The sequence below is a fragment of the Zophobas morio genome, unplaced genomic scaffold (assembly GCF_036711695.1).
Source record: "Zophobas morio isolate AGI-343-1 ecotype UQ-CSIRO unplaced genomic scaffold, CSIRO_AGI_Zmor_V1 ptg000030l, whole genome shotgun sequence".
NCBI lineage: Eukaryota > Metazoa > Arthropoda > Insecta > Coleoptera > Tenebrionidae > Zophobas > Zophobas morio.
Window position 1 is genome coordinate 8,988,856 of NW_026972135.1, and position 70,695 is coordinate 9,059,550.

The following is a 70,695-nucleotide window of genomic DNA, read 5'->3' on the forward strand; positions in this document are numbered from 1 at the left end:
TCCAAGACTTTCTTCTCGTGACCACCGTTGTTTCTATCTGCCTACACCGCGTATAGTTGTCGAAAAGTACTCGTCTGTTTATCAAATGACCAATAATTTTAATCTGAGTCAGAATGATTTTGATATTTTTGTTAATGTTCCCTATGGGATAAAGTAGTAATTTTAGCTACTGATTACCATTTTTTTTATACATTTATTCTCATTTCTTTTGTAAGTCTGTAATTGGGTCTTGCACCCGTTGACTTACGTATATATAATAATAATAATAATAATAATAGCTCATCAGAAATTGGGCACATGAGAAAACTGTTGTAAATCATCCAAAATCAAACCTAATTACGTTAAAAGCACCCAAAAAACCTTACAGAATTCCTTGTTTTGAGACACTCCAAAATGACTTTTCATTGATGAACCAGGATAATAACTGGTAAAATAAAAAAAAACTGTGTCAACAGTTTTGTTGCTGAATATTTCACTGGTTCCAGATGGAACCGGTGCAAACGAGTAAAATCACAAAAGTGTTATTTAAATCCCTCGGTTTTCAACACCCCAATATTTACAAAGTTAATAAAAAAAATGCAAAACATTTCCCGTTTTCGTTCCGACTACAATCCGATTTATTCTTACAGCATCTCATCCTTCACGACAGCTTATACCTTTCATGGGTATGTGTGTATTGAGGAGAATAATCGGCACGACCATTAATCCTGAATTAATTGAAATAATTAAAGTTAAATTTGCTGAACTTGGTGAACAAACGGATTTTGGCAACAAGTAAAATTGTATTTGGTAATTTAATTAGAATTTTATTATCAAAACTATAAACAAATCATTAGCAGAATAATAAATTAAGCATACCCAATTCATGAATATAGAAACTACCTGTTTCATTTTTTAACATAAATACCTGCAAATTATAAATTATCACTGCAAACAGAATTACTTTGTGTTTCATTTCCAACTTGATATATTATATATACTCTCTTCTCATTTGTATTACATGCCAAACCGGCATACATAGCGGTTTTTAAAAATTTGTTTTAGAGCTTCTTGTGCAGACTTGGAATCCAGTTTGTATTCAAAAATGATTCCGATTTTCTTAAAGATTATCACCATATCAAGGGTATTGGCTATCCCTCGGCTCTTTCTAATTTTCTTCATCTGGACTTCACTGCGTGTTACGAAGTATCTGGAATTATATACCAGAGTATACAAAATGTGATGAAGTTCAGATTCGTTCGTAATCTGCCTCTGTGATGGTTGACAAAATAATGCTAATACAGCGTTTGCAAAATCAACAAATTGCTCTCACTTGTACTTTCTAATACTAATTGCAGAGCATTTAAATATCTTGCAATATTTTTAGAGCTCAAATTGTACGAGTTATCCTTAATTGTCAATGCTTCACTGTAACAAGTGTGAAAGGTATATCTTTTAATTTCAAAATTAGGTATTTTTAAGATACAATATTCCTCTGTATTTTCATCTTCGGTTTCTTTATGTTTTTTCTCATCAACCGACAGTATATTAAAGTAACCACAATCAGCCAAGAATTGCAATAATAACTGCACATTTTCCTCCGATACTTCATCAAACTCCAAAGAAGTAAGTTCCTCGATTTTCTACCCGAGGAAGGTTATTATTTCTTATACTCATTAATATCCTTATCTTTTTACTTCATCTTATCACTAATTTACTTATAGGTATTTCTAAACAGCTGATTTGACACACACTAAATGTTACCCGTGTATTAAATAGCACGGTAAACAGTTTAAATCTGGCTGCATATATCATCAACTGCAATTTCATTCTTTTTTTATTTAATTGATTATTTATCTAAGTATTTTAATCTAACTTAACATCAGTAATTGCACATCCTATTTCGTCAATTGAATTAATTCAATACGAGCTGTTGTATTAAATGCAAAAATTTGGTCGTCAACCAAATTAGTTGTAACAAATGCGGAAATGTTTTTCATCCAAGCTGTCTAAAACAGTTTCAAGGATTTTTAGGAATCGCTAAAGACATAACTTCTGTTAATAGTTGTCCTCAGTGCGACAAAGGAGCTAAAATAAATACTTCAAACATTGGTACTTCCTCATCCTCTACGGAATTAATTAATCTTCAACGGCAATTCAGTGATTTAAAAGACTCCATAGTTAATACGATGGATCATATGGTGAAAGCAGTCGAAAATAACTTGGTTAAATTATTTGACGATTTGCGTGACATGAAATCTATAATCTCCGAGTCGATTAAAACAGAATTTAATAATTGGAATTCTGAAATTAGTAATGATCTCCGTACTGATGTAAAATCCTGTTTATCTGAGTCTAATTCTTCTCTTCAGACTGAGTTTGCTAAATTGAAATCGACATTTAGTATCGTTTGCAATGAAAATCTTGTACAAAACCCAAAAGTCAATTCCGTAGAAATGAATCTACCTAATTTACTTGATGACATGTGTCGTAACTTAAAACCTTGTATTACTGACTCATTCAAGTCAGAATTTGATGGTCTGAAACCGGCAGTTTGTGAACTCAGTGAGAAAATCATAAATAATTCAAAATTAGCAACTCAATCTCGTCCACCTCCAGTAATAAATACTCCTGAGACCCCTAAGGCTACGAATATCAAAAAGAAAGTTGTCTTATTATCTGACGAAAAAAGGCATAATTGTGTAAACTTGCTGAAATTTTATTTAAAATCTGATGAATACGATGTATTTTCCATTCTTAAACCTGAAGCAGCTATATTTGTTCTTCTCAATACTGATCGCGACAGTAACTGTATTATTTCGTCACTTACAGTCAACGACTACCTAATTATTTTTGGTGGCAATCATGAGGTTAAATCCGGCATACTGATATAATAAAGAATACGAATACCGTTTTTATCGGATGTCCCTATTTTCTGAAACGTCCGATTTTAAATAATTTGGTCATTCAACGAAATGATACCCTGCGTAGACTAGCTGAATCTAATAATCACATATTTTATTTGGAATCAAACAATATTTAAAAAAAAACAATTTAAAACTATGAATTTTACATTCAAAGAGGCTTCCAAGAGATCGATAATGAAACATGTGGCTGATGGTATTTTGATCAAAGAAACGACAATTTTGACTAACGGGACTTCTTCCACATTCTCTCGATCTGTTAATCCTTTTTTATAAAATATGATGATGCGCTTCCTATTTCTAACAATGATTTCAATGATTTTTCGAACCGTCGACCTAAAGTAACATGCATTTACCAAAACGTTAGGGGTTCAAACTCCTTCTATAATAATATTCTAGCGCTTTCTGATGAGTTTGATATTTTTGTTTTGACCGAGACATGGCTGCATAACGATGTATCAAACGCAGAACTGTTTCCTGATGATTTTGCAGTTTACCGATGTGATCGAAACTTTGAACGTTTAGGAAACACCAGAGGTGGTGGTGTTCTGATTGGTGTAAATAGTACTAAACTGACTTCTACGAATATTGATGTTAGTGACATTGTTGAAACCGTTCCCTCTATTGACCTTATAGGCGTCAAGGTAAAAACATCCTATCATGAAAATCTCTTTATTTTTGCCGTTTTACATTCCGCCTTGGACAACTTTTCAAGATTACGAAACATTTTTCGAATATGCTGGTATTATTGGCGAAATGCATGATAGGACTGTTCTTTTTCTAGGAGACTTTAATACATCCACGTATTGCAGTAATATTAATAATAATTACAGTCAATGTTTGAATCACTTTGTAGAGCTTACCAAGCTCACTCATTATAATAATGTAAGTAATTGTTTCGGTAATACTTTAGATCTTATATTCTCTTCTTCCTCTTGTCATGTTGAAAAGTCTAGCTTCCCTCTAGTCGGAGAAGACGCATTTCATCCTCCATTAGAATTTGATATAGATTGCAACATTAAAAAGGCTGATATTTTTTGTTTAAATCCAAACAATTATGTCTATAATTTTAAAAAAGCGGATTATCTTGGTTTATATAATGCATTATTACATATTTATTGGTTTGAGCTTGGAAAAATTAAAGATGTTAATTTAGCTTGTCAACACTTCTACACAATTTTATTTAGAACTTTTGATTTATACATACCAAAGACTGGAGATTTCAAAAGAAAATACCGTCATTATCCACCTTGGTTCGATAAGGATATTATAAGAAGTCTTCGATTAAAAACCAATATGCGTAAAACATTTCTATCGAATCATAATCCTCAGACATATATTGAATTTAAGAGACTCAGAGCAGATGTTAAAAAGAAAATTTGCATAGCATATACAAAATATATTAGGGGTATTGAAAATAATATTATCACAGACCCCAAGAAATTCTGGTAGTTCATTCATTCTAAACAAGGCAAGACGCGAGTACTAATATACGCTGGAAAAACCATTTCTAATCCGACGGATATAGTTAACAGCTTTGCTGATTTTTTCAAAAGTGTTTACACTTCTTCCCAGCCTATTAGTGCCGACATGGTTTCAGAAACATTTCCCAATAATTTGACCAACAGTGTATCTTCTATAACTGAAGATGAAATTATACGGGCTATGATAGCGGCAAAAAATACAATAACCTCCGGTTCTGATGATATACCGAGTTTTTTTCTAAGAGATACTGCTTATGTTTTATCAAATCCGCTGAGTCATTTCTTCAATCTAATCCTTCAAACGTCGACTTTGCCCGAGCTTTGGAAATTAGCACAAATTACTCCTATTCACAAAAAAGGTGATACTTCTCAAATCATCAATTGTAGATCAATATCTATATTGTGCAATTTTTCAAAAGTGTTTGAGTGCGTTCTCTATACTCACATTTACAACTCGTTACGTAATTTAATTTCACCTGACCAACATGGTTTCATGAAAGCGCGTTCGACTGCTACGAATTTAGCCACTTTTACGCAATTTACATCGGAAGTAATAGATAGAAATAGTCAGGTAGATGCCATCTACACAGATCTACAAAAAGCGTTCGATCAAATTGACCTTAACATCTTACTTCATAAATTAGATCGTATTGGCTTCTCAACCCCGTTATTGGCCTTAATGAAGTCTTATCTCTTTAATCGAAGACAACAAGTTGTACATGGCGGGCATTTTTCTGAAGTGTAGGTACATCTCAACATCGAGAGTCCCGCAAGGCTCAAATCTCGGCCCCCTGCTATTCTTAATATATATTAATGAACACAAGCAAATATTAATGAGCGTTTTATGAAGTTATTGAATATCAGCGTGTTAGCCATGAAACGTTTTAGACAATCATTAATTAATCTAATGTCATCCTTACTCGAACAACTCTCAAATACCAGGCCAACCGCTGGAGCATCGTACTCATCGATGAGTATGAAAACCTTTTCCTCATAATGTGTATGTAAAACTTCGGAAAAAAATTGTAAGCTAATTTCCACTTAATCTGATACACTTTTCCGTATCGTAAAATTTTTCAAAGCTTTCTACTTCTATGGCAGAAATGTTTAACTTCTCACTTGCCCAGATTCTTGTACCATCGTCAGTCTTCTTCATCAGGTATCCAAGTTCTTGGAATGTAGCATTTATAGCTAACGCCAAGGAGACCTTAACTTCAGCAGAATTTGCGCCACGAACATCCCCGAGATCAATATGAATCACAGGATGAAGTTTGCAGTTCTTCAAAAAAAATCGTCCTTCCTCGGTACAAATCTTTAGGTTCTTAAATAAATCGGTTTTTCCTAGTAGAAATTGCTTCAACATATACATGAGGGTAGTTTTTCCAAAAGCTCTAGGCGCCGTTAGTAATACTATTTTACAAGTATCACGTAAGAGACATTTGATAAACAGGGTTTTGTCCACAAAGGTAATTGTCTCTTTGATTTCGGCAAAGTCATGACTTGACACTTCGTACAGCGACTTTTCTGAATCCTAAAAACAGAAAAAATTACAACTCGTTACTAAATGCCTTAGAATAGCTGTTATAATAAAAGTGATTAGGACTATTATTGTCGTTTTTAAATGGAAAGTTTCTGAAAATTATGTACTTATTATTATTATTATTACTAATTAATAATAAATTATTGCCACCGTTGATTTCCTATATAGGAGAGTTTTACTAATGATTGTGAATTTCACGCGACGAGTATGAAATAAAATGCAAAATAATTCTTTTTTTCTCTATAAACAATTTTTTAAAATATTCGCTATTATGTCGGAAAAATACAACGTTCAGTATCTAATAAGTAATACAAAAATGTCTACAATAAATTAAAAAATGACCAATACTAAAGACAACAAAATTGTAGCAGAATATTATACACCATTAAAAACAAGACAACCATCTGAACTCCAGCAATTTAAAAATATTTATAAATCATTTACTCAAGATAAAAAACTAAATATACCAAGAAATATCAATGAAGTAACGCAAATGAGAAATCGTAATTTTGCTATTGAATATCTCAATTCGACTGTAAATAAAAAACTAACAAAGACAGAATTTTGCAAATCTAAAAATATTTCCAGAAATTCCCTCAATATGGGGCTAAATTCAGTTGGCATAAAGATTACGTGTAAAACGAAAACAAATGAGAACAAACGGGAACAATCCGGAACAAAAGACAACAAATCGGAACAAGTGGGAACAAAAGAGAGAAAGAGTAAAATAAAAAATAAAAAAATATTCGATAATGTAGAACATAAAGCAGGTAATCGTAAAAATGTAGGTTTAGATGAAGAAGCAGATGAATTAATTAGTAAATCTTTAGAAAATTATCAGTCATAAATGGACAAACTAGTTTCATACATTCCCAACGATGATAAAGAAAAATGGAAAAAAGATTTAAAACCTATTATTACTGAAATAGACAAATTAGAAGATGGAACAAAAATGGTTGGTTTCAAACAAGAAGTTGTAGATAAATATATTGCAAGAAAAGCAGCTAATTTATTCCTTGAACAATTAATTATGACTGACTGTGAACTAGAGTCCGCTAATAATAAAATAGATGAATTGGAATATAAATTAGATAACTACAATAATTATGATCCTAAGAAACTAACAGAACTAAGAAACAAAACAGTAGTAATAAGAGACTCAAAAATTGTAAATTAAATGGAAAGTACTGTATTCAAGAATTTAAATATATTCAATGAAGAATATCCAAAATTCCGAAAAAAGTTTTCAACTCTTATTCAACAAGTTAATAAATTAAAAATCATTATTTTTCTTCTTATGTTTATTATCGTAATTGTTATTATTGTTTTCTTAATTTATTACTTCAACACTAATAAAAAATAGCGATTTATTCAACAATGTCCATGTACCTATGATGATACTAATACGTGGCCATATGCTAATGTATCTGTAGAATTGGGTAAAAGGTATCTCTTATCATCTTTCCAACTTAGAGACTTTTTCTTTACTTCTTCAGTAAATATATCATGTTTTTGACTACTGATCACTTTCTGTCTATGGAAGTATTCTTTTTGATTAAACAAGCAATTTTTGTAATCTTCAAAACTTATTTCTTTCTTCAATACCGCTTTCTTAATACCTTTTAATTTTTTCGAAACAGAATTTTCGGTTCTGTACCTGTACATTTTTGACCTTCAACCTATGTACTCTAATATCTTAATACCATTCAATTCATCTTTGAATTTCCCTATTGCTTTCTTATTTTTATCAGAATATAATAGACGATCTTTAGGATAATCAGATGTATCAAAATAGTCAGGATTGTTTTTCATAAATTCATAGAAATCGGCATTTTTAATCTCATATATAAAGCTATCAGTATCTCCATAAAGAAGTTTTACGTTTTCATTAAATTCTTTTTTAATTACATTGTAATGGAAGTTATACATTAATAATTTCGATAAATCTAATACGGCTTGCCCAATGTAAATCGGTTTATTAAACAATACTTTCGTTTTATAATTGTGAACTGCTGCCAAGTGTTTGCTAAATATAGTTCTGTGTTTAAAATTAGGTTTGTTTATCGGTTTTTGTAATTTTTCTTCATCACAATATAATTTAATATTTTGTTGGTTTCTAACAGATTGCATAGACTTACCATATGGGGCATTAACCATTAATTTCCAGAAATCGTTTTCAAAATCATTTTTCGCCTTTTGTCTTTGTTCAGTATTAAATTTTACATATGGTGCTATGAAATTTGACTGAGTAAATTTTATATCTCTGTGAACCTTTGTTATTCTAATACCTAAACTTTTGTAAAGTTTTAATGTTTTGTAATGAATTAGGTATATAATTTTTCTTATCATAGAAATGACAAAGTAGTTTTTCTACTTTTCCGCCCGGAGGAATTCTATTTTCCGGAGCCAAAGGCAAGTCATTGAATTTGTTATGAATAGCCAAGTCTACAGGGAATGCTAAATCAACTTCTAAAACATAACCCGTATCACTATCTGATAACAGTATACCGTCAACATTTTTAATTTCATCACAAGTCAAAAAAAAAAGTTTTTTTCTGGTAATCTCTGAGATAAAGCCCATCCATATAGATTATTAGCATCTATATAGATAATCTGAGTATTTTCGTCTGCTTGCGAATACCTGTTACTACACTGTGAAATACCTCCTCTAATTCCGTTTTCAAAAAACAAATACATTTCATAATCAGTTAATAATTCCAACTTCACTGAAGTATATTTGAGCATACAGTCCCAAGCTAACCCCGGAGTTGTATAATACCAAACAGGATCCAGTCCATAACTCTTTTGTAAACATAAATCTCTAAAATTTTCAAATACATCAGTTAATAGCAAAAAATCTAGTTTTAAGTATAAATCATGCCATTCACCCAAGTTTTCAATTTTAAAATATTTCCATACTTTCACTGCATGTTTGAATTCTTCTTGAGAAATTTCTTCTTTTGTGAGCGAAGAATAAAATTTATCTATTGATGAAAGTTTTGTTTCAGAAAATTTCTCAAAAGAATTCATCTATCCATAGGGATATATTCCTTTTCTAATTATCTTGCTTTTTTATTTCCTAAATAACACATCTAATTCATGATTTGAAAAGTATTTAATTATTTCTCTCAACTGACTTGATTCCAGATTAGATGACAAATTGTCTAGGCTACTTGCTAAAAATCTATAAATCGATAAATCTCAGTTCGATATATACATTATCATCCATTCTTAAAATTTTACTGAAAGAAATATATTTCTCTTCGTTATTAGGTATTAATTTCAATTGAGTTTTATCTTCTCCTAGATTTTTTATAAACAAATGACAATCGTAAGCGCTTAAATTATGAAACAAAATTGGAATAAACAATGGTTGTCTATATTTCAAATTGCATTTTCTACAAACAGCTCCTCTATATTTTCCAGTGTAGTGATCATGATCTCTTACTTTTGGGTTTTCTATAGAAAACACATTTTCACAAAGATAACAAATTTTTGTTTTTTTATATTCTTCTAGTTCGATATCTTTTATGGGTTTATTTTCTTTTAATAACTTATATATTGTTCTGGCATATACAGTTATTCTTTTTATCTCGTATGATCCATAACCACAGGGACTATGAAATTGTGTTTTATGAGTATATGATGATTCAGGATTTGGTTCGCATGTATGAATAGGTTTCAGAATAGATTCAAAATCAAAATAAATTACATACGGATGTCTTAACATTCTTTGAATATTTTTAAATTTTAATATATTATCTTCAGGCATGTTCGGAACACATGGTTCATTACTAAAGCACACATTTTGATGTTTCTTTAAAGCATCTTCAGTTCTAGCGGAGTAGTTTAAACATCTTCTACAGAAATGTTTTTTGTTTCTATTTACTTCCAACTGATCGTTTAACAATCGACTCAAATTCTTGATCCAACAATAATGATTTTTGTCTTTATTTCCAAAGTATAGTAAGTCGATATTCATTTCATATAATTGCTTGTTAATATGATACAAAGGATAAAATATTTGTTCTTCGTCACTAAACACGGTAACATTAATTTTATTATGTGATTCAAATTTAGGTATGTCCTGGATTTTGACAGGAAAATGTATTCCTTCAAAATTTAATTCATTTATATATTCCGGCTTATTATAATGATTCAGTCTATCTACGTGTTCTTTTTCTTGATGTAAACAGGATATTACACTTTACATAAAGCATTTATTATCGTTGTTTTTAACATTAACGCAAGCTTTTTTATCTTTAATTCACTTGGGTAATTCTACATATGAATTTCCGCTTAACGGTGTATATTTGTTTATATTAATGCGCAAATAATTTATATTTTTCAAAGTCCATCCAGATCCCTTTTCTTGCAATTCATCACATTTGGTAACTGAAATTTATGTATCATTGTAAAGTCTTCATTTTCCAGTTTCATAAACTCGCATTCCATGTCTAAATTGATTTTAATATTTTTATGGAGATTTAAAGCATTTACTATAACTATTTTAATAGCCTTTGCTTTTATCATATCCATATATGTTTCTATATCTATACCTTCTTCTAGATTATTATGCTGATGGGTTAATAATCTTCCTTTTAAAGGAACCTGAACTAAAATAAAATCTGGCTCTGGATTATGTCTTGCTTTGTGCAACTGCATTCGACTTTCTTTAATATATTTTCTACATTCACCACACTTGATCTTTTTTTACTCTTTCTTTTTCCGGTTTAGAAAATATGCCATCATTAAACGGAAATATTTCCAAACTATTCTTGTTTTCCCTTTTTATTTTTAATTGCTCTTCAGCATGAATAATCTCGTTTATCAATTCTGTCCTATTGTATCTTTTAATGTATTTTATACCTAAAGATTTTGCCATATTACGTAATTCGAGCAAACGCCGACTATTCAAATCATGTTTTAATTTATGCAAATGTATTCGAGTTTTCTCGATATATGTTCCACACATATCACATTTGATCTTCTTTACTCAATTTTTTTTTGGTTTGGCAAATATATCGTCATCAAACTGAAATGTTTTTAGGTTCCTTTCGTTTTCTTTCTCTTTATGTAGCTGCATTCGGGTGCTTTTGATATATTTTCCACATATGTCACACTTGATGTTCTTAACTCTCTTTTTCTTTCGTTTAGCAAATAAATCATCGTCAAATGGAAATATATCTGAATTCGCTTTGCTCAGGAGGACTTTGTCCAAATTCCGCAAAGGCATAATTGATTTTTTTTATCGTTCCTTGACGACTGTTTCGTACTATAACGACATAAACACTCTAGAAGAGCTCGACCAATTAGGGCAACCAATAGCACCTACTTTTTTTACCTTTACGGCTGATACGTCAAAAGTGATGAAAAATTTGAAACAGAGGAAAGTACGTCCAACGAGGGAAAATATTCTAAAAGTTGTGGCCTATAATAGGAGTATTGCGAAATTAGAAAGAAAACGGGACATTATGTGGGTACTCAAAACCAATTTTGTTTACGACGAAGGAGAACCACTGCTACATATCGTAGATGAGTGTTTTACGACGTTCTATATCAGCTTCATAGTACCAAAAAATTCAATTTTTCTTCCAACTTTTAACGACGTCATCATCAAGTTGTTCGAAAATGGTCTGACGAATAAGTGGTACGAAGATGTTCAGTTCATTTCCTTTGTAGCAAAAATGGACGATATGAAAGTTAAGACGGAAACTTCCGAATCGATTTCTTTTGACGAAATCAGGCGGTCTTCTCTGTGTTGCTTTTGGGACTTGCTCTGAGTCTAGCAGTTTTTTGCCTGGAAGTGTTTCTGGAAATAAATTGGAACTTTAATTATTATAGAAAATATGGTTATATAAGTGTCAAACTACCGAGCTTATACTTCAAGAAATAAAAGAGTTATTTTTGTTAGTTTGTGCAATCGATCCTTGAAAATAAATCACGCAATGTCGGTGAAGTAATAAATCAATACGTGTATTTCTACACAAACATCCTCGTATCTGTTCTATTCAATTATTAACTTATTCTTTTGTTTAACGCGGGTATTTTTATTGCGTGTTTTTCACCACTTGCAATCAATAAAGCACACGTACGAGTTATTTTTCAGAAATGTTTGATTTGATAAAGTACATCTGTTCTTTTGGCAGCGTTTTAGGAATAACACCTTCAGTCGATAAAACACGAGACAATATCTGTTCAAAAATATATTCCTTGTGTATAGCAGTGTTTTTGACAGCCGGTTTTATGGTGTCTTGGACTTATAAAAGATTCGATTTGAAAAACTTTAGCATTTTAGAAGGAACGATACAGATTTGTACAGACCTAAGCTTATTCATTTGTACAGTGACATCGATACTGTCGGGGTCCATTTTCAAACAAAAAAAGTGGAAACAAATGTGTAACAATTTAAAACAGCTTCAAAGTAACTTACCAGAGCGTAACCGTACCTTGTTACCGTACTATCTAGCTTTCGCTGCATACCTTGGAATATTTGGTGCTGTAATAATTTCAACAATAAATTTGTGGTGGAGAGTTGGTAACTACGACTATTTTAAAATGTTTACGATAAATTTAGTCGAATCTTTTGCACATCACATACTTTATTCTGTACTATTTGTTTTTACCACAGCGTTTAGTGTGTACTACCAAAGAGCGAAACTATTATTAATGAAAAAAATCAAGATGTACCAAAATCTCGAAGCTACGCTGTCAGGAAAAACACACGAATTTTTTTCAGAAGTGTACACCTCTTGGGCGGTTTTAAAAGACTCCGTTGATATTTTCAACGACATCTTTGGTTGGAGAATTCTTCTAAGCTTCACCCATGCTACAGCTCTTATAATTAGTTTTCTTGACCAGATACTGAGAAACAACGATGGGTTCGTTGGTGGTGATTTTTCGCAAGCTACTATAACGAATCTTTGCGCTGTTTGCAATGTTTTTGTAGTGTTGTTGACTGGACTTTAGTGTAACTCACTAATTTTGTGTTTTTAGGCGAATATCGTAATTGTTGTAGTTTTGTGTGATTTTGTTTTATTGGAAGCAAGGGAAACTTTACAGATTGCGATTAATTTTCGTGGAACGGTGTTGAAGGAAAGTAGAGATTTGGAAAAGATGACTTGCTACTTGGAGAATAATCTTCCCGAGTTTTCGGCAGCAAGGTTTTTCCGCATTAGCAGATCCACTATTTTTAGTATCGTCAATATTATAATTACTTTTCTTATAATAACGTTACAGTTTAAGTAAAGTTAATTATAATTATGTATGGCTACTTTTATCTTATTTATTTCATTAACTGTGTTGATAACCAAACAAAATTTTAGGAAAAGTGTTTGCACTTAGTAGGTGTCGAAATCATCATAGCCCAAGCTATTGTAAAGTTCAACCCAAGCACCATAAGTAGCCTCTTTCGGATGATTTTTAATTTCTAAGTTTTCATTAATATCAACGTAGTAAAGATCTCCATTATCTGTTGAGACTGCAGGCCATATAATATTTTGCAGTAATTCTGATGCTTCTGGAGTTGGGTTTCTAAAACATACAGTTTGCATATATCTAGCGTCACAAGGATTTATCTTACCGATATTTAGCAAAATCGGTCCACAATTTGATAAGCCGCTGTCTCGTCACTCTATCAGCTTCTGGGAAATTATTACCATTACATCCATCGCCACTGCAGAACAAATAACCTATTTCTTCGCCATGTCCTACACCTTCAGCACCATCATAGTGTGTGTTTCCACCTCCCATTTGACCATCGTAAGAGAAAATGTAAAAGTAAGTTTCCGCTACTTTGGAGAAAAGTTCGGCATGTTTTATGACCGATCTAGTGAAGGAAGTATCACTGGAATACTTCAAAGAAAGGTTAACCTGTATATGTTATTATGGTATCCACTCACTCTAACAGCGTCACCCAAATGGTTTGCTAATGGTTCACCTCCGGTGTATAAATCTCGAATTGCGCTACCCATTTGGGTGCGTTGATTTTGGTCCGTAATTTGCATATCATTGGGTACAAGCCAACCTAGGTTTTGGTCATACGCAGCCATTCTATTTTGTAGTCCTTGCGCATCTAAAACGAACGAAATCAGTACCACTGGTGAAAAATGTTGAAACCTACCTTGGTCGAAAACAAGGTCTTCTTCAGATGTGACCCCAATCATGATAGGTACTTGGAGAACACTACCCGCTTGCAACAAACCATACATGTTTCTAGTGAGAAAAGCATCCGGGTTTTTCACTTCCACAATCGGTGCCCAGTAAAAACCTTGAGAAATTTCAAGATCTTCCCACCCGTTGTTTGCCCATTCCTACAAGTTTTCCCGTTTAGTTACAAGATCGGGTACTATGTATGAAATGTGTTACCCAACTGCGATATTGTTCAGCTGCTGAGTCTAAAGTTCTAGCATCAACCGTTAGTAGGTAATCTAGAAGAGCTTGCGAATCGTCACTGTCTGCCCATGAAGAGTTCAAGAAAGCAGCAGTAGCGAAAGAGATTTGTCGGGCTCTTCTTTGATAAGCCCATGGACTCAAAAAACTACCACTTTCTAAAATAGCCGCTTGGAATAGCCCTAAAACGTGGATACTGTGTGAACATGAATTTAAATGATAAAGGAATCACCATTTGAATCTTGGTTAAGAAGTTGGTAGGCGCAAGAAGCCGACCCTGCGCTTTGCCCAAAAATAGTGATTTGATTGGGATCGCCTCCGAAAAGGTGTATGTTGTCGTGGGCCCACTGGATTGCGAATCGCTGGTCTTTAAGGCCGCTGTTTCCGGGAATTACTTCGTCTTGGGTCGAGACAAACCCTAGCATTTTTATTCGAACAAGTTTAACGAGGAGTTTGACAATATAACTAAAATGGATTACCAAAGAATCCTAATCGGTAGTTGATAGTCACCAGAATAACCCCATTATCTATGAAAAGATCTGGTCCCCATCCGACACCACTACCATCGACGAAACCTCCACCATGAATGTAGAACATTACAGGTAAAGTACCACTGCCGCCGTCACTGGGAAGCTGTTAAAATAAAGTTGAATCTAGAAGTAGATGGATTTTTGGCACTTACTTCTGGTGTATATATGTTTATGAAAAGGCAATCTTCCGATTCATTGTCGTTGTTACTAGATGTTTGAAAGCAAGTTGTGGAAATATATTTCGTCTCTAGAACACCTTCCCAGTTGGCAACAGGTTGTGGTGCCTGGAAACAAATAATTTTTTATTTGAAATCACACAGTTTTCTTACCTTGAATCGTAATTCTCCAACTGGTGGAGCCGCATATGGTACTCCTTCGAAAATGTAGTATGGTATATTTTCGGCGGTTGTAGCGTCGCGTCCACTGATTTGCCCATTGGGGAGTTCCACCATGGGATCACCTAACTACACAATGTTATTTAAACCGCTACATTATGTTGTACTTGCAAGTTACCGAGCAACTTATTTGAAAAAATAAGATTGCAATATTCAGCGCCTTGTTGAACATTCTGGTTGTTACTGAGTAACCTAGCAAAACACTAGCTCATAAATACCGAGGAGATGATCTGTGGGTGAACTTTTCCATAACTTGATTTGTATCAGTCGAGTGTTTTGGTTTGTTATCAGAGTGCTACACTTACCAGGCAAATATAGGAAATAAGCGATTTGTTTTGGAACGCATTCCTTGGTGTTTACAAGTAGCAGGTAATCAATTAATTATAAGATCAGCTCTACTGACCTCTCGTCAGATAAATTTTGGTGTGAAAAGAAAAGATGTTTGAAATCTACAAAATTTATTTAATGCATCTAAGCAGTAATTATTCTAGAAAATTCGAGAGTTAGTAGGTATCGTAGTCAGTATAACCCACGCTAGCGTAAAGTTCGTTCCACCTTCGATAAGTAGTTTCTTTGGGATTATTTTTAATTTTTAAAGTTTCATTGATGTCTAGATAGTAAAAGTCGCCACCATCTGTAGACAACAAAGGCCAGGTTATATTTTGTAACAACTCTCAAGGTTCTGGAGTTGGATTCCTAAAATATATCTATGAAAAAAAGTCCATGAAGGAAACATGTTGATTTACCGATATTTAGCAAAATCAGTCCAAAGCTTAATAAGACGTTCTTGTAATTCTGTCCGACTCTGGATAAGTACTTCCATCGCAGCCAGTACCAGCGCAAAACAAATATCCAATTTCTTCACCATGTCCCACGCTTTCAGCACCATCATAATATATATCACCATTACCCATTTCGCCGTCGTAGGAAAACACATAAAAGTACGTTTCTGATACTTTCGAAAAAAGCTCGGCGTGTTTTATAACGGATCTAGTAAACGAGGTACAACTGGAATATTTAGAAGAACAATTATGTGATTGTGCTTGTGGTCATAGTTAACACTTACTCTGACGCCATCACCAAATGTTCAGCCAGTAGTTCACCACTAGTATACAAATCCCGAATCAACTCACCCATTTCAGCACGTTTGGGTTCATCAAAAATGCCCATGTCATTTGGTACAATCCAGCTTAAGTTTTCATCATAAGCTGCCATTATGATTTCCCAAAAAAAATCATATTTCTCACACCTTGGTTAAAAACTAGATTTTCCTCTGATGTTATTCCAATGAGAATAGGGATTCTGATAACATTTCCGGTTTGTAGTAGACCGTACAACTTTTTAGTGAGAAAGGCATCCGGATTTTTTATTTCAACGACCGGTGCGCAGTAAAAACCTTGAGATATTTCAAGATCTTCAGGTCCATATTCCTGGATAAACCAAATTTAGTTTCCGAGCAAGGTCTAGATTTAGAGTGCGTACGTAATTGTGGTATTGTTAAGCTGCAGCATCTAAATCTGTGGCACGAACTGTCAGTAAATAGTCCAATAAAGCTTGGGAATCGTCGCTATTTTCGAAAGTCGAGTTCAAAACAAATAATTTTTTTCCTTACTTCCGGTGTAGTCCACATCAATGTAAAGACAGTCTTCAGATTCGTTGTCATTATTACTACTTGTCTGAAAGGCTGTGTGAAAGTCAGTGGTATTGAGAATATCGTCCCAATCTATAGCGGGGTGCCTTTGTGCTTTACTAATATTATTAATGTTATTATTATAACCTGGAAGCGTAGTTCTCCAACTAGTGGTGCTGCATATGGTATTCCTTTAAAAGCATAATACGTTGTATTTTCAAAAGTGGTAGCTTCCAGCCCTCTTATTTGTCCATTTCGTAGTTCGACAATTGGTTCTCCTAACTATATAGGTATCTTGACTTTAAGAGAGTGTAACGAATCAGAAGTAAAAATTACCATAAAATTAATTTGAAGTACAAAAACGGCACTGCTAAATATTTTAGGGAACATTTCATTTGTTACTAGGTAGATCATCACGATCACTCAATAGAATAACAATTTATCTCTCCGAAAAGACTTGGAGTCACTTGAAACTGTCATTTTCTTATTTTAGGTTCTAATTAATCTAAATCAAGATTAACAATAAATTTGTGGGTCAGATTTTGAACAGCAGATACATATGTTAATGTACAATAGCATTATTTCTAATCACCATTCAAGATAACGATACTAACAAAACATATATAAGTGTGATAATTTTGATTGACTAAAAATAAACACAGTAAGTATAAGTGTCACAATAAATACGTGATTTATTTTGTTTGTGTAAGAGTGAGAACGTAACAGATACCACTTGAAAACTTTGCTCTGGTGTAGAATAAAAAAGTACTTCAACTTGAAAATGATTTTTCCACGACCAGAAGTAGAAATCGGTGCAAAATCAGATCAAAAGTGATTGTCGGATCACCAACGTAAAATGAAATGCAACACAGGGTTATGATAAAGTAATGCACAAAATTTATAAAAAGCGCTGACGCCATAATCTACTTATGTAGTCGAAAAGCTACAGACAATCTTTTCTATTAATAGGTATCGAAGTCGTTGTAACCCAACCTAGCGTAAAGATCATTCCAATTGTTGTAGGTAGTTTCTTTAGGATGATTTTTAATTTCCAAAGTTTCATTGATATCTAAATAATAAAAATTACCGTCATCTATAGACAACAACGGCCACGTGATATTCTGTAGTAACTCTGATGGTTCAGGTGTTGGATTTCTAAAATTCACTTGATAAAATTTTGAATACCAAGTGTTTTAACATACCTATATTTAGCAAAATCCGTCCAAAGTTTAATTAGACGTTGTCTCGTAGTTGTGTCAGATTCAGGATATCCAGTACCTCTACACTCTTCACCGGAGCAAAACAAGTAGGCTATATCTTCACCATGTCCTACAGTTTCAGCACCTTCGTAATACGTGGTACCACCAGGCATTTCACCATCGTAGGAAAGTTGGTAGAAATAGGTTTCCGATACTTTAGAAAAAAGTTCCGCATGTTTGATTACTGATCTAGTGAAAGAATTGTCACTAGAATACTTAATAACGGTATTATTATTGATGATCATGAATACCAAATTAATATTTGTACTTACTCTAACACCATCTCCTAAGTGATCGGCCAGTGGTTCACCACCAGTGTATAAATCGCGAATCAAGCCACCCATTTCAATACGCTTAGTTTCATCAAAAATGACCATGTCGTTAGGTACGATCCAGCTTAGATTTTCATCGTACGCTGCCATTTTGGCACGTAGTACCTCTTCATCTATGTAAACCAGAAAACACATAAAGTTTACATGATAATAAAAATACGTTTACCTTGATTGAAACCTATATTTTCTTCAGAAGTAATTCCAATAAGTATAGGTACTCTTATAACATTTCCAGCTTCTAACAAACCGTACATTTTCTTGGTAAGAAAAGCGTCACGATTTTTAACTTCAACTATTGGTGCCCAGTAGAAACCTTGAGAGATTTCCAGATCTTCGGGTCCATCTTTCTAAACAAATAAATTTAGTTACCATCACAGTTACAGTATGTTTAAGTTGTATTACGTAATTATGGTACTGTTCCGCTGCAGCGTCTAGATCTCTAGCTTCAACTGTAAGCAAGTAATCGAACAAAGCTTGTGAATCGTCACTGTTTTCAAACGTGGAGTTTAAAAACGAAGCAGTTTTAAAAGCGATTTGGCGGGCTCGTCTTTGGTAGGCCCATGGGCTTAGAAAGGTACCACTTTCCAAAATAGCACCTTGGAATAGTCCTGAAACGTACGTGTTTATTGTGGTAGATAGTTTGACAGGTAATCGTGAAACCATTTGACTCTTGATTGAGAAGTTGGTACGAACAAGATGCCGACCCTGCGATGTGTCCAAAAATTGTAATTTTGTCAGGGTTTCCTCCAAATAAATGTATATTGTCGTGGGTCCACTGAATCGCGAAGCGTTGATCCTTAAGACCGTTATTACCGGGAATTACGTCATCTTGAGTTGAGATAAAACCTATATTTACTTAACAAGTACAAAGACGTTTTCTTAGTAAAATTATTTGTTACCAAAAATTCCCACTCTGTAATTGATTGTAGCTAGAATGACGTCGTTATTGACAAATAGATCAGGGGCAAAGTCAGCAGCGGTACCGTCGACGAAACCTCCACCATGAATGAAGAACATCACTGGTAAAGAAACATTGTTATCTTCACTTGGTAGCTATCGAAATAATGTAGTTTTAAAAACGGAAACAAACACCTTTGGTACTTACTTCAGGAGTATAGATGTTAATATATAGACAATCTTCAGATTCGTTATCATCGTTAGTTGATGTTTGAAAACAAGTCGAGGAGAACTTTGTAGCGTCGAGGGTGTCATCCCAATCTACAACAGGTTGTGGCACCTGAAAGTTATTCCCACAAAACTATTGTTATTGTTTTAAATTTTATAACCTTGAATCGTAGCTCTCCAATTGGTGGTGCCGCGTATGGTACTCCTTGAAAGGCATAAAATGACTTGTTTTCGATGGTTGTGTCTTCACGCCCCCTTATTTGCCCAGTTGGAAGTTGTACAACTACATCTGCTAACTACACAGGTTTATCCATATTTAGGTCATTATTTTAAAATATAAATAAATAAAAATTACCAAAGAACTTATCTGAAGTAGGAGAACGCTACTTTTTAATATTTTGGAACACATTGTATTTGTTACTAGGTAATGCAACACAACAATAATTGATTAATTCAACTTGTTACATATCTTTTTAGAAAGGTTATTGGATACTTGAAATATATCACTTGAGTGTTTTGATTTATTAAACAATCTAAACGGAGATGAAACTTCTGACTAACGTTGTTTACAAGTAGATTTCAGTGAATTTATCTGGTTTGAACTGAATTGTTCAAATTTGGATTGAAAGAGAGGACGTGAGTGTCTGTTGTAGTAGTTGTGTGCTTTAGAAAAATAAGTGTTGCTAATTGCATCATAACTGATATTTTCAGTTGTTTAACTTTATTTAATTTAGGTGTAAATTTTATAAAATAAGATACTCCTCCACATGTAGTTTATGAATCCCTGTTGAGTTTGTACCATAAGAAAGGAAAAAAAATCAAAATTGTAATATTATATTAACCTTTTTAGGATATAAATTTGAAATATCAAAATCAAATTCTCTAAAACTTTGCAAACGTTTTAAGGTTATCGGAAACATGGTAAATTAGTTGATCAAAGTTTATCCGGTTACGATCCCCCTAAAACCTGATGACATCTCAAAATTCTGGCAAATAAATCCTATCCCAAATGTGCAAAATATGATGACTTTATACTTATGATTTATCATTCCATTCATATTTTTACTTTCTGAGTGTAAGCTAAGTATAGTAAAGTTAGTAATCGGGTCCATCGAGCAACTTATCACTTTCATGTTTTCTCGACGTTTCATGACCCCTAGAGTGCGAAAAAAGTTGTGTCCCGTTTCCGTCTGTCTGTCATCTGTCTGTCTATGTGGTGCACTCAGTCTTTAGAATTATTTATACAGGGTTACTCAAGAAAATTAATGAGTGAGGCAATTTATTGTATTGTATAAATCAGGAACGACTTAGTTCACTTATCCAAAAATTTATGAATATAGTACTATTATTATTATTAGTATTACACTGCGTTTATCCAAGTTGATACACGTCTCCTTACAAAAATATTATTGGGGTCATCTCAAAATTTTGTAAAATCTCACTTGTTTTCGTTTTTTCAGTTGTTTGGTTTTTCGATTTTTTGATTTTTGGATTTCCTAATTTTTCGTTTTCTCGATTATTCGATTTTTTGGTTTTTCGATTTTTCGATTTTCCAATTACTCAGTTTCTCAAACTGTTTTTCGATTCTTCGATTTCTCCATTATCAATTTCTAAATTTTTCGATTTTTCGAATTCTTATTTCTTTGTTTTTTGATTTTTCGAATTTTCAATTTCTTAATTTCTTGAGTTCCCGATTTCTCATTTTTTGATTCTCAATTTTTCAATTTTCCGAGTTCTCAATTTCGATTATTCGATTTTGAATCTTTCCATGTTACAATTCTTTGGGTTTACGAGTTCTAGATTTCCCAATTTCTCAATTTCTCAAAATTTTAGTTCTGCATTTTTCGATTTTTCTATTTCCCGATTATCAATTTTTCGATTTCCTGATTTTTCGAATTCCAAATTCTTTGGTTTTTCGAGTTTTCGAATTTTTTATTTCTTAATTTCTGGAGTTCTCGCTTTCTCAGTTACTCAGTTTCACTATTTTTTGATTCTTTAATTTTTCGATTTCTCGATTTTCAGTTTCTCGATATCTCGATTTTTCAGTTTTTAAAATTTCGATTTTTCGGTTTTTCACTTTTCGAATTTTCATTTTAATTTTTCAATTTTACGAATTCTGAACTTTTCGTTTTTTTGAATGTATGAATTTTCGATTTTTGGATTTTTCGAGTTTTCGATATTTTGATTTTTAGAGATCTCAATTTTCGATTCGATAGTTTGATTTCTCATTATTCAATTTCTCAATTTTTTCATTCTCATTTTTCAATTTCTCATTTCCTCAATTTCCCAATTTCTCAATTTCTCCATTGTTTTACTATAAATTTTTCAATTTTCCGAGATATCAATTTCTCGATTCCTCCATTTTTGATTTATATATTTTCCAAATTTTGGCTTCTTTGATTCTTAGATTTCTCAATTTTTCGTTTTTTCGACTATTCGATATCTCGGTTTTTTGATGTTTCAATTTTTCGAGTTCTAGAATTCTAGTTTTCCCCATTACTCAATTTCACGACTTTTCGATTTCCCAATTTCTCAGTTTCTCAATTTTAATAGTTTGTTCTGTATTTTTCGATCTATCGATTTCTCCATTATCAATTTCTAGATTTCTCGATTTTTTAAATTCTTAATTTTTTGGTTTTGTCGATTTTTCGATTTTTCAATTTCTTAATTACTGGAGTTCTCGATTTCTGAGTTTCTCAATTTCGATTATTCGATTTTGGGTTTTTCCATGTTACAATTGTTTGAGTTTACGAGTTCTATATTTCTCGATTTCTCGATGTCCCAATTTATCAATTTCTCAAAATTTTTGTTCTGCATTTTTCGATTTTTCGATTTCCCGATTATCAATTTTTCGATTTCCTGATTTTTCGAATTCCAAATTCTTTGGTTTTTCGAGTTTTCGAATTTTTTATTTCTTAATTTCTGGAGTTCTCGCTTTCTCAGTTACTCAGTTTCACTATTTTTTGATTCTTTAATTTTTCGATTTCTCGATTTTCAGTTTTTCGATATCTCGATTTTTCAGTTTTTGAAATTTCGATTTTTCGATTTTTCGGTTTTTCAATTTTCGAATTTTCATTTTTATTTTTCAATTTTACGAATTCTGAACTTTTCGTTTTTTTGAATGTATGAATTTTCGATTTTTGGATTTTTCGAGTTTTCGATATTTTGATTGTTAGAGATCTCAATTTCCGATTCGATAGTTTGATTTCTCATTATTCAATTTCTCAATTTTTTCACTCTCATTTTTCAATTTCTCATTTCCTCAATTTCCCAATTTCTCAATTTCTCCATTGTTTTACTATAAATTTTTCAATTTTCCGAGATATCAATTTCTCGATTTCTCCATTTTTGATTTATAAATTTTTCAAATTTTGGTTTCTTCGATTCTTAGATTTCTCAATTTTTCGTTTTTTCGACTATTCGATATCTCGGTTTTTTGATGTTTCAATTTTTCGAGTTCTAGAATTCTAGTTTTCCCCATTACTCAATTTCACGACTTCGATTTCCCAATTTCTCAGTGTCTCAATTTTAATAGTTTGTTCTGTATTTTTCGATCTATCGATTTCTCCATTATCAATTTCTAGATTTCTCGATTTTTTAAATTCTTAATTTTTTGGTTTTGTCGATTTTTCGATTTTTCAATTTCTTAATTTCTGGAGTTCTCGATTTCTGAGTTTCTCAATTTCCTCATTTTTTGACTTTGCATTTTTCGAATTCTCGACTTTCAGTTTCTCCAAATCTCAATTTTTCGATTTTTTGAATTTTCATTTTGATTTTTCTATTTTTCGAGTCCTCAATTTTCGAGTTTTCTCAATTTTTCAATTTCTCCATTTTTTGACTTTCAATTTTTCAATTTTCCAAGTTCTCAATGTCTCGATTTTTAAATTTTTCTAATTTTTGGTTTTTTGATATTTTAAATTTTCGTATTTCAGGGTTCTCAGTTTTTAATTTTTTCGAATGTTCGACTTCTCGGTTTTTCGATGTTTCAATTTTTCGAGCTCTAGAATTCTAGTTTTCACGATTCCTTAAAGTCCCAAAAAAAGTTTCTCAAAATTTTTGTTCTGCATTATTCGATTTTTCGAATTCTCAATTTTTCATTTTTTCGATTGTCCTAATTTTCGATTTTGGATGTTTTCTCGACGTTTCATGACTCTTCGAGTACGAAAAATGTATTCTCTCGTTTCAGTCTGTCTGTCTGCCTGTCTAGCTGTCCTCCTGTCCGTCCGTCTGTTTGTCTGTCTGTCTGTCTGTCCGTAATACAAATTCATGCTATATACATATCGTTCTCATAAAAAAAATAAAATTTGCAAAATCAAATTTCGTAATTTTTCAAAAAAGCTGTATATGTTTTATCGTACTTCAGAGGCGAGAAAAGTTTGATGTAATAACCTTCCACCAATTTTGTCCTTACACTATGACTGGTATTAATTATAATTTTTTTTAATTGATAGGGGTTTTCATAAAATCAATAAAATTTCGAGTTTTATAATGACCAGAAAAAGCTGGATTCGTTCGCCTGTACGTCAGGGGCATGTGATTAAACGAATAAATAAAAGCTTTAGTGAAAGATTTAATTTTTAGCTCTTTTACAAAATTACAATCAATGTGACTTTCAGTAGGTGTCAAAGTCATTGTAGCCTAAACTTGCGTAAAGCTCATTCCAACCATTGTAGGTAGTTTCTTTAGGATGGTTTTTTATTTCTAAAGTTTCATTAATATTCAAATAGAAGAAATCACCATCGTCTGTATTCAGTAAAGGCCACGTGATATTCTGTAGTAACTCTGATGGTTCTGGGGTCGGATTTCTAAAAAAAAACAGTGTTTAAAGACGTCAGTGTCAAATTATCTCAACTTGCTTATATTTAGCAAAATCCGTCCAAAGTTTAATCAGACGTTTCCTCGTAATTGTGTCAGCTTCAGGAAATCCTTCCCCTCTGCAACCTTCACCAGAACAAAACAAATAAACAGTTTCTGCACCATGCCCAACAGTTTCAGCACCTTCATAGTATGTGTTATGACCAGCCATATCTCCATCATAGCCGAATAAATAAAAGTAGGTCTCTGATACTTTAGAAAATAGTTCTGCGTGTTTGATTACTGATCTAGTGAAAGAATTGTCACTAGAATACTAACTATTGTGTTATTTAACAGTTGACAAAGTCAAAATAGTACTTACTCTAACACCGTCACCCAAATGGTCGGCTAATGGCTCACCGCCAGTATACAACTGTCTAATCAACTCACCCATTTCGGTACGTTTAGTTTCGTCAAAAATGACCATGTCATTCGGTACAATCCAACTTAAATTTTCGTCGTAAATGGCCATAGTAGCACGCAGATCATCTGGATCTATAATAAGAAAGCAACGTTTAAATTTTCGTTAATCTAACATGTGGTACCCACTTGGAGTGAAACCGACATTTTCTTAAGAGGTTATTCCAATCAGTATGGGAACTTTTAGAACATTTCCGGCCTCCAGTAAACCGTACATTTTTTTGGTGAGGAAGGCGTCTGGATTTTTCACTTCAACAACTGGTGCGAAGTAGAAACCTTGAGCTATTTCGGAATCTTCTGGTCCAGATTCCTGCATAAATTAATCACCTTAGTTTTACTAAAATTAGAATGTATTTAGTTTGTGTTACGTAATAGCGATATTGTTCCGCTGCAGAGTCTATATCTCTAGCTTCAACTGTAAGCAAGTAATCGAGCAAAGCTTGTGAATCGTCGCTGTTTTCGAACGTGGAGTTTATAAATGAAGCAGTTTTAAAAGCGATTTGGCGGGCTCGTCTTTGGTACGCCCACGGACTTATAGAGGTACCACTTTCCAAAATAGCGCCTTGGAATAGTCCTAAAACGTAAATGTTATTGTTGTTGGTGGTTTGACAGTTGGTTGTGAAACCATTTGACTCTTGATTAAGAAGTTGGTAGGAACAAGAAGCCGAGCCTGCGCTGTGGCCAAAAATTGTGATTTTGTCAGGGTTACCTCCAAAGAGATGTATATTGTCGTGGGCCCACTGAATCGCGAATCGTTGATCTTTAAGACCGTTGTTACCGGGAATTACGTCGTCCTGAGTTGAGATAAAACCTAAACACAGCTATTAAGTACGAGAAACTTTCCTTGGTAAGACTGTGTTACCAAAAATTCCCAGTCGGTAATTGATTGTGGCCAGAATCACGTCGTTATTGATAAAGAGGTCAGGTGCGAAAATAAGACCAGTACCGTCGACGAAACCTCCACCATGAATGAAGAACATCACCGGTAAGGAGACGTTGTTGTCTTCAGTTGGAAGCTGTCGAAATACTTACGTTTTTACACCAGGGAAAAAATAATTGTGTACTTACTTCTGGAGTGTACACGTTAATGTGCAGACAGTCTTCAGATTCGTTATCGTCATTACTTGCTTCCTGGAAACACGTCGTGGAAGACTGTGTGGTGTCAAGAATATCATCCCAATTTTCGACGGGTTGTGGGGCCTGAAAATTAACCTCACATAAATTGAAACTGTAGACTTTTTCAGTACCTTGAATCGCAGTTCTCCAACTGGTGGTGCTGCGTATGGTATTCCCATGAAAGCGTAGTAGGATTTGTTTTCGATGGTTGTGTCTTCACGTCCTCTTATTTGGCCATTAGGAAGTTGTAAAATCGTATCTGCTAACTACAAAAGTTGTTTGAATGAGTTGAGTAAAAGAAATTTGAATATAAATTACCAGAGAACTTATTTGAAGTAGAAGAAAGATGGTAGTTAATTTGGAGAACATTGTTTGTTACTAGGTAGTAAATAAAACACAAATATCACTAATGATAAAGCGATATTGTCCCTCTACAAAAGTTTTTGTGTACTCTAGAAATATGACTTGAGTGTTTGTTATCCACTCTGAATGGAGAGGCAATCGATTGTTCTCGTTGGTTGCAAGGAAGTTTTGATCTACTTAGTTTAAACTGGTTGTTCTAAAAGATATTTTTTAAAAGTGGGTCTTAAAAGGTTTTGAGAGAAAGTATTTAATTCATTGTTCTGCAGATTTTTTCTTTGTATTTTCTTTATTTATCTTAAAATAGATATTTAGCAAAGGTAACCAAACAAAATTTTCGCTTTGTAATTAGTAGGTGTCGAAATCATCATAGCCCAAGCTATTGTAAAGTTCGACCCAAGCACCATAAGTGGCTTCTTTAGGATGATTTTTAATTTCTAAGTTTTCATTAATATCAACATAGTAAAAATCTCCATCATCTGTTGAAACTGCAGGCCATATAATATTTTGCAGTAATTCTGAAGCTTCTGGAGTTGGGTTTCTAAAACATACAGTTTCCAAATATCTAGCGTCGCAAGGATTTATCTTACCGATATTTAGCAAAATCGGTCCACAATTTGATAAGACGCTGTCTCGTCACTCTATCAGCTTCTGGGAAATTATTACCATTACACCCATCGCCACTGCAGAACAAATAATTCACATCTTCGCCATGTCCTACACTCTCAGCACCATCATAGTGTGTGTTTCCACCGCCCATTTGACCATCGTAGGAGAAGATGTAGAAGTAGGTTTCCGCTACTTTGGAGAAAAGTTCAGCGTGTTTTATAACCGATCTGGTCATGGCAGTATCACTGGAAAACTTCAAACAAAGAATAACCTGTTAATGTTTTTATGGTGTCCACTCACTCTCACAGCGTCACCCAAATGATTTGCTAATGGTTCACCACCGGTGTATAAATCTCGAATTGCGCTACCCATGTGGGTGCGTTGATTTTGGTCCGTAAGTTCCATATCATTGGGTACAAGCCAACCTAGGTTTTGGTCATACGCCGCCATTCTGTTTTGTAGGGCTTGCGCATCTAAAACGAATGAAATCAGTGCCACTAGTGAAAAATATTGAAGCCTACCTTGATCGAAAGGAAGGTCTTCTTCAGATGTAACTCCAATCATAATAGGTACTTGGAGAACACTACCCGCTTGTAACAAACCGTACATTTTTCTAGTGAGAAAAGCATCCGGGTTTTTCACTTCCACAATCGGTGCCCAGTAAAAACCTTGAGTAATTTCAAAATCTTCCCACCCGTTGTTTGCCGATTCCTACAAGGTTTCCGGTTTAGCTTCAAGATCAGGTACTATGTTTGGAATGTGTTACCCAACAGCGATATTGTTCAGCCGCTGAGTCTAAAGTTCTAGCATCAACCGTTAGTAGGTAATCTAGAAGAGCTTGCGAATCGTCACTTTCTGCGAAAGAAGAGTTCAAGAAAGCAGCAGTAGCGAAAGAGATTTGTCGGGCTCTTCTTTGATAAGCCCATGGACTCAAAAAACTACCACTTTCTAAAATAGCCGCTTGGAATAGTCCTAAAACGTGGATACTGTGTGAACATGAATTTAAGTAATGACGGAATCACCATTTGAGTCTTGGTTAAGAAGTTGGTAGGCGCAAGAAGCCGACCCTGCGCTTTGCCCAAAAATGGTGATTTAATTGGGATCGCCTCCGAAAAGGTGTATGTTGTTGTGGGCCCACTGGATTGCGAATCGCTGGTCTTTAAGGCCGCTGTTTCCGGGAATTACTTAATCTTCAGTCGAGACAAACCCTAAACAATTTATTCGAACAAGTTTAACGAGGAGTTACACAAGAGAAATAAATTGATTACCAAAGAATCCTAACCGGTAGTTGATAGTGATTAGAATAACCCCATTGTTTATAAAAAGATCAGGTCCCAATCCGACAGAACTACCATCGACGAAACCTCCACCATGAATGAAGAACATTACAGGTAAACTACCGCTACTCCCTTCACTGGGAAGCTGTTAAAATATAATTGAATGCAGAAGTAGATGAATTGTTGGCACTTACTTCTGGTGTATATATGTTTATGAAAAGGCAATCTTCTGATTCATTGTCGTTGTTACTAGATGGAAAGCAAGTTGTGGAAATATTTTTTGTATCTAGAACACCTTTCCAGTTGGCAACAGGTTGTGGTGCCTGGAAACAATTAATTTTTTATTTAAAACAACACAGTTTTCTTACCTTGAATCGTAATTCTCCAACTGGTGGAGCCGCATATGGTACTCCCTCGAAAATGTAGTATGATATATTTTCGGCAGTTGCAGCCTCGCGTCCACTTATTTGCCCATTGGGGAGTTCCACCATGGGATCACCTAACTACAAAATATTATTTGAGACGCTACATTTTTTTGTACTTGAAAATTACCGAGCAAATTATTTGAAAAATAAAAATTGCAATACTCAGCGTTTTGGAAAGGATTCTGGTTGTTACCATGTTCCTAAGCACAGTACTTACTGATACATACTATAAATAACTATTCAATAAGTTGATTTGTATTAGATGAGTGTTTTAATTTGTTATCTTTTAGAAATTCAGTTTTTTCTTGATTATGAAAAGAAACTTTATCATTGGGTTTATCACTTATTGTGAAAGTTTGATGTGTCTTTGCATCAGATATCAAATGTTTTTCTTCTTTGGAAACGCCACTTGTTTCTTGAGTTGTGATGTATCAATACCATTATTTAGGTATAGGTTTTCGTATTTTTCCTGCGATATTCTTGGAATTAAAGACTGACAACCCGTCCCATATGATTCCTCTAATTATGAATATATGGGGAGATCAGGAAAATGCCTAAAAAAATGAAGGGCTATCGATAATAAATTAAACTCTGGAATAAAAATGCTCCAGTTTATTTAAACTGTATCAAACAAAAAAGGCCAAATCACATTTTTTAATAGGTGTCAAAATCATTGTAATCCAAGCTATCGTACAGTTCAGTCCATCTACTGTAAGTGTCTTCTTTGGGATGATTTTTGATTTCCAGATTTTCATCAATGTCTAGATAGTAAAAATCGCTACCATCTGCGGACACCAGAGGCCATGTAATATTCTGTAGTAACTCTGACGGTTCTGGGGTTGGGTTTCTACAAAACACCATTAAAAACATTTATCATCAAAACATCGTTATTGGTACCGATATTTGGCGAAGTCCGTCCAAATTTTAATAAGACGTTGTCTTGTAACTTCGTCGGCTTCTGGGTACTGGCTACCATCGCACCCATTACCAGTACAGAACAAGTAAGGTATTTCTGCATTATGACCTACGCTTTCAGCTCCATCGTAATGTGCGTAGTTACCACCTATCTGACCACTATAGGAAAACACATAGAAGTAAGTTTCTGCCACTTGAGAAAACAATTCGGCGTGTTTGATAATTGATCTAGTGAAAGACGTATCACTGGAATACTTAAAGGAAAAATTATTGGAATCAGTAACTACGCAGGTACTCACTCTAACGCCATCACCCAAATGCTCCGCCAATGGTTCGCCACCAGTGTACAAATCGCGAATCAACCCACCCATTTCAGTACGTTTCGTCTCGTCAAAAATGGCCATATCGTTAGGAACAATCCAAGCTAGATTTTCATCATAAACTGACATGGTATCAAGCAATGTGTTCGCGTCTGTTAGAAACAAAAGTCATTTAAACCATCAAACAATATTATTAATGCACAAACTTCCATTAAAAGCCAAGCCTTCTTCAGACGTAAATCCAATAAGGATGGGTACTCGGACAACGTTCCCTGCTTGTATCAACCCATACATTTTCCTTGTAAGAAAAGCGTCTGGATTTTTCACTTCAACGACTGGCGCCCAGTAGAAACCTTGCGAGATCTCGATATCTTCAGGTCCATATTCCTATAAAAATGAGTTACAAGTGTTTGTGTATGTTTTATAGAAGCACTATCTACATAATTGTGGTATTGTTCGGCAGCACTGTCTATATCTCTAGCATCTAGTGTAAGCAGGTAATCTAACAAAGCTTGCGAATCGGTACTGTTTTCAAAACTAGGTTCCAAAAAGGAAGCGGTTTTGAAAGCAATTGCTTTGGATCTCCTTTGGAAAGCCCATGGGCTCAATGAACTGCCACTTTCCAAAATAGCTGCCTGAAATAGTCCTGTGAACAATATTATTAGTAAGACATACTACATTTAAGAATAAAATAGGGCACCATTTGAGTCCTGGTTAAGGAGCTGATAGGCACATGAGGCCGAGCCTGCACTTTGACCGAAAATAGTAACCATATCAGGATTGCCCCCAAAGAGATGTATATTGTCGTGAACCCACTGGATAGCAAATCGTTGATCTTTAAGGCCAAAATTGCCGGGAATTACTTCATCCTGTGTTGAAATAAAACCTAAATATTTGTATTAGATAATCAATATTCTATAGTGCGAGTTAACTCGTTACCAAAAATCCCCAGTCTGTAGTTAATAGACGCTATTACAACCCCGTTGTTGATAAAAAGATCAGGAGATATACCGCCACTACCGCCGACGAAACCTCCACCATGTATATATAGCATCACCGGCAAAGAAACATCATTGTCTTCACTTGGTAGCTATCAATATTAATTTTTAAGTAACAAATTAACGTTTAGGATTCTTTCTTACCTCCGGAGTAAATACGTTAATATAAAGACAGTCTTCGGATTCGTTGTCATTGTTGCTAGATACCTGGAAACACGTTTTAGAATACTTTTTCGTCTCTAGAGCGCCATCCCAGTCCGCAGCTGGCTGAGGTGCCTGTAATTTAAATTGTCGTAAAGGTGAAGATAAATTCTTACTTATTGTACTTTGAAACGAAGGTCTCCGACTGGTGGAGCAGCATATGGTATACCCAGAAAAGCATATAACGCGTTGTTTTCTAGGGTTGTGGTCTGAAATCCACTTATCTGACCATTTGGAAGTTGGACGGTTGGGTCTCCTAACTATAATTTTGTTTAAAGTACTTAAATAATTGTACAAATTATGAGAAAATCTTACCAGATAACCTGTTTGAAGCACCAAAATAGCACCAGCAAGTGTCGTAGAAAACATTGTTTTCGTTACTAACGAACTTGTCACAATGAGTGATAATAAATACAAATAGATTATGTTCCTGAAAGCTTTCCACCACTTGAAAATATCAATAAGGTTTAGAATTTTATCTGACTTTAATCGAGATTGAAGCAAACAATAATCATGATTGTTGAGTAGATCTCATACATTGAGAAAACAATGAAATCGTTAAAAAGAACGGAAGAAAACGAAAATACTTTTTTGGAACGTTGCCGGGCTGAAGAACAAAGAAGAAAATTTTTGGGAGTCTGTGGCGAATTTTGATATCGCAGGCTTACTAGAAACATGGAGAGAAGTAAAAAAGCGGAAAAAGGTGAAAGAGAAAATGTCCAGAGAATTTTATTCTATATGTCAGGGGGTAGAACAAGAAAAGAAGAAAGGAGGAGCTACAGGGGAAATATTACATATACACTTTGGAACGGTGTATAGTAAGGACATGACAACCAGTGGCGGCTGGTGGGTCAAAATTTCGGGTCGGCCAAATATTTTGAGTGTACACTTTGGTGTTATAATATTTTCGTAATGTATGGCCGCTACTCGTTAACCACTGACATTTTACGTGCCAGGATGTACAAAACACCTCAAATGTTTCGACCTCGACTTGTTAAAAAAATTTTTATAGGAAATTGACAATGTCAGTTTGATTCCAAATACTATTAATCCTTGATTCTACTTGTTCTGCTTTATCATTAATTGAGAACCACCGAAAAAATTATTTTTACTGGGTTCCGCGTCGACCGGCGGCTATACGGCTTGCCGACCCCGGACATCCACAATTAAATAATAATAATTAAATAATGACATGCAGTTAAAAAATATAAAAAAAATAATAATAAAAGTACCAACTGTTAACTATCTTCATTTACATTTAATTTTTTTTAAATGTATATGGCAAATTATCAAATAAATTAATTGAATAATTATTGAATTAAACTTAAAATGATTTAAAACCTTTTAAATTCATTTCTGAAATATCTGAAAACGCTGAGATGCAAAAAATACAGAAAAAGCGCATTTATGTTGTAGTTAAGTTATGTACGAACAATAAAATTTTAGATAATTTAATGTAATTTTTTTCGTTTATTATTCATACACAGAAAGATGTACATATTAAATCGACAATTATTATTTAAAAAAAAATAGTATGCACTGAAGAACATCGAAGCCGTTATTGTTTTGTAATTTTGTTAGCTATCTCAAATATTAAGCGTTTTAAAAACTAAATTCACATTGCTGGGTACGGCGAAGAAGGATCTCGCCGGACCTGGCGCAACATACGTTCCGCCAGGTCTTTGTCTACTACAGTGCAGTAGACAAAGAGAACGATGAAACCGTAAGCTGCTACGAAGTCGAAACATCGAGCATTATGTATTCCTGGATACGGCGTGCCGAAATCTCGCCGGGAAAGAGTGTTTATCAGCATTTAAAATTAGCAACAAATCCTTTATTTTATACCTACAATATAATAAAATATATTTTTTAGTATATATGTTCTATCCTAACGTACATTCAAACTGTATTTCTTTTTTATTTTCTAATTTCAACGCTTACTAAGTATTTTAAAACGACTGGTACGGCGTGGCCGACCCTGCCGACCCTGACCAGTCGCCCCTGATGACAACAATCAAAGAAAAAGTAAAGGATGAAATAAAAATAATCATTGCAACTGTGTAACTGAAGGCGAAGATTCCAATGTAAGAACAGAAGCAAAAGAAAGGAAATAGGTAATACAAAGGGTGATGGGAAAAAAATCCAAAGTTAAATAACAAAATAAGGAAGAAAGCAATTGTTGGAATTAGTTGAAAACAGAGAATGGGAAACTGAAAATAATACGACGCCAGTAATCTATCTATTGAGTGGAGTGTGTTACATATATTTAACATGCCAATTTAGATTTTTTAAGTTTTAAAATAATTGATAATATTAAGAGTGACGCCAAGCGATACGACCGTGTCTTCCGGCTCGCGAGTGTTTGTCGCTAAAATCTGGTGTTTTTGGTCTTTATAATTTGTTCTTTTGGCTCGAACATTCCTATCTGTGCAAAAGGTGCCTTCTGGCTAATTAACAGGTTGTTGCACACTACGTAAGTGTCTTATTTATCTGATTCAAATTATATTAATTCACGAGTCGTGGTTCAGACTGCTTATCTCGTACGTTTTTCTGGCTACCGTTTTTCTTTTTTTTCTGTCGATTCACGTGAGACAGCGATATGCCGAACTGTTTTAATTGCTAAGCACCATTCGGTAACTGTAAAACGCTGCTAGCTTGTGACGGATGCACAGGTTCGATCCACATGTCCTGTGCCGGTTTAAACGAAGATGATCTAAAAAGAATATCTCGGAATAAAGCGAGATCCCTAAAAATATTCTGCAAGCAATGCAATAGCGTTGATTTACGTTCGCTATTACTAAAATTGGTCAGTAGAGTAGAGTCAATCGAAAATAAACTAGATCACCACCAAGAAAAAAATTACGATGAAATGATTGAGGATGCAAGTATTGAGGCAGTTAAACGAATGAAAAGAGCGAAAAATGTAATAATTTATGGGATTCCTGAGACAACAGGATCTATTGCAAATCGCAAAGAACACGACCTTAAAGAGGCATCTAATATACTTGCCAAATTATCAACCGGTATGGAAGATTTCAGAATCACTTGTTTTCGTTCGGGCAAAGCATCACCAGAAAAAAAAAGACCACTGAGGGTCATTTTTCCAAATGAAGAAACAGCGCTCTTAGTTCTTAAACACAAAAAAAATCTGGATAGCATTAATTTCAAAGATATCAAAATATTCGACGACAAAACACCCCGTCAATTAAAGTACCTGCATTCACTACGCGCTACGTTACAAAACCGCCTCGAAAATGGAGAAGTGGGCCTAACTATAAAATTCATCAAAAAGAAGCCAACAATCGTTAACATCACAAAAAACTATGAGAACAAGTTCTCGAGTGGAAGATGATATACACTAATATAAATTCAATATTTCCTAAGTTAAACGAATTTACCGCATTTATACAACTTAATAAACCGAAAATAATAATGTTGGTTGTCTTTAAACATTCCCGATTCTATCATATCCTTAAAAGGGTACTCGCTATATCGCAAAGATCGCGACAATGGCAGAGGGGGCGGGATTTGCATCTTTGTTGATGAAGAAATATCTACAACTTTTCAAATTTCAATAATTTCTTTTGACACGCCCACTGGATGTGAATCATTAGCTGTAAATTTTCTCTCTTCCAAATTCAGTTTGTCAATTTGCTGCATTTACAGACCTTTTTTTGTACCAATACCCGACATGGATTTTTCTCTATTCAATAGCATAAAAAATTTTTCACTCTCCAACAAAAATGTAATAATTGCTGGTGACTTCAACATGTATTATCTATCCTGGCCTCTACAACCTCATTCACCCTACAACGAAATTATTCTCGATTCAATACACGAAGGAAATTTAACTCAACCAGTAACAGAACCAACAAGAATTCATCAAAATCAAACTCCCTCACAAACTCATCTAATTTTTGCAAATGACCCCGATTTGCTTACTAAAATAGAATACCTCCCCCCTTTTGGCAAATCGGACCATCTTGTTATATCGTCAAACCTTCAAATTTATGTTAACCCAACAAAGAAGTTGGTCAAAAAAATTAAACACACAAACTATGGAAACGTTAGACGGGATCTTGCCAATTTTAACTGGAATTCAATGTTTTAAACTGCAAACACTTGCGAAATGTGGGAAGTATTTCAATCTAAACTATCGGCCTCTGTCAACAACCATACATATGTTAAAGAAATTAAACTAATTCCTAACAAACCATGGATTGACAATCAATCGTCTACTTCAGTTAATCAAACATAAACGTCAACTTTGGGCTCGTTATAAAAACAATTCGTCAGAAGATAGGTATCGTGAACATAGAATATTCTCAAATCATGTCACTACAGAATTGAAAAAAGCAAGGCAACTCTTCGAAAACAACTTAACAGAGACGGAGTCTCCGAAAAAGTTTTACAAATATATTAGATCAATGTTTTCAGCAAAAGTGGGAATTCCTTTACTACGAAAACCTGACGGTTCACTTTGTACGTCTAACCAATAAACGGCCGATATTCTTGCGGACGAATTTTACCACAACTATAGTAAAGAAACGTTTGGCCCCTTTATTCAATCATCTATACATCACAAAAACTTTTTGTCAACCATATCTATTACCGAAGAAAACATAAAAGCAACTCTAGAGGAAATAGCTAGAAGGAAAAGTGCCCCAGGGCCCGAAAATATCACATGCCAACTGATTGCCGCATGTTTAGACGAAATTGTATACCCCATATACTTAATCGCCAAATCCTCTTTTGAAGAAAGTATTTTACCCCCTCAGTGGTTAACTGTAAATGTGACACCTATCTACAAAAAAGGCGATAAGTTCTCTCCCAAAAATTATCGACAAATAAGCTTAACATGTATTATCTGTAAAGTTTTGGAAACAATTATATTTAAACAGATGTTAACCGTTTTGTTAAACGAAAAAATTTGTCATCGAGCGAACAAGATGTTATATTAAAATTTGATCAACAAGGCCTTCCAACTTATTTCGACGAATTCAGCTAAGAAGATCTACACAACTTATATTCAACCCATTTTAGAATTCGGCGGACCGATCTGGAATTGTGATCGTATAAGCGATAGGAACCGCTTAGAGCTTACTCTACGTCGAGCAACCAGACTACCATATGGAAATATCAGGCCACTATTTGAAGAGAGACTCAGAGCATGGAATTTAACCACTTTCGCACAAAGAAAACAGAGAGGAGACATTATCATGACATTCAAGATTTTCACTGGTCGTTTTCCCATCCAGGCAGCTGACTTTTTCCAAGTAAACCAAGACACACGATTTCGAGGTCACTCCCTAAAGCTTAAAAAACAAAACTTTAAAACTACGGTCCGCCAAAACTTCCTGTTAAACAGAGTATTCCAGATTTGGAACAATCTTCCCGAACAAGTCATCAACGTCAGTCCACTAACATTTTTAAGAACCGATACGACCAACACGCAAATTTACACTTATGAAATTTATTAGCTTCAGAAGTTACCTTTCTTTAAATTTAATTTGTATTTTTATGTAGGCTTAAATTTTGAATTTTGTTTTCTTTATTATTAAAAAGACCAATTATATTATGTTAACTCTGCAGACTAATAGATTAGTCTCAGTCTGCACTATGTATGTAATAATAATAATAATAATAATAATTGAGATTATAGATGTTTCACAAATTTCTGCAGGATTTTCGGTTGCATATTCTTTATTTATTTTAGAATAGAGATTTAGCTAAAATCACATTACAAACTAACATCAAATATAATGTATTTGTCTATACAATGTTGAAAGTTAACCAAACAAAATTTTAGGAACACACTTTGTAACTAGTAGGTATCGAAATCATCATAGCCCAAGCTATTGTAAAGTTCAACCCAAGCATCATAAGTAGCTTCTTTCGGATGATTTTTAATTTCTAAGTTTTCATTAATATCAACATAGTAAAAATCTCCATTATCTGTTGAGACTGCAGGCCATATAATATTTTGTGGTAATTCTGATGCTTCTGGAGTTGGGTTTCTAAAACATACAGTTTGCATATATCTAGCGTCACAAGGATTTATCTTACCGATATTTAGCAAAATCGGTCCACAATTTGATAAGACGCTGTCTCGTCACTCTATCAGCTTCTGGGAAATTATTACCATTACATCCATCGCCACTGCAGAACAAATAACCCAATTCTTCGCTATGTCCTACACTCTCAGCACCATCATAGTGTATGTTTCCACCGCCCATTTGACCATCGTAAGAAAACGTGTAGAAGTAAGTTTCCGCTACTTTGGAGAAAAGTTCAGCGTGTTTTATGACCGATCTAGTGAAGGAAGTATCACTGGAATACTGCAAAGAAAGATTAACCTGTATATGTTATTATGCTGTCCACTCACTCTAACAGCGTCACCCAAATGATTTGCTAATGGTTCACCTCCGGTGTATAAATCTCGAATTGCGCTACCCATTTGGGTGCGTTGATTTTGGTCCGTAATTTCCAAATCATTGGGTACAAACCAACCTAGGTTTTGGTCATATGCCGCCATTCTGTTTTGAAGACCTTGCGCATCTAAAACGAACGAAATCAGTACCACCGGCGAAAAATTTTGAAAACTACCTTGGTCGAAAAGTAGACCTTCTTCAGATGTTACTCCAACCAAAATAGGTACTTGGAGAACACTACCGGCTTGTAACAAACCATACATTTTTCTAGTGAGAAAAGCATCCGGGTTTTTCACTTCCACGATCGGTGCCCAGTAAAAACCTTGAGAAATTTCAAGATCTTCCCACCGTTGTTTGCCCATTCCTAAAAGTTTTCCCGTTGAGTTTCAAGATCAGGTACTATGATTGGAACGTGTTACCCAAGTGCGATATTGTTCAGCCGCTGAGTCTAAAGTTCTAGCATCAACCGTTAGTAGGTAATCTAGAAGAGCTTGCGAATCGTCACTGTCGGCGAAAGAGGAGTTCAAGAAAGCAGCAGTAGCGAAAGAGATTTGTCGGGCTCTCTTTGATAAGCCCATGGACTCAAAAAACTACCACTTTCTAAAATTGCCGCTTGGAATAGTCCTAAAACGTGGATACTAAATATGTGAACATGAATTTAAGTAATAAAGGAATCACCATTTGAGTCTTGGTTCAGAAGTTGATAGCCACAAGAAGCCGACCCTGCGCTTTGCCCAAAAATGGTGATTTGATTGGGATCGCCTCCGAAAAGGTGTATGTTGCCGTGGGCTCACTGGATTGCGAATCGCTGGTCTTTAAGACCGGTGTTTCCGGGAATTACTTCATCTTCAGTCGAGACAAACCCTAAACAGTTTTATTAAACAAGTTTAACGAGGAGTTGTACAATAGAAATAAATTGAATACCAAAGAATCCTAACCGGTAGTTGATAGTGATTAGAATAACCCCATTGTTTATAAACAGATCAGGTCCCAATCCGACAGCACTACCATCGAGGAAACCTCCACCATGAATGAAGAACATTACAGGTAAAGTACCACTGCTGCCTTCACTGGGAAGCTGTTCAAATAAATTTGAAATGTGAAAGTATGTGGATTTTTGCACTTACTTCTGGTGTATATATGTTTATGAAAAGGCAATCTTCTGATTCATTGTCGTTGTACTAGATGTTTGAAAGCAAGTTGTGGAAATATTTTTTGTATCTAGAACACCTTCCCAGGTGGCGACAGGTTGTGGTGCCTGGAACCAATTAATTTTTTATTTAAAATAACGTAGCTTTTTTACCTTGAATCGTAATTCTCCAACTGGTGGAGCCGCATATGGTACTCCCTCGAAAATGTAGTATGGTATATTTTCGGCGGTTGCAGCCTCGCGTCCACTTATTTGCCCATTGGGGAGTTCCACCATGGGATCACCTAACTACCAAATATTTTTTGAAACGCTACATTTTTTTATACTTGAAAATTACCGAACAACTTATTTGAAAAATAAAAATTGCAGTACTCAGCGTTTTGGAAAGCATTCTGGTTGTTACTATGTTACTAAGCACAGTACTTACTCACACATACTATAAATAACTTAATAATAAGTTGATTTGTATTAGATGAGTGTTTTAATTTGTTATCTGTGTGCAGCGCTTGCGAGGCAAGTTTAGAAATTCAATTTTTTCTTGATTAGGAAAAGATACTTTATCATTGGGTTTATCACTATTGTGACAGTTTGATGTGTCTTTGCATCAGATATCCAATGTTTTTCTTCTTTGGAAACGCCACTTGTTTCTTGAGTTGTGATGTATCAATACCATTGTTTAGGTATAGGTTTTCGTATTTTTCCTGCGATATTCTTGGAATTAAAGACTGACGACCCGTCTTATATGATTCCTCTAATTATGAATATATGGGGAGATCAGGAAAATGCCTAAAAAATGAAGGGCTATTGATAATAAATTAAACTCTGGAATGAAAATGCTCTAGTTTATTTAAACTGTATCAAACAAAAAAGGCCAAATCACATTTTTTAATAGGTGTCAAAATCATTGTAATCCAAGCTATCGTATAGTTCAGTCCATCTACTGTAAGTATCTTCTTTGGGATGATTTTTGATTTCCAGATTTTCGTCAATGTCTAGATAGTAAAAATCGCTACCATCTGCGGACACCAGAGGCCATGTAATATTCTGTAGTAACTCTGACGGTTCTGGGGTTGGGTTTCTGCAAAACACCATTAAAAACATTTATCATTAAAACATCGTTATTGGTACCGATATTTGGCGAAGTCCGTCCAAATTTTAATAAGACGTTGTCTTGTAACTACGTCGGCTTCTGGGTACTGGCTACCATCGCACCCATTACCAGTACAGAACAAGTAAGGTATTTCTGCATTATGACCTACGCTTTCAGCTCCATCGTAATGTGCGTAGTTACCACCTATCTGACCACTATAGGAAAACACATAGAAGTAAGTTTCTGCCACTTGAGAAAACAATTCGGCGTGTTTGATAATTGATCTAGTGAAAGACGTATCACTGGAATACTTAAAGGAAAAATTATTGGAATCAGTAACTACGCAGGTACTCACTCTAACGCCATCACCCAAATGCTCCGCCAATGGTTCGCCACCAGTGTACAAATCGCGAATCAACCCACCCATTTCAGTGCGTTGCGTTTCGTCAAAAATCGCCATATCGTTAGGTACAATCCAAGCTAGATTTTCATCGTAAGCTGACATTGTATAGAGCAATGCGTTTGCGTCTGTTAGAAACAAGGCTCATAAACACCATCAAACAATATTATTAGTGCACAAACCCCCATTAAAAGCCAAGCCTTCTTCAGACGTAAATCCAATAAGGATGGGTACTCGGACAACGTTCCCTGCTTGTATCAACCCATACATTTTCCTTGTAAGAAAAGCGTCTGGATTTTTCACTTCAACGACTGGCGCCCAGTAGAAACCTTGCGAGATCTCGATATCTTCAGGTCCATATTCCTATAAAAATGAGTTACAAGTGTTTGTGTATGTTTTATAGAAGCACTATCTACATAATTGTGGTATTGTTCGGCAGCACTGTCTATATCTCTAGCATCTAGTGTAAGCAGGTAATCTAACAAAGCTTGCGAATCGGTACTGTTTTCAAAACTAGGTTCCAAAAAGGAAGCGGTTTTGAAAGCAATTGCTTTGGATCTCCTTTGGAAAGCCCATGGGCTCAATGAACTGCCACTTTCCAAAATAGCTGCCTGAAATAGTCCTGTGAACAATATTATTAGTAAGACATACTACATTTAAGAATAAAATAGGGCACCATTTGAGTCCTGGTTAAGGAGCTGATAGGCACATGAGGCCGAGCCTGCACTTTGACCGAAAATAGTAACCATATCAGGATTGCCCCCAAAGAGATGTATATTCTCGTGAACCCACTGGATAGCAAATCGTTGATCTTTAAGGCCAAAATTGCCGGGAATTACTTCATCCTGTGTTGAAATAAAACCTAAATGTTTGTATTAGATGATCAGTTTTCTATAGTGCGAGATAAATCGTTACCAAAAATCCCCAGTCTGTAGTTAATGGAGGCTATTACAACTCCGTTATTGATGAAAAGATCAGGATATATACCGCCATTACCGCCGCCGAAACCTCCACCATGTATGTATAGCATCACCGGCAAGGAAACATCATTGTCTTCACTTGGTAGCTATCAACATTAATTTTTTAATAACAACGAAAGGTTTAGGGTTCTTTCTTACTTCCGGAGTAAATACGTTAATATAAAGACAGTCTTCAGATTCGTTGTCATTGTTCCTAGATATCTGGAAACACGTTTTAGAATACTTTTTCGTCTCTAGAACGCCATCCCAGTCCGCAGCTGGTTGAGGTGCCTGCAATTTAAATTTTTATAGAACTGACCATAAATTCTTACTTATTTTACTTTAAAACGAAGTTCTCCGATTGGTGGGGCAGCGTATGGTATTCCCAGAAAACCGTACACCGTTTTGTTTTCTAGGGTTGTGGTCTGAAATCCACTTATCTGGCCATTTGGAAGCTGGACGATTGGGTCTCCTAACTATACAATTTTTTTACAGTAATTGGACAAATTGTGAATAAACCTTACCAGGTAACCTATTTGAAGCACCAAAATAGCACCACCAAGTGTCGTAGAGAACATTGTTTCCGTTACTAGTGAACTTGACACAATGTGCGGTCATATATATACAAATAGATTAGGTTTTTGGAAGCTTTCCAGCACTTGAAAATATCACCAAAGTTAAGGTTTAGGATTTTATCTTATTTTAATCTAAATTGAAACAAACAATAATCATGATTATTGACCAGATTTCAAACATTAAGAAAACAATGAAATCGTTAAAGAGAACGGGAAGAAAGCGAAAATCCTTTTTTGAACATAGAAGAAAATTTTTATTAATATGTAGCGAATTTTGATATCATAGTCTTGCTAGAAACAATGGGAGAAATAAAACAGCGGAAAAAGACGAAAGAGAAGATGACAAGAAAATTTAGTTCTACATGTCAGGGGGCAGAAAGAGAAGAAAAGAAAGGAGGTGCTAAAGAGGAAATAATGATAATAAAATTATTATTAATAATAATAATAATATTAATCATTTATTTCCAACAGGCAAATTACACCCAATTACTGGAAACAATGAAATACTTAATTCTAACAAGGAATGTAGGCATAAACTTAAAATTAAACTTATTTAACCAGAAAAAAAAATGTAGAGAGAAAAAGAAACAAGGGAAAGTAAAAAAGAAAAAGTTATTTCTCAAAAACCGTAATAACAATTTCCGAAATTCTGTAAATGGATTCAAAATAAATATCACATACACTGTTTAAGCTATTAAATAAATCCATCATCAGCGCTATCGGTGACTTAACTAAAACATTAGTTTTTTTAGGTGCAGAATAAAAAGTACGTGAGTTCCTTGCGCACATGCAAGGCACTAAAAAACTAAGTTTATCTAAAAGATAAATGCAGTCTATTCGGTAGTTGACAAGATTGTAAAGGAAGCGAATAACACTTATAGCATGTCTGGTATTTAAGGTTGTTAAGTTAAATCTTGCCAAAAGAAGCGAATGATCAAGACCAATAGGGGGATAAACACCATCAGCAACATAAGAAATGAATTTAAGAAATTTCCTTTGCAACGATTCAATGTGATCTTTATGAATATTGTATATAGGGTACCATATCAATGCACAGTATTCCAGCCTGGATCTAATCAATGATGCATAAAGGAGTAGCAGAACAGATGCATCGGTGAAATCTTTGCAATTCCTATAAATGAAACCATAAGTTTTGTAAGCCACGCCCAAAGTATCAGAAATGTGATCCTTGAAATAGAATTTTTAATCAAATAGAACACCGAGGTCCTTGATTGAATCAACACGATTTATAAACTCTCCATTTAACGAATAATCATGTAGTAATAATTTAGATTTTCTCGAGAAAGTCATTACATATCATTTGGATACGTTAAGGGTTAAGCGATTTTGTGCACACCAGTTTGAGATGATGTCAAGAAAATTTTGCAAAGTGAGAGAGTCACCAGGAGCACGTATTTCAAGGTAAAGTTTCATATCATCGGCGAATAACAATTTACCACAAGAGATATCATCAACTATATCATTGATGAATATGCGAAATAAAAGTGGGCCTAAGTTTGACCCTTGGGGTATCCCAGAGGTTGGAGAAAAGCTTGACGAGTAAAAGTTACAGTACCTATCTGACAAATTGTACTCTGTTGAGTAAATAAGATTCGAGCAGTGATAATAAGGACTGAGTGAAGCCGCACGACTGTAATTTGTTAAGAAGAATGTAATAGTCAATTTGATCAAAAGCTTTTTGAGAACACCTATATTTACTTTCCGCAGCGAAAAGAACTCCACCGCCCCTTGAAACATGCGTCAACTGTTGATTCCTATCCTTTCTAAAGACAACAAAGTTATCAGGAAAAACTTCACTATTCTGAATTTCGTCGCTTAACCAGGTTTCACTTAAAGCTATAAAATTATAATTGCACATATATTTATATTGTTATAAAAATAGTTAACTTATGAGCGCAAACCTTGGACATTTTGGTAAAAACAATTGAGAGGAGTAGTGGAACTGGGTGGCGCTTTCAGTTTAAACGTATAATTTTAGGAGTGCCATTGTAATATCGAATTTTTAGATTAGATTCGCCTCTCTGTCTTAAGTTGATTATATAATTCTGATTGCTTCGGTGTCCTATCAAAAGAAATATTGACGTTTTTGAACCGCAGATTGTTTTTGAGATTTTTAGAACTCCGGACTACACTGAAAACGTCAGATTCGTTCTTAAAAAACACCTTAATGGGTCGATTGCGAGATTCATTAAATCTACCCATTCTACCTACACTGAAATTTTCGAAATCGACATCGGGGTTGGTAATGTTCAAAACATTTTTAACTAGAAGATTATCATTTTCCTTTCTTATCTCGTCAGAAGAATTATTGGACTGCTCAGGTAAATTAAATATAACAATATTTTTGGCACGTTTCTGGCGTTCCAATACTTCTTGGACAACTTCTTCCAGTACAGGTGTGGACTGACATTGTTGTGATGGCTGGGTGAGTTTGACGTTAATGTCATCAAGTTGGGACTGAAACTCAGTTTTAAGTTGGTTAATTGAAGATGACAACTCATGCTGAAGAGATGTAATAGGTGTTCTGAGATCTTTAAGGCAAGACATATTGTTATTGCACTGATTGCATACAATCTTTATGGATTTGGACTTAGATCTCGTCATTGTTGCGTCCTTTTCAGAGATACCAATGCATGACAGTGGGTTATAAACACAGGGAAGTAAATGATTGCAAAATTCTATGTGAACAAAAACATGTCTTTGCAGCCAAAATTACTTTTTTGAGAACATATTTACAGTTTCTAAATTCTTGTGAAAATTTGACTTTCGTGTATTTGGATGAAACATGGATCTATCAAAATGGTTGGTCCATTCGTCGCCGGGTGCACGATACTGATCTAAAAAGCAATCCCACCAAAATTAAAAGTGAAGGTTGACTATTCTCCACGCCGGTTGTTCAATGGGGTTCTTGGATGGTGGTAACAATTTTTTAAATTCAAAAAATAACGATAGAAACTATCATAAAACGATGGACGGGACAATTTTTCAAAATTGGTTGGTTAGTCAGCTCATTCCTGCTTTGGCAAAGTCGAACCAAAAATGTGTGGTGGTTTTAGACAATGCACCGTATCATTCGGTTCAGTTGGAAAAACCACCCACTTTTTCTAGTAAAATATGTGAAATGCAGGAATGGCTCTTTAAACATAGTGTTGAATTTGACAAAAAAATTTCGAAGGAACAGTTGTGGGATTTGATTAAACCCTTCAGAAACAATAGAAAAAAAAAATATTTGGTAGGCGAGACATTAAGAGAAAGTGGCCATGAAGTTCTTCGATTACCTCCGTACCATTGTCAATATAATGCGACGTGGGGATTTTGTAAGGAATATTACAACAAGCATATAAATTCTCAACCTCCATTAAAAAATAGGGTGGATAATCTATGGCTTGAGGCGCTTTCTAAATTTACTCCAAGCATGTGGCAAAATTTTTGTAAACATTGTGAAAAACTTATTTTGGCAGATTGGGAAAAAAATATGGGAAATTTTTCGTACCAGTCTATACCTCCTTTCATTATTTCGCTAGGTGAATCTGATTCAGAATCTGAATTTGAAAATGACGGTGATGATACAGATTTTCATAGCGACATAATCGAGGGGTTAACCGCAGAGGAAATCAATTGTACACGCTAAGGAAATCAAAGGAAATCACAGGAAATCACAAGAAATCACAGGAAATCACAAGAAATCAAAGGAAATCAAAGGAAATCAAAAGGAAATCAAGAGGAAATTAATGAGAAATTAACGAGAAATCAACAAGAAAACAAAGGAAATCCAAAATCATCATAGCAAATCCAGTTAAAATAGATATTTTCTAGAACTAATAAACGTAACATCTACGACATAAGTCATAGCATTCATCGTAAGAAAGAAAATATCAATTTAATCTTAAAAGTGGAGATTAAATAACCTTTTAAGGGCATAATGATAGAAAATTCCAGTATAATATCATTAACTGACAGCATGATATTTCAGCTTGACAAATTTTATAGTTGTAGTTAATGAAGTGCAGTTCCGATGAAAAATGATACATTATATTGCTTTACACCTACAAACCAAATTTATAATTTCACTCCAAATTAGTTTTTAAAAATTGAGTTTGTGACATGAGGTATCAAATTCAATAAGTTCAGGTCGTGCAAAAATCTTACTGATGATATGTTCTTGCCTTGGAAGTTTAGCTCTCAAACTTGTGAGAGTATGTTTAGAAGCCTTAGATCAATGACCTCAACTTTTAGCACAATTGTTAATTTTGGTATAAGAGATATGTTGCATCGAAATGACAGACTGCAAACTATAAACAACATTAAAAACGATTTGGATAAAAAATTCGTTTTTCCTAGAGAAATCAGGAAAAAAAGTTTAATCATGAAGAGAGATTTTGTGAAAAATGATGACTTATAGGAAACATTTCAGATAAAGATGTACAAAGCACGTAGAATCAGCTTTATGGGATTGTCTGCGTGACACTGAAGATTTAAGAATGAAAGTGATAGATTTCAACTATGTATTTTTGCCTTCGTGTAAAGACAATGAATGCAATGACGAAGTTGAAGATGAAATGTTTAGCGAAGAACAGTGCGATCACAATGAAAATTACAACAATTCTCAAATAGCCATGAAACGTAACTGTTTTCAAAGTTTGGAAAACGATCCAGTTGACCAAGAATACCAAGATGAAGATTTACTGAATGATCTTTGCACAATTTCGTACGAATCTAAGAAATTTGACAGAGACATACACGTTAGAAGTTTTGATATTGACGATATTTTTGTTGAGAAAGGTGATTTAGTCAGAATACGCTTAGATAATACAACAAAATTTATAAAAGACTCTTCACTTTGCTGGATGTTAGACAATGAAAAGGATCGCGTCAGTGTGGATCGTCTCAAAAGATTTATTCAAAATAAGAAATGTAATAGTAGTAGAGTTAACTCAGAAACAGATACCTGCTTTCAACATAAAGATGCCTCTCAAATTCAAAAACCAGTCCAAATTGGAAAACAAAAAAGACGCTATAATATATCAAGTGACTCATCTGATTTAGAGAACCCAAGTAGTATCGAATATGATGACAGCACGGACACCGAAAGTTTGAAAGTTTGAATTCTTCCAATTATTCTGATGATTTGAATCCTCGTTTGAATCTCAAGGCTGAAAATAGTAAGACTGATCGTTCTAAACCAAACTTAAATACATATAGACGATTATATTTAGTACAATTAACAACTCAAAAACAAAACAAAAAATGTTACATTGGTAAAGTGTTATCACTTAACCCAATTTTTTGTGATTTTTTGAAAAGGAATCCAAAAATTCCGGATGCTTTTATGTTTCCGAACATTAAACATCAGGGGGAGATCCAAGAAAATGAATATATAATGAAACTACCTCCACCTCAGGTACTCAGAACAGGCAGTTTAGTTTTTGAAAAAAAAATTATTGAAAAAATATTTGAGTTAATTCTAGTTGTTTTTAAGTGATGTGATTAAAATTTGTGATAATGTAACCTCAACCTGGGTCGAGATTTGTACAAGTATATATCGTAGAGAATACTAAAGTAAGAAACTGTGCAAAATTCTAGGTGCCCATGAACACTTTTAAAGGGGAAAATTACCTCTGAAAATTTATCAAGTGGGGTTATCCACTCCAGACATTTTTAATTTCAAAATTAAAATAGACCATAAGGTTTTCTGACTGAATGTGCAAAAAATCTATATTTACATATGTCCACTTTTAGAACAAACATTTGACCCAAGAAAGTGTAAAATTCGAACGTATACTTACTCTATTGGTTTAGACATCTAAAACCTCGATTTTAGAGTAGCGTTTTTTTTTTTAGTAAAATCAGATTTTTCTTCTTAAACATTTCAGTTTGTTGCTTAGCAGCACAATAGATTGTATTTATTTATTTTTTTCGTCTAAAGGGAAAGCACTTCAGCTTACCTAGTCACCGTACGTTAGTAAACACTTGGAAAAAAAAGGTTTAAATTCAACATCATTATCGGCAAAACAAAAAAGTCAAGTTAACAAAAAGTTATCAATCGCCCTGTAGTACACTATGTAAACAAATTTTGAGGAAATCAAACGGAAATCATAGGAAATCAAGAGGAAATCACAGGAAATCATAGGAAATCAGGAGGAAATCACAGGAAATCAAAGGAAATCACAGGAAATCAAAGGAAATCACAGGAAATTAAAGGAAATCAGAGGAAATCAAAAGAAATCGGGGGAAATCAGCAGGAAATCATTGTCAAAAGGAAATCAATTATACACTTGATGGTCGGCGGTTTACCCCTCGGACATAATGGAAATGGGAGTGAATTTTAGCTTGTCGGGGGGTGATATTTTTACGCATCTTTCGTTCTAAATTTACCAAGGTAGTATGTGAAAAACGACCTGACGTACAACAAAATAAGTATAATTTTAGTTGGATCATCCACGTTGCTACTTTGCACCAAATTTTAAGAATTTTTATTTTTTTTTTTTGTAACTCTTCATGGACCTGGAGAAGGCGTATCGTAACGTTCTTATTAATAAGCGTTTGGTAGTACTTAGTAAAAGCAAAAAAAGAGCACTTACGTAAGCATTAATAATAGCTGTATAGATAAATCATGCAATTTAAGGCCGGAAAAATATGTCAGAAGAGCTAAACCCATCAAAGCACTAGAGCAAGGTTGTTCTCTTTTACCAACCATTTTAGTAATCTTAGAAAAGTGAAAAAAGTAGTTGGAAGATATAAAAATAGGCTGTTCACAAAGGTCGAAATTTTCATTTCTAAGAAGAGTGGGCAAACACAACGAACTGATGATTGAGAATTAAAGATAAGATGCTAAATGTGGCATGCGACAATAGTCATATGTAGAACCCCCATTCATATAAAAACAATGTTTAAGTGAAATTTTAGTGTTTGTTCCTTACATATGAAATAAACACTTACAAAAACCCTAATAACTGTTTTAAATAGTGTAAAGTTTTATACTTTCTAAGAAATGGATACCGTTAACTTGGTCATTGTTACTGAAAACTGAAAGTATCGGCAACAATGTTTATATTTCTGGCATATTTTTTAACCTTTAGTTTAATAAAACATAACCTAACGAAAAAAGCTCAGGGAATTTTTATTCTTCTGCATTGAATACCAACAAACTCACTAGATTTTCATGGCCAACCCTACTATATAAAGATCGTGGACGGATAATAACAGAGGATTTCTTCCAACATATTAAGCCGTAAGGTGACCACGCTTTTCGATTTTGGACTTTTATCTAAAACTTTTTTAATAATTGGTGCGGACATTCCAAAAATCCCACAATAAATAGATATTTTATATATTTTACAATATGAATCTGACACTATAAATTCGGGTCGGTAACCCAGGAGCGGCATTTCAAGGTTAAACTTGAAAAAATTGGTATTATTTCCACGATTGACGTCACGTACCTCAAAGACAGAACACTGCATAAATTAACAAGTTGTTGGTTGATCTTGAAATACTTACCTTAATTGACAGAAACACCATTCTCCAATTAAAACTCATGCATAATAAACAACAGACTGACGCACATGTAATAATTACGGTTTTTAGCGAAAATGACTTTACCGTTTCAGTTCAACGTAAAAACTATCATTGAAGATGGACGGATCACAGAAAGTGACATTAGTGCTATTAAAATTTGGTTGCAAACAACGTCTTTGCCTCCACTTCAGGAACACTTCATCGTTTTATTTCTTCTAGCGTGCTCGAATGATCTTGTTTCTGTTAAGATTACAATCGAAGCTTACTTCAAAATCAAAAATGAAGCACCGCAAATTTTCAACAATTGTGACTTGGAGAACACGGACATGAAAAAAATCTTACGTGTAGTGTAAGTAATAAAGAATTTTTTTCGTTAGCTTCGTCGTATCATTTTAGGGGGTTTTGTATTCTTCCTAGAAGAATGGATAATAACACTGTGGTTATTGTGGGAAAGCTGAATGATACAAATTATCGCAACTGTGATGTTATATCTGTGGCCAAGCTGGGTAACATGTTGCTACATCTTAGTCAGATTTATGATCCTCCAAATGAAGTTACTCTGGTTATAGACATGAAAGGGGTACTTGAAAATAATACATCATATATATTTTATTTTCACGTTGAGTATTTTTTCCACAGATGGGTTTAATGCATCTCACGTGCATTAAAATGAGAGCAATGTTGTCAGAACTTGCGTACGTCCAGGAAGGAGTGCCTCTAAAAGTACGAGAAATTCACATACTGAATGCTAACTATATATTTTACCGAATTTTGGACTTATTTAAAATGTTTATCAAAAACGAATTGTTGACAAAGGTGAGACCACAATTTACCAGGGAGATAATTATGACTTCATAGTGAGTTACAGATTAGAGCACACTCTGCTAAAAACGATTTTCAAGAATTCCATAAATATGTGCCAGTGTCTGTTTTGCCGGAAGAATATGGGGGAGAATTAGCTTGTTTTGATGAAATTATGAAAGAAACGCTTGAAGAGCTGGTTCAAAACCAGCCATTTTTTAAAGCTGAAGAAGAACTGAGAAAATTTAAGTAGTTGTGCGGTCGATGCAATCCTTATTTAGTTGTTTAAGTTTCACTTATATTTAGTGCAGGTATCTTATAATATGTTGTATTTTTCAGAAAAAAAAACAATAATATTCAATTTAATTCATTTTATTTTAGAACAATTTCGAATGTCGGCGCAGAACTATGTTTGAATGATACTATACAGGGTGATTTCGAAATACATCAAAAATTTGTAACCACGGCTTCGCGTACTGTAGTAACGTGGAAATATATGCTTTGAAATTTTGGAGATGTTTTAAAGTTATCATAAGTATTTTTGATAAAAATGTATTTGCTCGTTCCCTCCTAAAAAACTGATGACGTCACCTCAAAATATTGCTGAATCTTAAATGTGCAAAATATGATCAGTTTATACTTTTATTTTAGCATTGCATTCATTTTTTGTCAGATTTGCTTATTCAGGGTGCCTCAAAAAAAAAAAATGAATCAGCCAATTTATTTTATTGAATAAATCAAGAATTGGAACAGTGAATACTTTGAATTCTTGCAAATATTTTAAATTTGCTATATGCCTAGTAAACTGTTAATCAAAATATTTCTGTTTATTCTTCCAAAAAAATTAAGGTTTCCGATTTTTCCATGTTTCAATTTTTGATTTATCCGATTTTCCAATTTTTTTAATTTTCGAGTTTAAATTTCTCGATGTGTTGATTTTTGAGTTGTTCAATTTTTAAATTTTAGATTTTCGAATTTTTATTTTTTTGAATTTTTGATGTTTGGATTTCTCCATTATTCAATTTTACGATATTTTAGTTTTCAAATGTTTTAAATTTTAGATTTTTCGATTATTCTGTTCAATATTTTTTAATTTTTCTGCTTTCTTCAATTTTGAAGCTTTTAATTTCCAAATTTGTTGATTTTCCGTTCAATTTTGTGATTTTTCAGTTTTTCGATTCATCAATTTATCTTCTATTTTTAAATTTTTCGACGTTTCAGTTTTGGTATTTTTTAGTATTTCGACTTTTCGACTTTCTGAGTTTTGGAGTTTTCAATCTCTCGACTTTTTACTTTTTGGATTTTCAATTTTTTGTTTTTAAAACTTTTGATTTTTTAATTTTTCGATATTTTAACTTTTCAATTTTTAAAACTTTAGCTTTTTCAATTTCTTCAGTTTCCAGTCCTACATATGTGAATTTCAATTTTTCAATTTTCAGAATTTTTTAATTTTAAATTGTCCAATTTATTTTTTAATTTTTCGATTTTCCAATTTGTCGATGTTTTGAAATATAAGTAGGCCAAAATAGATAAATCGAAAACTTAAAAATGGAAAAATTGATAAATCGGAAGATTTAACGATCAAAACAACGAAACATCCGAATCTCGATAAATCGAGATCTCAAAAAATTGAAAAATTGAAAACTGAAAAATCAAAATATAGAAGAATTGAAAATTCGAGAAATCGAAAAATCGTTTCAAGTTTTTAATTTCCCAATTTTCGGATATTTCGTTCAATTTTGTGATTTTTCATTTTTCGATTCATCAATTTTTCTTCTATTTTTAAATTTTTCGATGTTTCATTTTTGGTGTTTTTTAGTATTTCGACTCTTCGACTTTTTGAGTTCTGGATTTTTCGATTTCTCGACTCTTTACTTTTTGGATTTTCAATTTTTCGTTTTTAAAATTTTAGATTTTTAAATTTTTCGATATTTTAACTTTTCCGTTCTTCTACATATATTTTAGTTTTTCATTTTCGGAATTTTTAAATTTTCGATTTTCCAATTTTTCGATGTTTCGAAACATAAATGCCAAAATCAAAAAATCGAAAAGTTAAAAATGGAAAAATTGATAAATCGAGAGATTGAACAATCAAAACATCGAAACGTCCGAATCTCGATAAATCGAGATCTAAAAAAATTGAAAAATTCAAAATTTAAAAATTCGGAAAATTGAAAATGTAGAATTTTAAAAATTGAAACATTCAAATACCGCAAATTTGAAAAATTGAAAAATCTAAAGTTTAAAAAACAAAAAATTGCAAATCCAAAAAATAAAATATCGAAAAATCGAAAAATTTAATGTCAAAAAATCGAAAAGTAGAAGAATCGAAATATTGAAAAATCCCAAAACTGAAAGAAATATCAAAATTTGAGAAATTAAAAAATTGGAAAATTGAGAAATCGATAAACCAAAACAGCAGAGTTGAAAAATCGAAGAATTAATGAACTGAAAAATCTAAACTTTGAGAAGTCGAAAAATGGGAAAATCAAAACAGATTAACTGAGAAATCGGAAAATTGAAAATTTAGCAACATCAGAATTTGAAAAATCAAAAAATCGAGAAATCGAAAAATCTAAAATTTAAAACATTGGACAATTAAAATATTGCAAAATTAAAAAATCCAGAATTTCAAACATCAAAAAATCAGAAAGTAAAAATTCGAAAATCTAAAATTTGAAAATCGAAAAACTGAAAAATCGACAGATCGGGAAATCGAAACCTCAGAATTTTTAAAAAATTGAAAAATTAGATAACTGAAAAATCGAGACATCGAAAAATCGAGAAATCCAAATATCGAAATCTCGAAAAATTAAAAAATTGGGACATCGAGAAATCGAAAAATCAGAGGATCGAAAAATTGAGGAGTCGGAAGCCGAGGAAAAAAGTTAAAAATGAAAAATTGACCAATCGAGAAATGGAAAAATCAAAAATAGATTAACTGAAAAATCAGAAAACTGAAAATTTAGAAGGTCAAAATTTGCAAAATCAAAAAATCGAGAAATCGAAAAATCTAAACTTTAAAACATTGAAAAATTAAAATATTGCAAAATTAAAAAACCGAGAAATCCAAACATCAAAACATCAAAAAATCGAAAAACTAAAAAGTCGACCAATCGAGAAATCCAGAATTTAAAAAACTGAAAAATTGACAAATCGGATAACTAAAAATCGAAACATCGAAAAATTGAAAAGCCCAAAAGTAAAAAATCGAAAAATTGAGAAATCCAAATATCTAAACATCGAAAAATTCACAAACTGAGACATCGGGATATCGAAAAATCAGTGGATCGAGAAATTGAGCAGTCGAAAGCCGAGAAGAAAAGTTAAAAATTGAAAAATTGACCAACCGAGAAATCAAAAAATTGAAAAATAAAGAACTGAAAAGTCGAGACATCGAACAATTGAGAATTTTAGAATCGGAAAGTTGAGAAATCAGAGTATAAAACAGTCGAAAAATTTAAAATCCAAAAAGTAAAAAAATCGGGAAACCCAAAATCTAGGAGTCCAAAAATCGAAAAGTCGAAAATCGAAAAATTGAAAAATCAAAAACCTGAAGATTCGAAAAATTGAAGAACCGAAGAACTGAAAAGTCGAAACTTGGGGAAGTCGAGAAATGGGAAAATAAAAAAAGATTACTTCAGAAATCGGAAAACTGATAATTTAGAAACGTCAAAATTTGAAAAATTGAAAAATAGAAATACTGAAGAACTAAAAAATAAAAAAATCGGGAAAATGAAAAATGTAAAATTTAAAACACTGAACAATTAAAATATCGCAAAATTAAAAAATCGACAAATCGAGAAATCGAAACCCCAGAAATTAAAAAACTAAAAAATTGACAATCGGATAACTGAAAAATCGTAACATCGTAAAATTGGAAAATCGAAAAATTTTTAAGCCGAAAAGTAAATAATCGAAAAATCGAGAAATCCAAAAATCGAAACATCGAAAAATTCAAAAACTGATACATCAAGAAATCGAAAAATCAGAGGATCGAAAGAAATTTTAAAATAGAAAAATTATTGGAAAATCGAAAATTTAAAAATTCGGAAAATTGAAGTAAAGAATAACTGAAAACTCGAGAAATCGAAAAACTTAGAATTTTAGAACTGAAAAATTGGTAAATCAAAGCATAAAACTGTCGAAAAATTGAAAAATCTAAAGTTAAACAAAAAATTGGAAATCCAAAAAGTAAAAAAAACCAGGAGTCCAAAAATCGGATAGTCGAAAAATCATAATATTGAAAAATTCCAAAACTGAAAGAAATACCCAAAAAATTGGAAAATCAAAATCCGCAAAATCGAAAAATTGAAGAACTGAAAAAGAGAAAAATCGAAACTTTGGGAAGTCGAGAAATGGCAAAATAAAAAAAGATTACTTCAGAAATCGGGAAAATGATAATTTAGAAACGTTAAAATTTGAAAAATTAAAAAAAAGAAATACTGAAAAATCGAAAAATCGGGAAATCAAAAAATCAAAAAAAATAAAAATTAAAAAATCTAAAATTTAAAAATCGAAAAACTGAAAAATTGAAAAATCGGATAACTGAAAAATTCAAAAAATGATACATCAAGAAATCGACAAATCAGAGGAAAATCGAAAATTTAAAAATTTGAAAAATTGAAGTCAAGAATAACTGAAAACTCGAGAAACCGAAAAACTTAGAATTTTAGAATTGAAAAATTGGAAAATCGACGTATAAAACAGTCGAAAAATTGGAAAATCTAAAGTTTAACGAAAAATTGAAAATCCAAAAAGTAAAAAATCGAGAAACCAAAAATTCCAGGAATCCAAAAAACGAAAATTCGAAAATTCTAAAAATTGAAGAATTGATGAAATGAAAAATCGCAACTTTGGGAAGTCGAAAAATGGGAAAATAAAATAAAAGATTACTTCAGAAATCGGAAAACTGATAATTTAGGAACGTCAAAATTTGAAAAATTGAAAAATAGAAATACTGAAGAAGTGAAAAATCGAAAAATCCGGAAATCGAAAAATCTAAAATTTAAATCACTGAACAACTAAAATATCGCAAAATTAAAAAATCAACACAACCCAAATATCAAAAAATTAATAAAATAAAAATTCAAAAATCTAAAATTTAAAAATCGAAAAACTGAAAAATTGAAAAATCTGATAACTGAAAAATCGAAACATTGAAAAATTGGATATCGAAAAATTGGAAAGCCCAAAAGTGAAAAATCGAAAAATCCAAAAATCGAAACATTGAGAAATTCAAAAACTGAGACATCGAGAAACCGAAAACTGAGAGGATCGAGAAGTTGATCAATCAGAACTTAAAACCATTTGAATTCGATATATCGAGGAAGCGAAAAATTGGAAGATCGAAAAATTTTATAAAAGTATTTTTGGTATTTCGACTTTTCGACCTTTTGAGTTCTGAGTTTTTCGATTTCTCGATTTTTTACTTTTTGGATTTTCAATTTATCGTTTTAAAACTTTAGATTTTTAAATTTTGTTACTGTTTTATACTTCGATTTCTTAATTTTCCAACTTTTCGATATTTTAGCTTTGATTCAATTTTTAAAATTTTAGGTTTTTCGATTTCTTGAGTTTTCAGTTCTTCTATATATCAATTTTTCAATTTTCGGCATTTTTAAATTTTCGATTTTCCAATTTATGTTTTAATTTTTCAATTTTCCAATTTTTCGATCGAAATATAAATAGGCCAAAATCGAAAAATCGAAAAGTTGAAAACGGAAAAATTGATAAATCGAAATATAAAACAGTCGAAAAATTGAAAAATCGATAAGTCGAAAAGTCGAAAAGTCGAAGAATCGAAATATTGAAAAATTCCAAAGCTGAAAGAAATATCCAAAAATTGAGAAATTTAAAAATGGGAAAACTGAGAAATCGAAAAACCAAAAAAACAAAGTCGAAAAATAAAGGAATTAAAGAACTGAAAAATCGAAACTTTGGAAAGTCGACAAATGGGAAAATCAAAAATAGATTAACTGAGAAATCGGAAAACTGAAACTTTAGCAACATCAAAATTTGAAAAATTGAAAAATAGAAATACTGAAGAATTTAAAAATCAAAAAATCGAGAAATCGAAAAATCTAAAATTTAAAACACTGAACAATTAATATATCGCAAAATTAAAAAATCGAGAAATCCAAACACCAAAAAGTCAAAAAATAAAAATTCTAAAATCTAAAATTTAAAAATCGACAAATCGAGAAATCGAAACCCCAGAAATTGAAAAACTGAAAAATTGACAATCGGATAACTGAAAAAACGTAACATCGTAAAATTGGAAAATCGAAAAATTTTTAAGCCGAAAAGTAAATAATCGAAAAATCGAGAAATCCAACAATCGAAACATCGCAAAATTCAAAAACTGATACATCAAGAAATCGAAAAATCAGAGGATCGAGAGAAATTTTAAAATAGAAAAATTATTGGAAAATCGAAAATTTAAAAATTCGGAAAATTGAAGTAAAGAATAACTGAAAACTCGAGAAACCGAAAAACTTGGAATTTTAGAATTAAAAAATTGGGAAATCCAAAAAGTAAAAAATCGAGAAACCAAAAATTCCAGGAGTCCAAAAATCGAAAATTCGAAAAATCGAAAATTTGAAGAATCGATGAAATGAAAAATCGCAACTTTGGGAAGTCGAGAAATGGGAAAATAAAATAAAAGATTACTTCAGAAATGGGAAAACTGATAATTTAGAAATTTGAAACATTGAAAAATCGAAATATGTATTTAAAAATCGTAAAATTGAAGAGCACAAATTTGAGAAATCGTTTCATTGAAACAGGAAAACTGAGAAATCGAAAAAAAAAATCGAGAAATGTTGAACTTTATATCGTCTTGTAGTGCATTAATCAAATTCTTTAAACTAGGAATACGGGAAGCAAAGGACAAAATTAGCAACATAGAATTTTATAATTTTTCGAAAAAGATGAAGATATTGGTCTTACTTCAGGAGCCCGCAAAGTTCTGATTAAATAACTTTAAACCAGTTTTTAAAAATGAAGATAGTTAATAGAAGACAAAAAGTATTAAAAATGTTAATTCACTTTTGATATGGCTGACCTTTACTTATTTATGTCTCACCAAAATCTATTTTTTCTTATCTGCAAGGAAGATTAGCACAAGATATCGGTTCATAAATGCGTTTGCATGTATTGTATAAATTAAGCTAATGTATTGCGTCAATTCCATTAAATTTTATAACACATTACGTTACAGGAAGTACTTGTGAAATGTTTTGTGATTATTCCAATTTTTAATAAATATCTGTTAGTTCACACCCCAATTGCACATACGTGCAAGTATAGAGGTATGACTTGATGATTTATTTTATAACATTTATTAAAGCGATGTGGAGAAGTGCTTTTAGTGAGTAAGTTATAACCATTCTTATATATTTATTTACACTTGAATATAGAATTTCTTCCAGGATAATACTCTTTAAGTTTGACCACACTTTTGCGTTTTGAGGTTTTTTACACCTTTTAAGCAAAATGGCTTTACCTTTTCAATTCAACGTAAAAACTATCATTGAAGATGGACGAACCACAGAAAGTGACATTAGTGCTATTAAAACCTGGTTGAAAACAACGTCTTTGCCTCCCCTTCAGGAACAATTTATCGTTTTATTTCTTCTGTCGTGCTCGAATGATCTTGCTTCTGTTAGAAATACAATCGAATATTATTTTAAGGTGAAGAATGAAGCACCGCAAATTTTCAACGATTGTGACTTGGAGAACACAGACATGAAAAAAATCTTAAGTGTAGCGTAAGTAACAAAGAATTTTTTTCGTTAGCTACGTATCATTTTAGGGGATTTTGTATTCTTCCTAGAAGAATGGATAATAACACTGCAGTTATTGTGGTAAAGCTGATTGATACAAATTATCGGAACTGTGATGTTATATCTGTGACCAAGCTGGGTAACATGTTGCTACATCTTAGTCAAATTTATGATCCTCCAAATGAAGTTACTCTGGTTATGGACATGAAAGGGGTACTTGAAAATAATACATCATATATATTTTATTTTGACGTTGTGTATTTTTTCTACAGATTGGTTTAATGCACCTCACGTGCATCAAAATGAGAGCAATGTTGTCAGAACTTGCATACGTCCAGGAAGGAGTGCCTCTAAAAGTACGAGAAATTCACATACTGAATGCTAACTATATATTTTACCGAATGTTGGATTTATTTAAAATGTTTATCAAAAACGAATTGTTGCCAAAGGTTAGACCACAATTTACCAGGGAGATAGTTATGATTTCATAGTAAGTTACAGATTAGAGCACATTCTGCTAAAGACGATTTTCAAGAGTTCCATAAATATGTGCCTGCGTTCGTTTTGCCGAAAGAATATGGTGGAGAATTAGCGTGTTTTGATGAAATTATGAAAGGAACGCTTGAAAAGCTTGTGGAAAACCAAGCATTTTTTAAAGCTGAAGAAGAAATGAGAAAATTTAAGTAGTTATTCGGTCGATGCAATCCTTATTTAGTTCTTTAAGTTTCACTTATAGTTAATGTAGGTATCTTATAATATGTTGTATTTTTCACAAAAAAAAAAACAATCATATTTATTTTAATTCATTTTATTTTAAAACAATTTCGAATGTCATCACAGAACTATATTTTAATGATACTATACAGGGTGATTTCGAAATATATGCAAAGAAACCACGACTTCACGTACCGTAAGGATATGCTTTGAAATCTTGGAGATGTTTTAAAATTATCATAAGCCTGCTAATTTTTTGATCAAATCCTATCTTAAGTGTGCAACATATGATCAGTTTATACTTGTATTTAGCATGCATTCATATTTTTTACATTTTCGTATACAGAGTGTCTCAAAAAAATTAATTAATAAGTCAATTTATTTTGTTGAATAAATCAAGAATTGCAGCAGTGAATACTTTGAAATCTTGCAGACGTTTTGAAGTTACAAAAAACAAAGCTTTTCGATTTTTGATTTATCCTATTTTCCAATTTTTTTTTTTCGAGTTTCGATTTCTCCATTTGTTGATTTTTCAGATTTTAGATTTTTAAATTGTAGATCTTCGAATTTTTATTTTTTTAATTTTTTTGATTTTTGGATTCCCTAGATTTCAATTTTACGATATTTTAATTTATGAATATTTTAAATTTTTAGTTTTTTGTATTTTTCATTTCTCCAATATTTTTTAGTTTTTCAAATTCTGGCGTTTCCGGATTTTCAGTTTTCCGATTTCTCAATTAATCTATTTTTTGTTTTCCTATTTCTCGACCTCCCAAAGTTGCGATTTTTCAGTTCTTTAGTTTATAGATTTTTCAGGTTTTTGATTTTTCAGTATTGCGATTTTTTAAGTTTGTGATTTTTCGACTTTGCTTTCTTGACTTTTCGGTTTCTCAATTTTTCAATTTTTTAATTTCCCACTTTTTGGATATTTCGTCCAGCTTTGCGATTTTTCAGTTTTTCGATTCGTCAATTTTTCTATTTTTCAATTTTCGATATTTCAGTTTTGGGATTGTTTAGTATTTCGACTTTTCGATTTTTTTAGTTCTGGATTTTTCGATTTCTCGACTTTTTACTTTTTGGATTTTCAATTTTCGTTTTTAAAACTTTCCATTTTTCGACTGTTCTATACTTCGATTTCTTAATTTTTCAACTTTTCAATTTTTAAAATTTTAGGTTTTTCAATTCTTGAGTTTTCAGTTCTTCTATATTTCAATTTTTTGATTTTCGGAATTTTTAAATTTTCGATTTTCCAATTACTTATTTTTTAATTTTTGTATTTCCCAATTTTTCGTTGTTTCGAAATATAAATCGAAAAGTTAAAAATGGAAAAATCGATAAAACCAGTTCACAAAAAATTGAAAAATTGAAAATTTTAAAATTCGGCAAATTGAAAAATCAAAAGAAGAAGAATTGAAAATTCGAAAACTCGAAAAATCTAGAATTTTAGAAATTGAAAATTTAAAATATCGAAATTTTGAAAAATCGAGAAATCGAAACATAAAACAGTAAAAAAATAGCAACCTCTAAAGTTTAAAAAACGAAAAACTGAAAATCCAAAAAATAATAAAATCGAAAAATCCAGATGTCAAAAAATCGAGAAGTCGAAGAATCGAAATATTGAAAAATCACAAAATTGAAAGAAATATCCAAAAATTGAGAAATTAAAAAATTGGAAAATTGAGAATTCGAAAACCGAAAAAGCAAAATTGAAAAATCGAGGAATTGAAGAACTGAAATATCGAAACTTGGAGAAGTCGAGAAATGAGAAAATCAAAAATAGATTAATTAAGAAATCGGAAAACTGAAAATTTAGCAACGTCAAAATTTGAAAAATTGAAAAATCCAAATATGTACTGAAGAACTGAAAAATAAAAATCGAAAAATCCAAACATCAAAAAATCCTAAAATCAAAAAATAAAAATTTAAAAATCTACAATTTAAAAATCGAAAAACTGAAAAATCAACAATTCCAGAAATCGGAACCCCAGAATTTAAAAAACTGAAATATCGAAAAATCGGATAACTGAAAACTCGAAACATCGAAAAATTGGAAAATCCAAAAAGTACCAAATTGAAAAGGCGAAAAATCGAAATAATTCAAAATCCCAAAACTGGAAGACATATTTAAAAAATTGAGAAATTAAAAAATTTCAAAATTGCGACATCGAAAAGCTAAAAAGCAAATTCGAAAAACTTTGGAAATTGGAAAATAAAAAAAAAATTACTTCAGTAATCGGAAAACTGACAATTTAGAAACGTCAAAATTTGAAAAATTCAAAAATAGAAATAATACTAAAGAACTGAAAAATGAAAAAATCGGGAAATTGAAAAATGTAAAACTTAAAACATTGAACAACAAAAAAAATTAAAAAATCAAGAAATCCAAATATTAAAAAATCAAGAAATAAAAATTCAAAAATCTAAAATTTAAAAATCGAAAACTGAAAAATCGATAAATCGGAAAATCGAAACCCCAGAATTCAAAAAACTCAAAAAATGAAAAATCGGACAACTGCAAAATCGAAAAATTGTAAAATCGAAAAATCGAAAAGCCAAAAATTAAAAAATCGAGAAATCGAGACATTGAAAAATTCAAAAATTGAGACATCGAGAAATCGAAAAATCAGAGGATCGAAAAGTTGATCAATTGAAACAAAATCATCTGAATTTGAAAAATCGAGAAATCAAAAAATCTAAAAATCGAAAATAAAAAAAATACTGCTAATTGGAAAATAGAAAATGTAAAAATTTGGAAAAATGAAATAAAGAACAACTGAAAACTCGAGAAATAAAAAAAATTGAATTTTAGAATTGAAAATTGGGAAATCGAAGCATAAAACAGTCGGAAAATTTAAAAGTCTAAAGTTTAACCAAAAATTGAAAATCCAAAAAGAAAAAATCCAGAAATCAAAAAATCCAGGAGTTCAAAAATCGAAATGACGACAAATCGACATATTGAAAAATCCCAAAACTGAAAGAAGTATCCAAAAAGTTGAGAAATTAAAAAGTCGGAAAATTGAGACTTCGAAAAACTAAAAAAGCAAAGTCGAAAAACTGTAAGCTTAATAAATCGGAAAATTTAAAAATCACAAACCTGGAAAACCGAACAATTGAAGAACTGAAGAAGAGAAAAATAGAAACTTTGGGAAGTGGAGAAATGGGAAAATAAAAAAAAGATTACTTCAGAAATCGGAAAACTGAAAATTGAAAAATAGAAATACTGAAGAAGTGAAAAATCAAAAATTCGGGAAATCGAAAAATCAGAGGATCGAGAAATTGATCAATCAAAACATCACATCATCTGAATTCGATAAATTGAGAAATCAAAAAATTGAAAAATCGAAAAAATTTTAAACAAGAATAATTTGTAAATCGAAAAATTGAGATAAAGAAGAACTGAAAACTCGAGAAATCGAAAAACTTATAAGTTCAGAATTGAAAAATTGAGGAATCGAAGTTTAAAATAGTAAAAAAATTCAAAACGTTAAATCTAAAAATTGAAAATCCAAAAAGTAAAAAATCGAGAAATCAAAAAATCCAGGAGTCCAAAAATCGAGAAATCAAAAAATCGAAATATTGAGAAATCCCGAAACTGAAAGAAATATATAATAAATATCTGTTAGTTCACACCCCAGTTGCACATACGTGCAAGTAGAAAGGTATAACTTCATGATTTATTTTACAACATTTATTAAAGCGATGTGGAGAAGTGCTTTTAGTGAGTAAGCTATAACAATTCTTAAATCTGTACCTGAGAGCGTAAAGTGCAGAACTCCATTTTTACATAAAATTGGATAATGGATTTTTTTTTGCTAAAAAATGTTGACGCTTTTTTGTCTAATTCAGGTATTTACAATTTTGATTTGTTTACATTCAATATTGTGTATTATATATTTAGAATAAGCTAATAATTTGTCTGGTATGTAAAACGAGCCACAAATAATTGCTCTCACTGAAAATGACAATTTGGAGTTACGCACTTTGCGCTCGCAGGTACAGAAATATTTATTTACACTTGAATATAGAATTTCCTCCAGGATAATAAACTTGAATATTGACTACGCTTTTGGATTTATCGCCTGCTCTACCATAAGCTGATTGTTAGAGTTCTCGGCTGATTTTTCTAATTTATGGCAAGGAACTCAGTTTTATAACAAGCCGCCAGGACCGGCCGTAGTAATCTGTTGTTAAGGAAATTAAATTTTACGCAATGAGGTACTATTATAAAACCGAATTAAAACTGGGGAACTATAATATTTTTACTCCAGTCAGGATCCTGAATTCAATACACATGATTACTAAAAATTCATTGTAATATTATTGTTAATATATATTTTGCTTTGTTAATTAATTAAACTAATAAACATATTTATAATAATAATAAAAAATATATAAAATACAGCTTTCGTTTAACACGTATAAGTAGCTAAGTGTATCTACTACTTATCCCAGAAAGGAGGTGTTTTAAAAAAGCCCTACGCCTAGTAACTTCTCCCTTCATTGTTTACTCGAAAAAAGTGCTCGTATATGATTTCATTTGCCGAGAGATCATTTTAAAATATATTTATAATAAAAATATGCAAGTCTTGGTGATGAAAAATGTACTCCTAATAAATTATTAAAGTACATAAAAAAATTGAAACAAATTTTATTTATTTTAAAAAAATCTCTGGCAAAGGCAGGTTCCTCTTTCTTCTTGAATCAATTATTTCGGGCAATAATGCGCCAAAGTAAAATCTGCCAAGTTTATCTGCCATCTTTTTACATATATTTCTTCGTCTTTATAAATTTTTTCTATATTTATTTCTTTGAGTGTCCATACAACAAAATAAACTTGTGAAATACCCGTAACAAGCATTGGACTTGAAAGTAGTAATCATGTTTTTTTTAGTTTCAATTCTCTCTCTGTCAATGTACAAAATTTGATTATTTTTTTTCTAACCGCTTCTTCGGCAAACAAATCTTGCGATTTTGAAGGGCATTTAATTTCGACTAATGCACTCCTATCCTCTAGAACCCTGTCTGGACTAGCAGCCAAGTAAGGAAATTGTTTTGAAATAAACAAGCCTCACCGTTCAGTTTTTATATTTTTATTTATTTCGAAACACTTGACAGCTTTTTCCTCACTTTGCTGTCCATAGTATGTATGACTGTTACCTCTAAATGTACTGTACAACAGAGACTCCACAGTTTTAGCTATTGCTGTAGTCGGTCTAAGTTTGTAAATACGTCCAAAATTTGAAGCCGTAACCCTAATTTCTATTTCTTTTGCCCAAATGTGCCTGTTGCCTAGTGTCTGTTTCAATTTGGTCTAAATTCAAAGATAATTTTCTCAAAAAATCCTCTTTGGCTGTCACAAATGTTTCTACATCCATGACAGGATTTTCTAAAAAATATTTAAACCATAGTCGCAGTCGCGACCAGCATACGTAAATTTTTTTTGTTATTAAACCAGGACCGTTTTAATCACAATATATTTACTTATCCCCTCTAAAAAATTGATGACGTCACCTCAAAATTTTGCTGAATAAGTTCTATCTAAATTGTATAAAATATGTCTCTTCTTGTGATTTATCATTCCATACATGTTTTTTGGATTTGCATATACAGGATGACCCCAAAAATTAATGAATGTGTACATTTATTTTATTGATTTAATCAGGAACTACAGAACCCAATGCTTTGAAATCTTGCAAATGTTTTAAGGTTATGAAGGGCATAATAAATTTTTAGTCAACATATATTTGCTTATCCCCTCCGAAAAATTGATGACGTCAGCTCAAAAGTTTGCCGTATAATCCTATTTAAAATTTACAAAATATGATGAGTCTCTTCTTGTAATTTATCATTCCATTCATACTTTTTGGATTCGGATATACAGGGTGACTCAAAAAATTTAATGAATGCGTAAATTTATTTTATTGATTTAATCAGGAACTACAAAACCGAATGCTTTGAAATCTAATGTGAAAAAAAAACATAATAGGCATGCAGTCGTCACGTTTCCGATAGCGAGGGAAGTACTATTATATCTAAACTCTTTAGACCGATTTTTTTGATTTTCCCATTTTTCCATTTCTCAATTTTTCAATGTTTCAGTTTGGGATTTTTTCACTGTCTCGATTCTTTAATTTTCCTTCCATTTTTAGGTTTTTCAATATTTCAGCTTCGGAATTTTGCAATATTTCGTTTCTTCAATTTTTCAAATTTTTGATATTGTTTTCTCGGTTTTTAAATTTTTCGATATTTTAATTCTTCACTTTTTAAAGTTTTAGGTTTTTAGATTTCTCACTATCTCGACTTTTCGATTTTTCAGTTCCATGATTTTTCAATTTGTCGAATTTTTAAATTTTAGATTTTTTGTTCTCGATCATCCAATTTTCTGAGTTTTCAGGCTCAGATTTTTTTTGTTGTTCAATTCTTGAATTTTTAAAATTTTTGTTTTTTAAATTTTCCTAATTATCAACTTACTGGGATTTCAATGTTTCGATTTTTTGATTGTTCAATTTCTCGACTTTTTGAATTTTTAGTTTTTGATACGATTTTTTTTTTCAAAGATTTTCAGTTTTTCAATTTATTAATTTTCCGATATTTCAGTTTTACGATTTTTAAATTTTTTTATTTTTCAGTTTTCAATTTTTGGCGTTTCTAAATTTTTCGATTTTTCAATTTTTCGATTAACTGATTTTTTGATTTTCCCATTTCTCTATTTCTTGATTTTTCAATTCTTTCTTCAATTGTGATTTTTCACTTTTTCGATTTTTCAATTTTCCTTCCATTTTTCAATTTTTCAGTGTTTCAGTTGTGAGATTTTGCAATGTTTCGGTTCTTCGATTTTTCCATTTTTTGATGTTTCGATTTCTCGATTTTTCAATTTTTCGATAGGTATTTTAATTGTTCAATTTTTAAGTTCTAGATTTTCGGTTAATTTTTTTGTTTTGCTTGATGTTTCGATTTCTCGATTATTCGATTTTTCAAGTTCTCGGTTTAGATTTTTTGGTTTTCCAATTCTTCGATTTTTAATCAGGAACTACAAAACCGAATGCTTTGAAATCTTGGAGATGTTTTACAGTTACCATAGGTATGGGCGCCGGCAGGGGGGTGCAAGGGGGTGCACTTGCACCCCCCTGGCTTAGTATAAAATACATACTTTAATTTAAATCCAAATTGCAATCTTCTAGGAATAGTTTTTGAAATGGCTTCCGCATTCAGTTCTTGCAGCGGCACATATCCTAAAAATTCTTCGCAAATTATTGGATTTTTATTATCTTGATCACAACGCAAATACCGAACTCCAATCGATAATTGCTCTGTGCCTCTAATATTAGCAGTCTCATCAGCCAACACCTAAAAAACGGATGCCTGATTCACATCCTCAATTATTTTGCTCTTCAGAACATCAGAACAAATTTCAATCAATTAATTTTGAATTTGATGCGATATATACAAAGAGTTTCTTTCTCCTGTTTCTAAATGATTTTTTTTTTTAATTTCATCCCCAGATTCATTTCGAAAATATACTATATCCTATAATGTATAGGTGCACCCCCCTGCAAATAATCCTGCCGGCGCCCATTATCATAGGCATGGCTCATCCCCCCTAAAAAATTGATGACGTCATTCCACAATGTCCTATCTAAAATGTACAAAATATGATGAGTCTGTACTTGTGATTTATCATTCCATTCATATTTTTTAGATTTGCTTAATAGGTCCCTCCAAAAAATTAATGAATGAGTCAATTTATTTTATTGATTAAATCAGGAATAGTTCACTCCATTCTCCCAAAAATTTGGAGATACAACACTGTTATTATTAGTATTACAATGCACCAACCCAATTTGATAGACACAAAATTTTGTAAAGGAAAAACTCGTTTAAACATATGTCATTTTTTGGAGGGGACAAGTAAATATATTTTGAATAAAAATTTATCATGCTTGTCATAACTGTAAATCATCTGCAAGATTTCAAAGCATTCGGTTTTGCAGATTCCAAATTAAATTGCAAAATGTTGTTTCACAATTTTGATTTTTTTTTTCAAAAAATCTGGACGTTTCGGGTAAAAACTTAATTCGGATTCATAAACTACATGTGTAGGACTGTGTTATTTGATACAACTTAAAACCCATTTACTATGAACAATTTTGAAGTGACGTCATCACATTATTGGTGGGGATGATTAAGCAAATTTTGGTTAGCGTTTTACCATCTACATGATATTCATAAAATAAATACAATTTGACAACAATCGGTGCAGTCCTTTCGGAGATTATCTGTCTAATAAAAATCCGGGACGGCAGACAGACGGACAGATGGACAGACGGACAGAAGGGCAGACCGACAGACAGACAGACCGACGGAAACAGGAAAAAACTTACGTCACAATACAAAAAGTTGTTCGGTGGTGTTCAGATAAACGTCGTCAAAATACTAGTAAAAATATAAGTTTTATTTATTCAATTGCTAGTGCAAAGTCGTGACAAAACTTGTGACTTTAAAAAATGTGGCACCTATCTAATTAATTACCTTGCATTACAGGAATTAATAACATTAGTCTTTTTTTGTTACATTTATTTTCTAGATTTTTTCTTTCCAACAATAACTTCATTTTCTACAAAAATACTTCCAACAGGATAATTACATGGATGTCATATGAGTCGTAATTAGATAACAAATAAAAAATTTTTAACAACGTAATCTATAAATGTCCATTCATAAGTAGTCTTAGTTATTATTTTCTGTGATTAAAATCTTTTAATTAATTTGTAGTATAAAAGTGTATGTTTCAATCGATAAAACAAAATTAAATTTTGATAAGAAAAATAAAAATGCATTGCTAAAAATTTTATCAGTATTTTTTGATGAATTTTTTAAATGAACACCTGTTATCTTTGAATATCACAAATCTGAACACTCAACAAACATTTCCATCCGAGCAAAGGATGGAGACAAACAATTTAGTATCGCAGATGAACATTAACATGAAAACGACGAGGAGAGAAAATTATTTCGGTTAGAGAATTTCCTAAATTTTGACAAATTTTGACAGGAGCAAAATGAGTACTATAATTACAAAAAAGAAAACTGGCAAATTTAAATATGCATTAATTAAGTGCAATTAATTATGCACAATTACATCGTGGACTCAACAAATTCACGTAACACATATTGAAAACTAGCACATCTGAAACAAATTCAGCGTCAATGCAATGTTTTTTTTAACATAATGAGTTCAGTTTGTTTTATTTTTGTTAAGTAGAAAATGCATTTTGATTATTATCAAGTGATAACTCACTTTTAAATTGTTGCATTAATGCTAATTTGAGACCATTCCTGTTTGATTTTTGTTGCTATGGGGAAAATTAAACTTGAAGTGGTTAATGATGCTTTTACTAGTTAAAATGAATAACTAAAATCCAAGAATTAAATAATATTAAAATAGAATATTTAAAAAATAAATTTCACGAGAAATTTCATCAGTTACAATAATGAAAAGCGCTGCGAAAAATTACGGTTCCTTTGACAGGAGATTTTTACGACATGCAATTCTTAGATAAGTAATAGCTGACAAGTGTTTTCTCGCTTGTGGCGAAATTACGTTTTTTCGCACACCAAAATGTATAGCAAGGACTTATATATTTTTTAAACAACATAATCTATAATTGTCCATTCATAAGTAGAAATGTTAAGTATTTGTTATTTTCTGTGATTAAGATCTTTTAATTAAATTATATTGAAAAATGAATGTTTCAATTAATGAAACAAAATGAAGTTTTGATAAAAAAACTAAAAATTCATTTTTAAAAATATTATCATCATTTTGACCTATAAGTGAAGTGACTCAAATTATAGCAAACAAAAATTAGTTTGGTCAAAGATTTCATTGTTAAATATTAGAAAAAATTACGTAAATGTTCTTATCATACTTATAAGATGTTTTTCTTAATTAAAACTACTCTAATTATTATGTTTCATTTTAGACGTAGTTTTTGGGATAACATTAACAGTTGCAACCAGTAGGTTATGCTCGCTTTTTGGCGACATGGTAAACCACTAATTAGAATTTGTCTGTTCATCCCTTCCAGCAACTAACTGACGCCATCTCAAAATTTTGCAAAGTAAATCTCATTTCTGTTTTTCGAAAAGAGTCTATATGAGACAATATAACGATTTATTGTTTATGTAATATGTATTGTATTTGTCATTACTAAAAAACTGATAACGTCATTAAAAATATTGTTAAGAAAATTGTACATACGTGTGGTATGTTTGTTATTCACACAGGCTACATTGTAGGAGTAATTTTGTTTATATTTTTTGGTACACTCAATAGGTAAATTTTGGTTAGCGTTTTACCATTTATTCCTAATATAAATACAAAATTTCACAACAATCGGTCCAGTACATTCGGAGATTATCTGTCCAATAAAAATCCGGGACGGGAGACAGAGGGACAGACAGACGGACAGACGGACAGACAGACGCAAACGGGAGACCTATTTCTTCGTCTTCTAGGGGTCATAAAAGGTCGAGAAAATGTAAAAGTAGAGAGTCGGCCGACGGACTCGATTACAATACTTCCTTTGCTTACGCTCGGAAAGTAAAAAGCAATTATTTTGATACCAAGAGTAATGTAATGACTATTTGATTTATTTGATAAGTCAGACTTGTTAAAAGATTGTAAAATTACTCGAAATATTTTAAAAATTAAAATTATTATTGATGCTTATCACATACTATTTTTTGGTGGAAATGGCTTATCAAATTTGTATATAAAGAATGTAGAGGTAATGCTGGCACGTTAGTTTCAACATGTTACGATATACGATATTACTAGTGTTGGTTCCACTCATATACTCAGCTATTAATATTGACGAAAGAAAAAATGTAACTGAACTGCAAGAGGAAGTAGATGGTATGTACTCTTAATTTACTTAATATACTTTTTTTAATGTAAATATTATAACATAACTGTATCGTTTATTCATGAGAAGTTCCGTTACTAAAAAATTCAAGACGCAACCAGAAATACAATTTCAAACCATCTTTGATATTTCATGCCTAAAAATGCAAAATATAGTTATTTGCTTTGTCTGTCGTAACAACTGTTAAATACTATTCTAAAACTAACATTTCGGCAGACTGAATTGATGCAAAATATGTTCAAAAACTGGTTCACGTTTGTATAGAGAACAATATAATATAGGGGACGCTCTGACGAGCTGTTGCTTTGAATTTGTTTCTTTTTGCTTTTAACTTAAAAGTTGACGTTTATTTTTAAGTTGCCACCACAAAAAAGGTAACTGTGTCTTTTTTGAACAAATACTGATGGTAAATATCTATGCATTTGTATTGTTGGTTGTATTTTTAATTTTTTTAGGCGTGGAACTTTTCGTGTGTAGAATAATATTGTCAATTTTCCATGCTGTACTCACATCGTTACATTATATCTACTCATCCAAAAACCATCATACGCACACGATGAGATCAAGGATGTTCCATACTTACATTTTGTTTTCTAGCCGGGTTCTGCACCATAAATCCCACTGTGAAGGTCCACTTCAACCACTTATTGTCGACAGAAACTTTGCTTTTCCTCGTCCTGTCAAAATTGGTTCGCCTCGTGTTAGATTTGCTGCGAACGAAAATTTTTGGATAGCATGTCCTGGAGGTGCATTTAATGTTAGTGATCTGGACGCAAATGGTGAATTAGTGACATGTCTCAATGGAAGACAACTTCAGACTCAAAGAGGAACAATTATTAACTTCAACACGATTTCCTGTACTGTGCCACAAAATGACAGATCTGGGTTAATAGATCATGTTTATGAGGTTAATGATGCTGCAAATACATGTGAACGTGAATTCATTCAAATTGACGTTGGTTATTGTATAGCACAAAATAACTTTGTTCGGGTGCTTACCTACTACTTGTTTTAACGAAAAGATACTGAGTCTCGTTTACAGTAAAGAACGATTAACTCCTTGGGCGCGACAAGGCCAAAATGGAGAAAGGAGAAGACGTATTTAAAACTTCCGGAGTTTATAACAATCAACCTGTTACTCGTTTATACAGAATCATCAATAAGACTCTTAGAGAAAAGGGTATTACTACATATTCTGCCCCCAAAAACCATTTATTTAAAGGACACTTGGCTCCAA

General features: G+C 32.4%; 5 protein-coding genes and 4 pseudogenes across 10 annotated transcripts; 2 read left to right on the plus strand and 7 right to left on the minus strand.

Moving 5' to 3' along the window:
- Window positions 1–13,116: 13,116 nt before the first annotated feature.
- Window positions 13,117–15,472, minus strand: LOC135138939 (carboxylic ester hydrolase-like). Its single transcript, XM_064068982.1, has 10 exons — window positions 15,362–15,472; window positions 15,178–15,312; window positions 15,001–15,132; window positions 14,798–14,951; window positions 14,551–14,736; window positions 14,295–14,500; window positions 14,050–14,239; window positions 13,829–14,001; window positions 13,510–13,781; window positions 13,117–13,460 (listed from the first exon to the last, which is right to left on the minus strand). Exons 1-10 carry the CDS (start codon window positions 15,413–15,415, stop codon window positions 13,268–13,270), a joined length of 1,695 nt encoding a protein of 564 aa, XP_063925052.1. The 5' UTR covers window positions 15,416–15,472; the 3' UTR covers window positions 13,117–13,267.
- Window positions 15,473–15,684: 212 nt separating this feature from the next.
- LOC135138946 (uncharacterized) lies at window positions 15,685–17,271 on the minus strand (annotated as a pseudogene).
- Window positions 17,272–17,770: 499 nt separating this feature from the next.
- Window positions 17,771–20,013, minus strand: LOC135138941 (carboxylic ester hydrolase-like). 2 transcript variants are annotated; one of them, XM_064068986.1, is made up of 10 exons: window positions 19,945–20,013; window positions 19,751–19,885; window positions 19,570–19,701; window positions 19,364–19,517; window positions 19,125–19,310; window positions 18,867–19,072; window positions 18,643–18,811; window positions 18,405–18,577; window positions 18,076–18,347; window positions 17,771–18,028 (listed from the first exon to the last, which is right to left on the minus strand). In XM_064068986.1, the coding sequence occupies exons 1-10, from the start codon at window positions 19,996–19,998 to the stop codon at window positions 17,836–17,838; spliced, it is 1,674 nt and encodes a 557-aa protein (XP_063925056.1). In that variant the 5' UTR covers window positions 19,999–20,013; the 3' UTR covers window positions 17,771–17,835. The 2 variants fall into 2 exon arrangements, with proteins under 2 accessions (XP_063925056.1, XP_063925055.1); XM_064068985.1 differs by having other exon boundaries at window positions 18,631–18,811.
- A 4,133-nt stretch (window positions 20,014–24,146) lies between these two features.
- On the minus strand, window positions 24,147–26,402 carry LOC135138943 (carboxylic ester hydrolase-like; annotated as a pseudogene).
- Window positions 26,403–26,588: 186 nt separating this feature from the next.
- Window positions 26,589–28,861, minus strand: LOC135138938 (carboxylic ester hydrolase-like; annotated as a pseudogene).
- A 386-nt stretch (window positions 28,862–29,247) lies between these two features.
- LOC135138942 (carboxylic ester hydrolase-like) lies at window positions 29,248–41,753 on the minus strand. Of its 3 annotated transcripts, none has more exons than XM_064068988.1 (10): window positions 41,639–41,710; window positions 31,210–31,344; window positions 31,028–31,159; window positions 30,825–30,975; window positions 30,586–30,771; window positions 30,326–30,531; window positions 30,092–30,272; window positions 29,865–30,037; window positions 29,548–29,819; window positions 29,248–29,497 (listed from the first exon to the last, which is right to left on the minus strand). In XM_064068988.1, the coding sequence occupies exons 1-10, from the start codon at window positions 41,690–41,692 to the stop codon at window positions 29,305–29,307; spliced, it is 1,683 nt and encodes a 560-aa protein (XP_063925058.1). In that variant the 5' UTR covers window positions 41,693–41,710; the 3' UTR covers window positions 29,248–29,304. The 3 variants fall into 3 exon arrangements, with proteins under 3 accessions (XP_063925058.1, XP_063925057.1, XP_063925059.1); XM_064068987.1 differs by lacking the exon at window positions 41,639–41,710 and adding an exon at window positions 31,400–31,506; XM_064068989.1 differs by lacking the exons at window positions 29,248–29,497; window positions 29,548–29,819; window positions 29,865–30,037; ... (4 more) ...; window positions 31,028–31,159; window positions 31,210–31,344 and adding exons at window positions 39,496–39,743; window positions 39,794–40,065; window positions 40,111–40,283; ... (4 more) ...; window positions 41,274–41,405; window positions 41,456–41,590 and having other exon boundaries at window positions 41,639–41,753.
- On the minus strand, window positions 36,860–39,152 carry LOC135138937 (carboxylic ester hydrolase-like; annotated as a pseudogene).
- A 6,956-nt stretch (window positions 41,754–48,709) lies between the features above and the next one.
- On the plus strand, window positions 48,710–50,390 carry LOC135138945 (alpha-tocopherol transfer protein-like). Its single transcript, XM_064068994.1, has 4 exons — window positions 48,710–49,577; window positions 49,625–49,808; window positions 49,868–50,044; window positions 50,097–50,390. The coding sequence occupies exons 1-4, from the start codon at window positions 49,303–49,305 to the stop codon at window positions 50,280–50,282; spliced, it is 822 nt and encodes a 273-aa protein (XP_063925064.1). The 5' UTR covers window positions 48,710–49,302; the 3' UTR covers window positions 50,283–50,390.
- A 6,775-nt stretch (window positions 50,391–57,165) lies between these two features.
- Window positions 57,166–58,612, plus strand: LOC135138944 (alpha-tocopherol transfer protein-like). Of its 3 annotated transcripts, none has more exons than XM_064068990.1 (5): window positions 57,166–57,405; window positions 57,451–57,801; window positions 57,846–58,029; window positions 58,089–58,265; window positions 58,312–58,612. In XM_064068990.1, the coding sequence occupies exons 2-5, from the start codon at window positions 57,527–57,529 to the stop codon at window positions 58,501–58,503; spliced, it is 828 nt and encodes a 275-aa protein (XP_063925060.1). In that variant the 5' UTR covers window positions 57,166–57,405; window positions 57,451–57,526; the 3' UTR covers window positions 58,504–58,612. The 3 variants fall into 3 exon arrangements, with proteins under 3 accessions (XP_063925060.1, XP_063925062.1, XP_063925063.1); XM_064068992.1 differs by having other exon boundaries at window positions 57,463–57,801; XM_064068993.1 differs by having other exon boundaries at window positions 57,168–57,405; window positions 58,318–58,612.
- Window positions 58,613–70,695: the final 12,083 nt, after the last annotated feature.

What these genes read in the sequence shown, in the direction of transcription:
- LOC135138939 (XM_064068982.1), bottom strand. Translation starts at nt 15,415, where the DNA reads ATGTTCAACAAGGCGCTGAATATTGCAATCTTATTTTTTCAAATAAGT. An exon ending in TTTTTCAAATAAGTTGCTCG is followed by an intron (nt 15,313 to 15,361) that starts GTAACTTGCAAG and finishes AACATTGTGTAG; the next exon opens with TTAGGTGATCCCATGGTGGA. An exon ending in TTGGAGAATTACGATTCAAG is followed by an intron (nt 15,133 to 15,177) that starts GTAAGAAAACTG and finishes ATTTGTTTCCAG; the next exon opens with GCACCACAACCTGTTGCCAA.
- LOC135138941 (XM_064068985.1), bottom strand. Translation starts at nt 19,998, where the DNA reads ATGTGTTCCAAAATATTAAAAAGTAGCGTTCTCCTACTTCAGATAAGT. An exon ending in ACTTAGGAGATGGTGTTAGA is followed by an intron (nt 18,348 to 18,404) that starts GTAAGTACAAAT and finishes ACCGTTATTAAG; the next exon opens with TATTCTAGTGACAATTCTTT. An exon ending in ACGGATTTTGCTAAATATAG is followed by an intron (nt 18,029 to 18,075) that starts GTATGTTAAAAC and finishes AGTGAATTTTAG; the next exon opens with AAATCCAACACCTGAACCAT.
- LOC135138942 (XM_064068988.1), bottom strand. Translation starts at nt 41,692, where the DNA reads ATGTTCTCTACGACACTTGGTGGTGCTATTTTGGTGCTTCAAATAGGT. An exon ending in CTACAGACTGGGGATTTTTG is followed by an intron (nt 30,772 to 30,824) that starts GTAACGAGTTAA and finishes ACAAATATTTAG; the next exon opens with GTTTTATTTCAACACAGGAT. An exon ending in ATTTGGGTGATGGCGTTAGA is followed by an intron (nt 29,820 to 29,864) that starts GTGAGTACCTGC and finishes TTTTCCTTTAAG; the next exon opens with TATTCCAGTGATACGTCTTT.
- LOC135138945 (XM_064068994.1), top strand. Translation starts at nt 49,303, where the DNA reads ATGACTTTACCGTTTCAGTTCAACGTAAAAACTATCATTGAAGATGGA. An exon ending in AAAAAAATCTTACGTGTAGT is followed by an intron (nt 49,578 to 49,624) that starts GTAAGTAATAAA and finishes GTATCATTTTAG; the next exon opens with GGGGTTTTGTATTCTTCCTA. An exon ending in TGGTTATAGACATGAAAGGG is followed by an intron (nt 49,809 to 49,867) that starts GTACTTGAAAAT and finishes TTTTTTCCACAG; the next exon opens with ATGGGTTTAATGCATCTCAC.
- LOC135138944 (XM_064068990.1), top strand. Translation starts at nt 57,527, where the DNA reads ATGGCTTTACCTTTTCAATTCAACGTAAAAACTATCATTGAAGATGGA. An exon ending in AAAAAAATCTTAAGTGTAGC is followed by an intron (nt 57,802 to 57,845) that starts GTAAGTAACAAA and finishes GTATCATTTTAG; the next exon opens with GGGATTTTGTATTCTTCCTA. An exon ending in AAAACGAATTGTTGCCAAAG is followed by an intron (nt 58,266 to 58,311) that starts GTTAGACCACAA and finishes TTTCATAGTAAG; the next exon opens with TTACAGATTAGAGCACATTC.